General features: G+C 49.0%; 1 protein-coding gene across 1 annotated transcript; it reads right to left on the bottom strand.

The window, feature by feature from the left end:
• Positions 1-14,196: 14,196 nt before the first annotated feature.
• Positions 14,197-46,206, bottom strand: LOC119974254. Its single transcript, XM_038813023.1, has 6 exons — positions 46,075-46,206; positions 36,805-37,071; positions 36,036-36,101; positions 34,532-34,603; positions 18,024-18,134; positions 14,197-14,252 (listed from the first exon to the last, which is right to left on the bottom strand). Exons 1-6 carry the CDS (start codon positions 46,106-46,108, stop codon positions 14,197-14,199), a joined length of 606 nt encoding a protein of 201 aa, XP_038668951.1. The 5' UTR covers positions 46,109-46,206.
• Positions 46,207-67,774: the final 21,568 nt, after the last annotated feature.

The following is a 67,774-nucleotide window of genomic DNA, read 5'->3' as shown; positions in this document are numbered from 1 at the left end:
CACAGCCGGCCAGCAAGTTATGATCTCATTGCACAACCTAAGCCCCTTCCTATCCCCTAAATTCGCAGGCCCCTTCGTCATTTCAGACAAGGTTATCCCATCCATTTACAAGATAGCGTACCCTAACGGCAAGACTGGTTGGTTCCACATCAGTCAACTCAAAACGTATGGAGCCCACCACGTCAACTTGGCCATAGGAGAGGACGACGTCCCATCCACCGACCAACCACTCTTCCCTCATGATGACACTCTACCCATAGGTCTGCCCCCACAGGCTGCCTTCATACTTGAACTTGACTCAGATGATGACCTCATTGACCTTAACAGTAACCCTGACGACTTGCTCAATCTCTCTGAAGACAGCGACCCCCGCAACATTCGTGACCCCTTACAGGACACTGATCCACCTGCCCCACTTGAGACAAATTATTGGCTTGACTCTCCCCACACCAACGCTTTGTTTAATTTAGGCCCCAAGCCTGCCTGGCGCCCACCACCAATTTATCCGCACTCCCCTAACAGCATCATTTCCACTTCCGTGACCCCAGATCACGACTACCCTTCGTCATGCCACAGCCTCAACTCTCCACTATGGCACCGTGACCCCATTTGCAGACTAGTGCGCAATGACGGATCAGACAATTCACAGGGCCACGCGGCACACAGCATGCCTACAGTCATGGACCTGCAGATGCGTATCTGGCGGCTAGGAGAGGTGGATGATTCAAGGGATGAGCCTCATTTGGGGAATTTAACAGAATAGCTGAGGCATCCACTGTTCTGAGCAGATATTTGAGGTGTCCAGGTGATGACAAGCGGACACCTACTCAGAATTAAGGTGTCCAATTTCTGATGGAGCCTGCCCGTCTTCTTCTTCCTCGGTCTTTTTCTTTACACAATGGTTTTAACTTATGTCTCACACAACGCATCACACGCTTACAATTTTACATCGCCTCTTCATTTCTGAAAGCCGATCAGCCAATGCAGTAGTCCACGACCACCTTGCCGCCTTACGGATCGTATAAGTATACCGCAGAGTTCAAGGTTCAATACGGCAAGACGCCGAATTGAGTTCACAGCAATACACCGCCGAATTGCCACCCGCAATGTAGTACAACTCCAAATTGACATTCTACACAGAATCCCACCCACATGAACACACACTCTTCCCGTTCGTCATGGTCACTCAGGTAGGGAGACATGGCACTCATCCCCTCCCTGCCTGAGGACTCCAAAACTGGTCACATAAAGCTCGGGTAGTGGAGAAACGGCATTTCCCCCACCCTACCCCGGGATCCCACACATTCGTCACCCATCGCAGCCCATACGCACCTCATGGCACCTCCAAACTCTCTGCAATGGTTTTCAGCCCACTACCTTGACCTGGGCAGGTCTTAAACCTTCGTTTCAACCCTGACTCTCTACCTTCAGGTTGGCTGCGGGATGACAAATGTATTTCCACAACATCTAACACTCTGAACCCTTATCTCTTCAACTCTTTATTTTCTAGACGCCTTTGGGTCGGCCCCACATGCTATTTACACTTAAACACACAACAGTTGTTGATCACTGCTGCTAAACATTGAATTCCTCTGTGCTCCTGGGCCAAAATTTTATAAAACTAACTGCCCTAAAATTCGGCTGGTCAAGCCAAAGCCTCAACCACCCATGGTTGTGAATAAGATGGAGATTGGTCAGAGAAAGTCTCCGCCCACTCCACGCATCAGCCAGACAAGCTGAGAGAAAAACACACTTGTTTTTCAGCACTATACTTTAAATTTCTGCTCTCTCTCCTAAACTTATTTAAAACAAAAACTGGGGGAGTTACACATGGTGACACTCAATTATAACGGGTAATTGGAGCAAGGGAGAGAGAGAAATAAATGCAGATGTTAAACAAGGGCAATAACACCATACTATGCTTGACCCCCTAGGAATACACGGATGAAAGACAAAACTACAGAATGTATCCGGGAAGGCTCTTCATAGTAAACCTTATGATCGGCGCCACTGGACTCAACTTACCGGATGACCCAAATATACAAGACAATGTAAACCGTTACCATTACACTCAGGGTACCTATGGTTTTCACCACTTGGTGCAGGGGAATGTGAGGATGGCTATTTGGCTGTAATAATCAAAGGACACTGTACAAAAGGCCCAACGGGAAACACATCTGGATGCTACATCAGCACAACCGGAAAAGGGGGTTGGTAATGAAGGGTGGCTCAAAATTGAATGTTTAAGGAAAAGCCCAGGGAAAGGATTGGGAATTGGAGAAAATTGCCCCAGGATACTCACTAAAGGTAACTTGGTCTTGCACAGAATTAGGATAGGCCACAAGCCAGACCCAAACACTACCACCCGACGAACCAAAACCACCATCAGTCGGGATACCACCCAACAACTGTTAGAAAATGACACCAAAACCCCCACCTGGTGGGACGACATTGCAAATTGGAATCCCCTCTCCTACATAGTCGAGGCCCTCCTCCTGATTGCGGTAATATATATTGTCGTCCAAACATGCCAGCTCCGCAAATGGAAGGCAAAAGCCTCCCATCCACAGATATACACGGTCCCCATTTTGGAATTCAATGAGAAGGTACCCTGAGAATGTATACCTCATAAATGAATGTGTGAACAAATGTAAACAACCACTGCTGAAATAAGCCATTTGTGCCTTTATGTTGCTGTTAAGATAGATTGAATGAAGTAGAATGCTACTGGTTTAAAATTTTTGTGTTGTAAATAAGTTCTTCAAATGTATGAGCAAGCAGCATGAAAGCAGGTTAGCTTAGAAATGAATGGTCTGTAAATGAATTCAATTTAACGATGCAATTTGTAGGTATTAATGATTTAACTTTGATGAATGGAATTAGTTAGGTAAAACTGTGCAATGTGTTTAGGATAGAGTAGAGTAGGACCCAAATTGACCGACAGGTGACTGGGGAAAATAGGGCAGATATGGGCTCCAGTCTGTGATCCACCACGCTTCCCGTTCAGGATCAAGAGGATGGAAATGTGGCCATCTAAAATAGCCGCCCGCAAAGGATAATGGGAATTATGGTCAGGTTGGGACACAGACAGTACACAGTCCCTGTGTATTGTGCAAAGGGAAACCAGACACAACAGAAACTCACATTTGCTAAAGGTCAATCACCGATTTCCCCAGGACAATGGGACACAGACTGAAATGTCGCAACAGCAGCAGACCTGGGGGCTCCTATTTACCCTATTTGGAAGTGCATACGTGCCTTGGACAATAACAGCTGGGACCCGCTCACGCCAGCGAGGTACCCGTCCCTGATTGGCCAGAAACGATTAGGGTGATCAAAACCCTATTGAACCATTGGGTCCCTAGTTGGGACTACCCAAAAGGCCGTGAAAGATAAGAGGATAAGAAGAACTGCGCAACCAGTATTCGGCCTTTTTTGGGACCGGCCTCTGCCCCTACCAACTGCAGCCCTCGACCAGCCAAGTTCAAGGACCCGCAATCGCTGCCTGAAGGACGAGCCGCAGCCAAGATGAACCTGAAGAATTCCAGCCGACACACATTCGGATCCAGATAAAGGCCTTGTCTGCCTTGCACAGAGCTGGTCACTTAAAAGTTAAGTAACAGTCATTTTAGTTGTTAGGTGTAGTTTAATAAGTAGTCGCGTGTAGATTATTATGCATGGGACAAAGCCTGTGTCTAATAATAAATTATAATTGAACTAATATACTGGTTGTGTGATCATTTGCTAAAAACACGAAACATACTAACATCTGATTCAGGTAAAAGAGCAACACTCCATTGCCCTCTGGAATATTGCACAAGCTGACGATAGCCCGAAGGGTAATCTTGTGTACTGAAAAAGGCCCTTCAGGATGTTTATCATTGAGAATTTTTGAATCTTCGTCCAGCTTCAGCTGTAGATATGTGTGGCTCATATCCAGCTTTGAGAATAAGAATCCTCCAGCCAGCTTTGCATATAAATCCTCAATCCGGAAAATTGGGTATTTGTCCAGTTGTGAGTAGTGATCAATCATTTATTTGAAATTGCCACAAAGGCGGACCGAGCCATCTGGCTTAAAGACAGGCACCACGGGTGCCGCCCATCCTGCAAACTGGACCGGTTTTATTATTCCTTTCCGCTCCAATTTTTTGATTTCTGTATCAACTTTCTGCCTTAACACGAAGGGTACCGGTCGAGCCTTGTAGAATTTTGGAACTGCCTCTGGATCTATGTGAAATGTCACCTTTGCTCCCTTTATTGTTCCGAGCCCTTCGTGGCAAACCTCTGGGCATCTGCACAGGAGCCATTTTCCAGCTGGAAAATGTTTACCCAATCCAGCTGGATTTTTTTTAGCCAGTTCCGTCCCAATAAGCTTGGCCCCACACCTTTCACTACCATTAAAGGCAGCCTAATCAGTTGCTCTCCATAAGCCACAGTTACATGTGTTGTGCTCAACACTCTCAGTGGTTCCCCTGTGTATGTCCTCAGGTTTGCCGAGGTCCTGGTTAGGGATAAGGGTTTGAGTCCAGTGCGAATTTTATTAAATACTGTTTCCCCTATCACAGACACGGCTGCTCCCGTGTCGACTTCCATTAATGTGGGACGTCCATTCAATCTTATGGTTAATTTAATGGGTTTTGATTTAACCATCACTACACAATTTAGTTGTTCCTTGTTGGAGGTAGGTGGGGCTTCTAGGGTTTACATTCTCATGTACCCCGGCCTACGTGTCCTTCTCCAAGATTATAGAACATAGAACGATACAGCGCAGTACAGGCCCTTCGGCCCTCAATGTTGCACCGACATGGAAAAAACTAAAGGCCATCTAACCTACACTATGCCCTTATCATCCATATGCTTAATAGAACATAGAACGATACAGTGCAGTACATGGTTGGTTTTGGGTTTCTATTTCTCCTCTCTGGCTCTGAGCTGTGGCAACAACTACAATAGCCTGCCGGGCGAAAGGCTGCAGGGGCTGCTGTCTGTCTGGTCCTAATTTTCCCTTCCTTGGAAATGGTTCTGCAAGTGGGCCCTCGACAAAGCGGAGAGATAACTAAAGGCCCAAGGTTGCACGATCAGGAAGTTTGAAAAGACCTCCACGGACCAGAACACCTGAATTGTCACCCTAGAGGCAGAAGTAATAATAATCTTTATTGTCACAAGTAGCAAGATTGGTGATGACCCAGGGGAACATTATAGGGAAGGTGGAGGACTAGAGAACTGATCAAGGCACCAGAACCTCAGAATAGTGGGACTGCCGGAGGGAACCGAAGGCAGGAACCCCACGGCCTACATAATAATAAACGTTATTAGCATCACAAGTAGACTTACATTAACACTGCAATGAAGTTACGGTGAAAAGCCCCTAGTCGCCACACTCTAATGCCTGTTCGGGTACACTGCAAGAGAATTCAGAATGTCCAAATTACTTAACAAATATGTCTTTCGGGACTTGTGGGAGGAAACCGGAGCACCCGCAGGAAACCCACTCAGACACAGGAAAAACGTGCAGACTACGCACAGACAGTGACCCAAGCCGGGAATCAAACCTGGGACACTGCCGCTGTGAAGCAACAGTGCTGATCACTGTGCTACTGTGCCATAACTAGACGTGGCCCAGATGCTGGGAAACCTGGTGGGAAGGGGCAGTTTCCTTAGCACGCCAGAGATAGACGGGGAGCATAGGTCGCTCCTGCTAAAACCCAGGAACAGCCAAGGGCAATAAGTGTAAAGATGCACTGGTACCAAGATCGGGAGAGAATCCTGAGGTGGAACAGGCAGACAGGAACCTGCAACTGGAAAGGACACCAGATATGAATACATCAGGACATTGGGGCAGACCTGGCGAAACTCCAGGCTGAGTTCAACAGAGTAACGGTGGCCCTGTTGAAAAATGGGGTGAAGTTTGGGATGCTCTACCTAGTCAGGCTTTGGGTAACCTTCCAGGGCAAGGAGCACTATTTTACAGCCCCTGCAGAAGTGGAAAGTTCATCCAAAAGAATAGGCTAGGAAAGCAGCAGAAACAGAAGTACAGTTTTCACCTGAGGGACAGAAAGACAATTTGTGCGGGACTGTACTGCCTCATTCGGAAACTGAAATCCAACGCACAGGGGCAGGGGCAGCGGGGCCCAGGATAAAGGGAGAAAGAGGAAGAGGGGAAAGGGAAAAAAAAGGTGGGCGTGGGAAAGGCTCAGACCAACTCTAGGAGGGGGCCACCACAATAGCGGCAAAGCTAACGGCAGGAGGTTATAAGGGCGGGGTGACCACGTGCATCTCCCACTGGGGAGAGTGTATCTGGCGATGGTGGGGAGGGGTGGGGAGGTGGTAAATATCACAAGAAAAGGAACAGAGGGGTAGATGGGGGAAAGAAGCGGGGGGAAAGAGAAAGGGGAACAAAGGAACAGGGGAGGGGGAGGGCTCTCGGCTGGTTACAATAGGCCACACATGGCAACAGGGAACAAGATGGCACCACAAGCAGCCACATTGAAGGGTCCACAAACAACGGGAAACCCCGGAGTGCAGACAGTTGCGGCCATGTTGGGTAGATCCTGGACAAAGGGAAACCCCTGAGTGCAGAGGCCTGGCCTCATGTAAGTAAAATGACCACGGCCATTTTGGGTGGTGCACTAACAAAGAGAAACCCCGGAGTGCAGGGGCGTATTCACAAGGTAACTATAGTTGATCCTTCAGGAGGGGGGGGGGACAGAAACCCCCATCAGGATAGTCACCTGGAATGTCAGGGGGCTTAGCGGCCCAGTGAAAGCAGTCAAGCAATGAAGATCCAGAGTCTTCACCCACCTGAAAAGCATGAAAGTCGACATAACCTTCCTCCAAGAGACACAACTGAGGGAGAAGGACCAACAGTGGGTAAGGAAGGGCTGGGTGGGGACAAGAGCTGGGAGGGGTAGCCATACTGCTTAATAAGAGGACATGTTTATAGCGTACAGGATCCACCGGCAGACAGGTCAAGCCCCAAAACAGGGTGTATGTCAGAAGAGTGTATGTATGAAAGAGGTTGATGCCAACCTTGGACGACGAGAGGTCACTAGGTCATGCTGTTGGTGCGTCTCCTTGCTCTGCGCTGGCTGGAACCGCTGACAGGTAGCATAGTTCAGGACCATGTTCGTGATGTCCTGGCTGATGCCGGGCCGGTAGACAGCATGCCGGGCTCTGCATCTGCACTTCTCGATGGCCAGGTGTCTCTCATGAATCTGGCGCAGCACCAAGCTCTGGAGACTGAGCGGAATGACAATCCTGTCCAGCTTGAGGAGGATACCATCAATCACCATCAGGTTATCCTTCACATTGTAAAATTGTGGGCACTGCCCTTTCTGCCAGCCATTGGTGAGGTTGTGGATGATGCGCTGCAAGAGGGGGTCTTTGGCTGTCTCATCACGGATGAGAACTACCTTCTCATCTGTCGCCGGGAGGGTGCTAGCACACAGCTGCACCTGCAATTCAATGTGCTGGATGATCTCCAGCGGCTCACTGGGCGAGGTGAAGGAGCGGGACAATGTATCAGCGATGATGAGCTCCTTGCCAGGTGTGTACACCAAGTTGAAGTCATACCTCCTAAGTTTTCTGCAACTGAGGCATCATGTCGTTCAGGTCCTTGTGGATGATATGGATCAGAGGCCTATGATCTGTCTCGACAGTGAATGTCGGCAGGCCGTAGACACATTCATGAAATTTGAGGATGCTGGTGAGAAGACCCAAGCTCTCCTTCTCAATCTGAGCGTAACTGGTTTCAATGGGCGTCATCGCCCTTGATGTGTAGGCTACTGGTGGCCAGGCTGATGTGTCATCTCCTTGAAGCAACACCGTGCCGATGCCATCCTGACTCGCATCTGTGGATATCTTTGTCTCCCAGTCTGGGTCGAAGAATGCCAGGAGTGGTGCAGTGGTGAGCTTGGTTTTCAGCTCCAGCCACTCTGTCTGGTATGCAGCCTTCCACTCAAGGGCAGTTGACTTTTTCACCAGGTTGCTTAGGGCCGTGATGTGTGTGGCCATGTTTGGAATGAACTTGCCCAGAAAATTGACCATACCCAAGAGCACCACCTTTTTGTCCTCAGGGACCTTCATCGCCTCGATGGCCTTGATTTTGTCTGTGTCCGGGTGCACACAATGCTGTGAGACCTGGTCGCTTTGGACCTTGAGAGTCGATGTGCCAAAACAACATTTGGACCTGTTTAATTTTAGGCCGTTGGCATGTACACGGCGGAATGCCTTCTGGAGACGGGACACATGTTCTTCAGGGGTCGTGGACCATATGATGATGTCATCCCCTTCAATGCCTTCCATTATCTGCTCCATGATGCGATGGAATAGCTCCGATGCCACGACGATGCCAAATGGCATGTGATTGTAGCAGTACCTGCCAAAAGGCGTGTTGAAGGTGCAGAGCCTTCTGCTGGACTCTTCCAGCTAGATTTGCCAAAATCTCTGTGATGCATCCAATTTGGTAAAGAAGCGCACGTGTGCCATCTCACTCGTGAGCTCCTCCTGCTTCGGGATGGGGTAATGTTCCCGCAGGTCCCCCGAAGGCTTCTTTATGCACACCATCGAACTGATCCAATCAGTCGGTTCGGTGACCTTGGATACGATGCCTTTTTGTTGAAGATCTTTGAGCTGTGCCTTCAGGCGCTCTCTCAGTGGAGCAGGGACTCGTTGTGGTGCGTGGACCACTGGATTGGCATCAGGTCGTAACAGAATCTTGTATTGATACAGCAGTGTGTCCATCCCGTTGAACACATCTGGATACTGGGTGAGGATGTCGTCGATCCCAGCCTGAAGATCCACATGGGAGGATGGCGTGGTGTAAACCCTTGGAATGAGGTTCAGCTGCTTGCAGGCATGCACACCTAGGATGGATGCCCTCTCCGGCTTAACAATTTCAAAGTGTAACTGTACTTGTGTGTGTCGGTTAGATACGTGCAGATGGCAGGATCCCAGTGCCGTGATGGCATTCCCGTTGTAATCCAGGAGCTTGCAGGCAACTGGAAGGGCCGTGGGGGCTTCTTAATGCGCCTGAAGTCTGTCTGTGAGAGGAGGTTGGCAGAGGCACCTTTGTCAGGCTTGACTGGTTGGGGCAGTGGTTGGCCTTCATCACTGCTCGCCATTCGTCCTTTGAATCCACAGCAAGGATGGATTGGACGTGCGATGTGTCTGATGTGGCATATTCACACGTTGTAATAATGCCCACATGGTAGGCGTTGTCCAGGCATTCATCATCTGGATCCGTCGGGCTGCCGGGATCAGAATCCTGTCGGCATTGTTGCACACTCCAGATGCGCCGTCGTCGGAATTGGGACCGCTGACTCCTCACTGGTGGTGCAGATCTGCACAGGGCTGCATAGTGGGCTGGCTTCCTCCAGTTTAAACAGCATCTGCCTCTTGCAGGGCAGTGTTTCTTTAAATAGGCGGTGCCACAGTTCGAACACGTCATGACGTCGGCGTCCTGACACTCCGTGCATCGTTGCACATGCGCAGTGCGGTTCTCAGACGTCTGCACCTGCGCAGTGTGGGTTTCGGTCGATTCATTATCCCGTTCGCATCGCACATGTGTCAGGCCCCGGGAAGAGCAGGCGAAATGGCCGCTTTTGTCAATGTTGAGGCACTGCATCCGGGAGATGGCCTGCACATTCTCCGCCTCGTGGGAGGCTAGTCTATCATTTTCTGCTGTTTTGTATTGGGAATAGCGATTTTTAGCGTGCTCATGCACTGTGCATGTTTCAATCGCGACTGGCAGGGTCATATGCTTGATCTTCAGTAACTGCTCTCTCAGAGGATCAGAGTGAACTCCAAAAACGATTTGGTCTCTGATCATGGAGTCAGTGATATCACACAAGTTGCAAGATTTTGCTGTCAAACTTGTCCAGGATGGTCTGAAACTTTGTCTTGTCTTTGGCGAAGTGAAAGGAGTTGAATATTTCCAAGGCGTGATCACACGCTGTGGTGAGGAAAAGAGCTATCTTCCGTGCATCAGACGCACCATTGAGGTCTGATGCTTGGACGTAAAGCTGAAATTTCTGCTTGAATGTCCGCCAGTTGGCACTGAGATTGTCGAAGGTCCTGAGCTGGTGAGGAGCCGGAATCTTTTCATTGTGCTGGTATACATTCGCTGGTCGTCACGGATCTTGCTGAGTTGAACTAACTAGTTTGAAGAGATTCCTGGTATCATGTTGTGCTATGCAATTTGGAATAACACAAGCTGTCACTTGATGCAGTTTTGAGTAAAAGATGCTCCAGACTTTGAAGTGAGTTCAATGTGTTTTATTGAACTATTAGCACAGTTCTCAATGAGTTTGACTCTCTGCTAATATAAATGTATTAACTCAGTCTAACTGAACCAGCCTTGCTCTAAGCCACGTGCTGGGGTGTGATGCTGAGGAGACACCCTGTCTCTCTCAGTAGATGTTGGTCTGTGGAAAGAGGCAGGGTGTGAGTGCCTCATTCCTTTTATAGTGAGGTACCACCCCGAGTGTCCTGACTGCTCATTGGTCGTGTCCTATGTGTTCATTGCTGCATGTTTGCATATCATGACACTCTCTATGTCCCCTCAGGAGACGATAGCACATAATAAGCGGAAAAGGGCCAAGATGGCGTTGGAATGCCAGAGATCTGACTTCTCACCACCGGTGAGGAATGGGCCCTGGAAATTGTGGGGTTGTCCAAGGAGAGAGCAGTCACCGACAGCGAGGTTGGCCTGTGTCACAGAGGTGAGGATCCATTGACTCTTCACGCAGGTTTGGGCAGCACGGTAGCATGGTGGTTAGCATAAATGCTTCACAGCTCCAGGGTCCCAGGTTCGATTCCCGGCTGGGTCACTGTCTGTGCGGAGTCTGCACGTCCTCCCCGTGTGTGCGTGGGTTTCCTCCGGGTGCTCCGGTTTCCTCCCACAGTCCAAAGATGTGCTGGTTAGGTGGATTGGCCATGCTAAATTGCCCGTAGCGCCCTAAAAAGTAAGGTTAGGGGGGGGGGGGTGTTGTTGGGTTACGGGTATAGGGTGGATACGTGGGTTTGAGTAGGGTGATCATTGCTCGGCACAACATCAAGGGCCTGTTCTGTGCTGTACTGTTCTATGTTCTATGTTCTATGTTCTATGCCCCCTCATCCTGCTAAACTCCAACGAGTACAGATCCAGAGTGCTCAACCATTCCTCATACGACAAGCTCTTCATTCCAGGGATCATTTTTATGAACCTCCGCTGGACCCTTTCCAAGGCCTGCATGCCCTTCTGCTCAAAACTGCTCCCAATACTCCAAATGGGGTCTCTGACCATGGCCTTATATAGCCTCAGAAGTACATCCCTGGTCTTGTATTCTAGCCCTCTCGACATGAATGCTAACATTGCATTTACCTTCCTTTTTTTTTTAAATTTAGATTACCCAATTATTTTTTCTATTAAGGGGCAATTTAGCGTGGCCAATCCACCTACTCTGCACATTTTTGGGTTGTGGGGGCGAAACCCACGCAGACACGGGGAGAATGTGCAAACTCCACACGGACAGTGACCCAGAGCCGGGATCGAACCTGGGACCTCAGTGCCGTGAGGCGGTTGTGCTAACCACTAGGCCACCGTGCTGCCCTGCATTTACCTTCCTAATTGCCGACTGAACCTGCACTTAAATTTAAGAGAATTGTGAACGAGGTCTCCCAAGTCCCTTTGTGCTTCTGATTTCATAAGCATATTCCCATTTAGAAAATAGTCTTTGCCTCCATTTCTCCTTCCAAAGTGCATAACCTAACACATTTCCATATTGTATTCCATCTGCCACTTCTTAACCCACTCCCTTAGCCTTTCCAAATCCTTCTGCAGCCCCCTTGCTTCCTCAATGCTACCTGCCCCTTTACAGATCTTTGTATCATCTGCAAACTTAGCAACAGTGCCTTCAGTTCCTTCTTCCAGATCATTAATGTATGTTGTGAAAAGTTGTGGTCCCAGCACAGACCCCTGAGGCACACCACTAGTCACCGGCTGCCATCCTAAAAAAGACCTCTTTATCCCCACTCTCTTGCTTCTGCCAGTCAGCCGATCCTCTATCCATGCCAGGATCGTACCCTGAACACTTATTTAACAGTCTGCTATGCGGCACCTTGTCAAAGGCCTTCTGGAAATCTAAATAAATCTAGGGAAAGCGGATTTGTCAAACATGACTTCCCCTTGACGAAGCCGTGCTGACTCAGTCCTATGTTATCATGCACTTCCAAGTACTCTGCGATCTTATCTTTAATCTTTTATCTCTAAAAACTTACCAATGACCAAAGTCCCGCTAACCGGCCTATAGTTTCCCATCTTCTGCCTCCCTCCCTTCTTAAAAAGGGGTGTTACTTTGGCCATTTTCCAGTCCTCTGGGACCTTTCCTGCCTCCAGTGATTCCTGAAAGATCATCACCAATGCCTCCACAATCTCCTGAGCTATCACTTTCAGGAACCTGGGGTGTAGTCCATCTGGTCCTGGTTATTTATCCACTTTCAATTTATCCACTTTCAGACCTTTCAGTTTCCCCAGAACCTTCTCCTTAGTAATGGTCACTGCACTCACCTCTGCCCCCTGGTTCTCCTGGAGCTCTGGCATCCCACTGGTGTCTTCCACCATGAAGACTGATGCAAAGTAACTGTTCTGTTCATCTGCCATTTCTTTGTTTCCTATTATGTCTTCTCCAGCCACATTTTCCAGTGGTCAATATCTAGTTTTGCCTCTCTCTTACCTTTTATATATTGAAAAAACTATTCCTTTATATTACTAGCTAGCGCTCATACTTCATCTTCTCCCCCCTTTTTGCTTTTTTAATTGTCCTCTGCTCGCTTTTAAAGGCTTCCCAATCTTCTGGCTTCCCACTAATCCTCGCCACTTTGTATGCTTTTTCTTTGGCTTTAATGCTGTCCTTGACTCATCAGTCATGGATGCCTTGTCCTCTCGTTAGCATGTTTCCTCCTCCTTGGATGAATTTCTGTTGTGCCTCCCTAATAATCCCCAAAACTCCTGCTATTGCTGTTCCACTGTCTTCCCTGCTAGGCTCCTTTTCCAATCAACTCTGGCCAGCTCCAAGGGCAGCACGGTGGTCTAGTGGTTAGCACAGCCGCCTCACGGCGCTGAGGTCCCAGGTTCGATCCCAGCTCTGGGTCACTGTCTGTGTGGAGTTTGAACATTCTCCCCGTGTCTGCGTGGGTTTCGCCCCCACAACCCAAAGATGTGCAGAGTACGTGGATTGGCCACGCTAAACTGCCCCTTAATTGGAAAAAATAATTGGGTAATCTAAATTTAAAAAAAAAACTCTGGCCAGCTCCTCCCTCATGTCTTTGTAGTTACCCTTATTTAATTGTAATACCGTTACATCTGATTCCAGCTTCTCCCTCTCAAACTGCAGGGTAAATTCTATCATATTGTTGTCACTGCTCCCAAAGGGTTCCTTCACCTTAAGTTCCCTAATCACATGCCAGCATCACCTGCCATTTTATTCAATCCCTGCTTCAGAGTTTGAACTGCTCGCTCTGCCAAACCATTTGAAGCTGGATGAAATAGTGCAGTACCCACATGGCATATTCCATTCTTTTGTGGGCTTTCTTGAAATAATTCTCTTGTAAACATATCTGAAATTGGCGAATCTGGGAGACCATGAGTTGAAACATTTTGCCATAGCTTCTCAATTGTCACAGGAGCTGCAATATTGCTCACGATATGTGTTTCAATCATTCTGACAATAAAAACATGTGGTCCATGAAAGATCCCGCAAAGTCCACATGCAGTCTGGACCACGGCCTATCAGGCCAGTCCCAAGGATGAAGTGGTGCTGGCGGCCCCATCTTCTGGTTCCTCTGACATGCCGAACAGGATTTCACCTTATTCTCAAAGTCCAGACCCATATGAGGCCACCAAACATACGATCTGGCTAGACTTTTCATTCTAGAAGCACCTGGATGTGCCTCATGAATTTCATCCATGAGTTGCGAATGACCAGGCGGCGTAACGACCTCGCTTGACCCCCCCAGCCTGCCTCCGTCCTGCACACTTAACAATAACAGTAGCACAGCAAAACAGTTGCCACAGTAATAAATATGAAAACAGGATCAGTAGTAAAACAGGTCTTGCTTCCAAGTAACCCTCTTGGAAGCTGAAAAAGCCTGCCCAAAGCTTGCATGTGCTCAGAACCCTTAACAGATGCCAGTAAAACAATTACATCAGAGAACGGCTTATATCAACACGTCCTGCTCAAAATGTAACATAGGGCAAACAAATACAGAGTTCCCTGGATGGAAAAGGAAATAGAAATTAAAATTACAAAGAAAAAGGGTGCTTACGACAGGTGTCAGGTGGAAAATTCGTTGAGAATCCAGAGGAATACAAAAGGTTCCGAGAAGAGGTGAAAGATCTCATTAGAAAAGGAAAGAGGGATTGTGGGAAAAGACAAGCAGCCAATATAAAGGGGAATCCCAAAGTCTTCTGTACGATTGGATTGGTTTATTGTCACATGTACCGAGTTACTGTGAAAAATATTGTTCTGCGCGTGGCTCAGATAGATCATTCCGTACATGAAAAGAAAATACATAATAGGGCAAACATAAAATACACAATGTAAATACATAGACACAGGCATTGGGTGAACCATACAGGAGTGTGGTACTACTCAGTAGAGAAGATGTATAAAGAGATCAGATCAGTCCATAAGTCCATCAGATCATAAGAGGGTCATTTCGGAGTCTGGTAACAGCGGGGATGAAGCTGTTTTGAATCTGTCAATGCTTGTTTTCAGACTTTTGTATCTCCTGCCCGATGGAAGATGTTGGCAGAGTGAGTAAGCCGGGTGGGAGGGGTCTTTGATTATGCTGCCCGCTTTCCCTAGGCAGCGGGAGATATAGTTAGAGTCAATGGATGGGAGGCAGGTTCGTGTGATGGAAGGGATGTGTCCACGACTCTCTGTAGTTCCTTAAGTTCTTGGGCCGAGCAGTTGCCATACCAGGCTGTGATGCAGCTAGATAGGATGCTTTCTATGGTGCACCTGTAAAAGTTGGTTACTCCTGAGGAAATATAGATGCTGTTGTGCTTTTGTGGTTGTCACGTCGACATGGGTGGACGAGGACAGATTTTTGGTGATGTGCACACTTAGGAATTTGAAGCTGTTAACCAACTCCACCTCAGCCCCGTTGATGCAGACTGGTGTGAGTACAATACTTTGCTTCCTGAAGTCTATGACCAGCTCTTTATTTTTGCTGGCATTGAGGGATAGATTGTTGTCGTTACGCCACTCCGTAGGTTCTCCCTCTCCCTCCTGTATTCTGATTCATCATTGTTCGAAATCCGACCCAGTATGGTCGTGGCGTCAGAAAACTTGTAGATAGAGTTAGAGACAAATTTTGCCACACAGTTGTGTGTGTACAGGGAGTATAGTAGGGGGCTAAGTACACAGCCTTCCTGGGCCCAGGTATTAGGGATTATCGTGGAGGAGGTGTTGTTGTTTATTCATACTGATTGTGGTCTGTGGGTTAGAAAGTTGAGGATCCAGTTGCAGAGTGAGGAGCCAAATCCTAGGTTGGAGCTTTGATATGAGCTTGGCTGCGTTTATGGCGTTGAAGGCGGAGTTGCAGTCCTTGTTGTGGAGATGCTCTAGGGATGAGTGTAGGGACAGGGAGATGGCATCTGCTGTGGATCAGTTGAGGCAGTATGCAAATTACAGTGGATCTAGGCATTCTGGGAGCATGGAGGTGATGCGCCTCATGACAAACCTCTCAAAGCACTTCATAATGATCAATGTCAAGGCACCGGATGATAATCATTGATGCACGTTGCCTGGTTATTCTTTGGAACCGGTATGATGGTGGTCTTCTTGAAGCAGGTGGGAACGTCAAAACGGAGTACGGAGAGGTTGAAGATGTCCCGTGAACACATTCGCCAGCTGGCCCGCACAGAATCTGAGTGCACGACCAGAGATCCCGTCTGGACCCGTCGCCTTTCGAAGGTTCATTTTCAAGAAGGCCGATCTGACTTTGGAAGCTGTGAAGGTAGGTAGGGGCGTGTCCGAGGCTGTTGGGGCAGGTGACAGTGGTTTGATAGTTTTCTGCTTGAACTGAGTATAGAATGCATTGAGTTCATCAGGGAGGGGTGCGCTGCTGCTGGAGATTCTGCTTGGCTTCGCTTCTTAGCCCATTATGTTGTTTAGACCTTGCCACAACCACCGAGAGTCTGTAACGCTATTCTGTGACTCTAGCTTTGTCTGATATTGTCTCTTGGCATCACTGACGACTTTGCGGACGTCGTACCTGGATTTTCTGTATAGGTCAGGTCGCCTGACTTGGACGCCTCAGACCTGGCCTTCAGTAGGGAATCAATCTCCGGGATAAGCCATGGTTTCCGATTGGGGAACATGCTTACTACTTTATTTGGTACAACCCCAAAGGCTTGTGAATCTATGGAATTCCCTGCCCAGTGAAGCAGTTGAGGCTCCTTCATCAAATGTTTTCAAGATAAAGATAGTTTTTTGAAGAATAAAGGGATTAAGGGTTATGGTGTTCGGGCGGGAAATTAGAGCTGAGTCTACAAAAGATCAGCCATGATCTCATTGAATGACGGACTAGGCTCGTAGGGCCAGATGGCCTACTCCTGCTCCTAGTTCTTATGTTCTTACGTTATGTTCTTTGGCAGGCAGTCGTCCACACATTTGCTGTTATCTGTGATGGTGGCGGCATACTCTTTTAAGTTGGTCACTGAGTTCTTAAATATGTCTCCAAGCAGTCACGTCAGAGCTCTTCTGTTGCCTCAGACCAACACCGCACGACCTTCTTAACTTCTTCAGCGGGCTTCTCCCGCTTAAGTTTCTGCTTGTTTGCCGGGAGAAGGAACACCATCTTACAGTATGATTTTTCAAAGTGCAGTCGGAGTAAGAATCGGTAGGTGCCCTTGATTCTTGTGTAGCAGTGGTCGAGAGTGTTGTCGCCCCTGGTGGGACAGGGAATGTGTTGGTGGAATTTTGGCAGCACACTTGAGGTTGGCCTGGTTGAAGTCCCCGGCCACGATGAACAAGGCCTCCGGGTGTTCTGTTTCATTGTTATTTATAACTGTGAACAATTTGTCCAGCGCCTTCTTCACTTCTGCCTGGGTTGGGATGTAGACCGCTGTGATAATGGCTGAAGGGAACTCACATGGAAGGTAGTACGGGCGGCACTTCACGGTCAGGTCTGGGGAGCAGTAGGTTGCTAAGGTCGCTACCTCTGAGCACCTCCACCCTTTGCTTTGCCTGATGACACCATGTGATCCGGCCGGTGTATTGAGAAGCCTTCAGGTTGTATGGCACAGTCCGGTGAGGCAGTGAAACAGAGCACACAGCAGTCTCTCACTTCCCTCTGAAAGGTAGTCTAGTGGTGAGCTTATCCAGCTTGTTTTCGATCACTTGGATGTTTGCCGGGGAGAGGAGTCTTGAAACTGCGTTGCTTCAGTCTCACCTGCAGACCTCCGCTTTTCACTCGCTTTCTCGGTCTGGATGGACCCAGGATCTGATGAGAGAAGTCTGACCTTGTGGAAGGTAGATGATTGCGTCTGGCAGGGCCCCGGGCGCTGGTTGCGATTTTGGGTTTGCAGGGGGGGCATGTTTGCGATCCGGTCGGGTTCCGGCGTTCTGCGAGGACGGGTCTACCTTGCGGCGCATTCGGGTCCTCGCGCAGGGTCTCCGCAGTTTTGGGGGTCTGGGTCGCAGGCAGGGGCTTCCTGGGTCAGTTTGCGCCCGGTCCTGCATTCTGCTCCAGCGTTTAGTCTGGCCAGGCACTCCTGGAGTGGGGCCTTGGAGTAGGCCTGGCCGGGCTTCCTCGTGGACTCTTTCTTCCATCCTTCGGTATGTCAGGTCGCTGGGCGGGCTTCTCTGGGTCGGGTCGCTGGGTTGGTCTCTGTGTGTTGGGTCAGGATGAGTCTCATGGTCAGGGCTCGGGTTGAGTGCTCCGGCTGCTGGATCGGGTGGTCCAGGGGCTGACGGAAGTTCCTAGGCCAGGTCGGGCGCTCTGAGAGCCAGGTCCGGACCAGGTCGGGGTCATACTTGCAGTTTGGGCCTCTTCAACTTCCGGGTCGGGTCCTCCTCGGAGTCCTGCCTGGTCGAGTTGGGTTGAGTCATCAGGTCTGTTCCCCGGGCCTCTGAGGAAAGTCGAGCCTGCAAGAAGACATAAAAGAGAAAGGTTAGTGATAGTGTTCGTGTTAGAATTAAGTTTAAAGAGATTATGGGAAATGTAAGAAGAGCATCTGTGTGAGAGAGCTGACAGAGAATCGCCACGCTCCGTGCCTTCTTGCTGATTGCTAGATTGTAAAAGGTGGCAAAATGGGGTCAATTCAGGATCTAAAAGGGAATTTACAGATGCAGATTAGGGGCATGGCTGTGGTATTAAATGAATACTTTACATCTGCCTTTACATGACGACAGACGAGGAAACTCTGTCCCTCGAAGGGTTCAAAATTGATAAGGAGGAAGTGTTGGGTAGACTCAGGGGAGGTGTCAGAGGACTGGAGAATTGCAAATGTTACACACGTGTTCAAAAGGTTGTGAGGATCATCCCAGCAATCAGAAACCAGTCATCTTATGGGCAGGTTTCTAGACAATTATTCAGGATAAAATTGTGGTGAACCACTGTGCACCTGTATTAGGGGATGTACGGTAGGACCTGCACTACAGGTTCGCCGGTAGCCCCTGCCAGCTAGCTCCGCCCACGAGCAGCCGTATAAATATGCATGACCTCCTCCTGATTAGCCATTTTGCCAGCTGCAGTAGGAGGCCACGCATCTGAGTGTAATAAAGCCACAGTTGTACCAATCTGAGTCTTTCGTGCAATTGATCGTACATCAAGAATTAGTGGTCATGTGGAAAAATGTCGGCTGATTAGGAACAGCCAGCATGGATTTCCAAAGGGGAGATAGTGTTTAACTAACTTGCAGGAGTTTTTTGAGGAGGTAACAGAAAGGGTCAATGAATGAGAGTATGGTTGTCGAGCGGTGCACATGAACTTTCATAAAGTACTCGACACAGTGCCACACGACAGACGTGTGAGAAAAGGTGTAACTCATGGAATAAAAGGGACATTAGCAATATGGATGGAAAATTGGCTGAATAATAGGAAGTAAGAGTGATGGTCAATGGATAGCTATTCGATAAATCACCTGGGCTGGATGGACTACGCCCCAGCATTCCAAAAGAGATAGCTGAGGAGATTGTAGAGGCATTGGTGGTGATCTTTCAGGAATCACTGGATGCAGGAAGGGTAATGTAACACCCCTGTTTAAGAGGGGAGGGAGGCAGAAGACAGGAAATTTAGGCCGGTTAGCCTGACTTTGGTCATTGGCAAGATTTTAGAGTCCATTTAGAAGTGCATGACAAAATAAGACTGAGTCAGCACAGCTTTGTCAAGGGGAGGACATGTCTGACAAATCTGTTAAGAGTTCTTTTAAGGAGGTAACAAGGAAGTTAGACAAAGGAAAGCCAGTGGACGTTATTTATTTAGATTTCCAGAAGGCCTTCGACAATGTGCCGCATCGGAGACTGTTAAATAAGTTAAGAGCCCATGGTGTTAAGGGTAAGATCCTAGCATGGATAGAGGATTGGCTGACTGGCAAAAGGCAGAGAGTGGGGATAAAGGCATCTTTTTAAAGATTGCAGCCAATGACTAGTGGTGTTCCTCAGGGGTCTGTGCTGGGACCACAACTTTTCACGATACATTAATGAGCTAGAAGAAGGAACTGAAGGCACTGTTGTTAAGTTTGCACATGATACAAAGATCTGTAGAGGGACAGGTAGTATTGAGGAAGCAAGGGGGCTACAGAAGGATTTGGAAAGGCTAGGAGAATAGGCAATGAAGTGGCAGATGAAATACAATGTGGAAAAGTGGAAGGTTAGGCACTCTGGAAGGAGGAATGGCGGCATAGACTATTTTCTAAATGGGGAAATGCTTAGGAAATCGGAAGCATAAAGGAACTTGGGAGGCCTTGTTCACGATTCTCTTAAGATTAACGTGCAGGTTCCCGTACCAGCCTCCCCGAACAGGCACCGGAATGTGGTGACTTGGGGCTTTTCACAGTAACTTCATTTGAAGCCTACTTGTGACAATAAGCGATTTTCATTTCATTTCATTCAGGTTCAGTCGGCAGTTAGGGAGGCAAATTCAATGTTAGTTTTTGTCATGTGAGAGTACCTTTAAGAAATGAGTGTTTATAAATGGGTGTGTACATAAAAATCTGTAGTGAGAGTACCTTTAAGAAATGGGGGTTTATTACTGCAGTGATGTCAGAGAGTGGGTGGAGCTGGGCTGTCTGTCAGCTTTTAACTTTTGCTTTAGGCTTTTTGCTGCAGGGTGGGTTTGGTTTCATTTTAGTTTTGGAGAAGCTGAAATCACAGCAGGATGTGTGAATCTCTGCAAGCTTATGAGTGTCCATTTGCTGATTTCAACGTGGTAACTGTTCTCAGTAGTGAAGTTAAACCTGGGGTGCTTCTGTTAAAAGGTGTTTTTTTAAGTCTTATGGATGTTAAAAGGAAATTAAGGATTACTTAGTGTTGTATTCTTTGGGGGTTGTATTTGAATTGATGGTTGCTAAGATGTTCACTGTATGTTTTAAAAAGGTCAACTTGAGTTCATAGAATAAACATTGTTTTTCTTTAAAAAGTACTTTTCCATTTCTGCTGTACCATACCTGTAGAGTGGGCCCTGTACTCCCCCATATCACAATCTATTAAAAGTTGTGGGTCAGGTGAACTCCATGATACACTGTGGGGTTCTCTACACCCTGGCCTATAACAGTATTCATGTCGAGAGGGCGAGCATACAAGACCAGGGATGTGCTTCTGAGACTGTATAAGGCTCTGGTCAGACTCAATTTGGAGTATTGAGAAGTTTTGTGCCCAGTATCTAAGGAAGGATGTGCTGGCCTTGGAAAGGGTCCAGAGGAGGTTCACAAGAATGATCTCTGGAATGACGAGCTTGCCATATGAAGAACCGTTGAGGATTCTGGGTCTGTACTCGTTGGAGTTTAGAAGGATTGGGGGGGGATCTTACTGAAACTTACAGGACACTGCGAGGCATGGACAGAGTGGATGTGGAGAGGATATTTCCACTTGCAGGAAAAACTAGAAGCAGGGGCCACACTCTCAGACTAAAGGGTCGATCCTTTAAAACAGAGATGAGGAGGAATTTGTTCAGCCAGAGGGTGGTGAATCTGTGGGACTCTTTACCGCAGAAGGCTGTGGAGGCCAAATCACTGAGTGTATTTAGGACAGACATAGATAGATTCTTGATTAATAAGGGGATCAGGGGTTATGGGGAGAAGGCAGGAGAATGGGAATGAGAAAAATATCAGTCATGATTGAATGTGGACTCGATGGGCCGAGTGGCCCAATTCTGCTCCTATGTCTTATGGTCTTAGGGGCTGGATGAAGGTTTGTGGTGGTGTTCCCCAAGGGTCGGTATTGGGACCCTGCTTTTCCTGATATCTATTAGGGATCTAGATCTTGGTGAGCAGGGGAACAATTTCAAAATTTGTGGATGATCTACAATTTGGAAATATTGTAAACTGTTAAGAGGACCATGAAGAACTTCAAAAGGACGTAGACAAGTTGGTGGAATGGGCAGATTGGTGGCAGATGATGTTCAATGTGGAGACCTGTGAGGTGATGCACTTTGGTAGCTATTGTGTTATGCTGCTTCGGATAACGCAGGCTGCTACTTGATGCAGTCTTAACTAAAGGATGCTCCAGACTCTGAAATGAGTTCAACGTGTTTATTGAACTATTAACACAGTTCGCAAATTAGTTCGATTCTCTGCTAATCTAACTGCAGTAACTCAGTCTAACTGTACCAGCTTGCTCTAAGCCACGTGCTGGGATGTGATGCTGCTGATCAACCCTGTCTAACTCTCTAGATGTCTGTCTGTGGAAAGAGGCAGGGTGTGAGTGCCTCATCCCTTTTATAGTGTTTATGTCATGCCTCCTTGTGATGATGTTACCTCTGAGTGTCCTGACTGCCCATTGGTTGTGTCCTATTCTGAGTGTTCATTGTTTGCATATCATGACATCGCCCCCTTTTTTTGATGTATATACATGTGAATGTGTCTGTCTAATGTGACTGACTGAGGAATACAGAACAGAACAAACAAAACAAATGCTCATACGTCCAGTTTCTGAGGCTTGCGTCTGATCCTCGTCGACCGCCGGAGAGGTGGTGGAGGGAATGACGGTGTCTTGACAGGCGAGTGGGAGGCACGACTGATGGCCTCGTGGTTCGAGGTGTCTGGAGGTGGCAATTAGACATGTGGAAATGGACGGGAAAGTGGTTGTGGATAAGCAACTTTTCGCAGTACCCTTCGATTCCTTCACACAATGGAGCCATCAGCCATACGTATGACATAGGATCTGGGCGGGGCCTATCGAACAATGACAGCCGGAGCAGACCACCCACCATCCGGTATCTTGATCCTGACTGTGTCTGCCGGGGATAGCACGTCCAGATCGGTGGCATGTGCGTCATAGCCCTGTTTCTGAGCTGCTGCATCTTCTGCAGCACCGGGAGGTGATCAAGGTTGGGCAGGTGTATGGCTGGAAGTGCCGCCCGCAGGTCCCTGTTCATCAGCAGTTGAGCTGGTGACATGCCAGTGGACAAGGGAGTCGCCCGGTACGCAAGTAGTGCAAGGTGTATGTCGGAAGCGGAGTCCGAGGCCTTGCAGACGAGCTGTTTAACGATGTGCACCCCTTTTTTGACTTTACCATTGGACTGCGGATAGTGCGGACTGGAGCTGACAGCCTGAAATTATAGCTCTTGGCAAACGTGGACCATTCTCGACTGTGGAAGCACGGGCCATTGTCGCTCATTGCGGTGTATGGGATGCCATGCCGTGAGAATGTCTCTTTACACACTGTGATGACGGTGAGGTGAGGTGAGGTCTGGCAGCTTCAGCACCTCAGGATAGTTCGAAAAGTAATCGATGATTAAGATATAGTCGCGACCATTCACGTGGAATAGGTCAATGCTAATGTTGGACCATGGAGAGGTCTCTAGGTCATGTGGTTGGAGCGTCTCCTTGCTCTGCGCTGTTTGGAACCTCTGACAGGTTTCGCAGTTCAGGACCATGTCCGTGATGTCCTGGTTGATGCCGGGCCAGTAGACAGTTTGCCGGGCCCTGTGTCTGCACTTTTCCAAGCCCAGGTGTCCCTCATGAATCTGCCGCAGCACCATGCTCTGGAGATGTAGTGGGATGATTATCCTGTCCAGCTTGAGCAGGATGCCGTCGATCAGCGTCAGGCCGTCCTTGACGTTGTAGAATTGAGGGTATTGCCCTTTTTGCCAGCCATTGCTGAGGTTGTGGATGACTCGCTGCAACAGGAAGTCTTTGGCCGTCTCTTCTCGGATGAGAACGATCTTCTCATCTACTGCCGGGAGAGTGCTTGCACACTGTTGTACCTGCAATTCAATGTGCTGGATGATCTCCAGTGGTTCACTGGGTGAGTTGACGGAGCCGGACAATGCATCGGCGATGATGTGCTGCTTGCCAGGTGTGTACACCAAATTGAAATCATACCTCCGGAGTTTGAGCAGAATTCTCTGCAAACGAGGCGTCACGTCGTTCAGGTACTTTTGGATGATGTGGACCAGAGGCCTATGATCCGTCTCAACAGTAAATGTTGGCAAGCCGTAGACATAATCATGAAATTTGAGGATGCCGGTAAGAAGACTTAAACATTCCTTCTCAATCTGCGCATATCTGAGGCGAAATCGCCCGGGGCCGCCGAAAATCCCGCCCCCGCCGTGGCAGAAATTCTCTGCCACCCGGGAATTGGCGGGGGCAGGAAACGCTCCGCACCGAGCGGCGAGCCCCCTGTGGCGATTCTCCGGCCCGCGATGGGCCGAAGTCCCGCCGCTGGGAGGCCTCTCCCGCCACCGAGGTTTGAACCATCTCTGGTGGCGGCGGGATTGGCGACGGGAGCGGGCCCCCGGGGTCCTGGGGGGGGGGGGGGGGGGGCGCGGGGCGATCGGAACCCGGGGGGTGCCCCCACGGTGGTCAGGCCCGTGATCGGGGCCCACCGATCGGCGGGTAGGCCAGTGCCGTGGGGGCACTCTTTCCCTTCTGCTGCCGCCACGGCCTCCACCATGGTGGACGTGGAAGAGAATCCCCCAGCGCGCATGCGCCGGTGGTGCCGTCAGCGGCAGCACCACTGGCACATGCGTGAACCGGCAAAGGCCCTTCGGCTAGCCCCAGTGCCGGGCAGCGGGCGTCAAAGGCCGCTGGTGCCGGTTTTGGCGTCAGCCAGCGTGGTGCCAACCGCTCCGTCGCGGGCCTAGCCCCTCAATGTGAGGGCTTGGCCCCCAAAGGTGCGAGAATTCCGTACCTTTGGGGAGGCCCGACGCCAGAGTGGTTGGCGCCACTCCGCTACGCCGGGACCCCCCCACCCCGCCGGGTAGGGGAGAATCCCGCCCCTGGTCTCAGTGGGTGTCATTGCCCGTGACGCATATGCTAATGATACCCAGGATGCGTGTCGTCTCTTTGAAGCAACACTGCCCCAATGCCATCCTGAGTCGCATCTGTGGATATCTTGGTCTCTCGGTCTGGGTCAAAGAATGCAAGGACGGGTGCAGTGGGGAGTTTGGCTTTCAGCTCCAGCCACTCGGTTCGGTGTTCCGCCTTCCACTCAAAGGCAGTTGATTTTTTTTACCAGGTTACGTAGGGCCATGTGTGTGTGGCCAAACTCGGGTTGAATGTGCCAAGGAAATTGACCATTCCCAGGAAGCGCAGTACTGCCTTCTTGTCCTCGGGGACTTTCAGTGCCTCGATGGCTTTAATTTTGTCTGTGTCCGGGCGCACACTGTGCCGAAATCTGATCACCCAGGAACTTCAGCGTGGATGTCCCAAAACAGCACTTGGACCTGTTTAGCTTGAGGCCATGTTCATGTCTGCGTCGGAATACTTTCTTGAGTCGCGACACATGTTCCTCTGGGGTTGTGGACCAGATTATGACATTGTCAACGTAGACACGAACCCCTTCTATTCCCTCCATCATCTGCTCCATGATGCGATGGAAAATCTCTGATGCCGAGATGATGCCAAATGGCATTCGGTTGTAGCAGAATCTGCCAAAAGGCGTGTTGAAGATGCAGAGCCTTCTGCTGGATTCTTCAAGTTGGATTTGCCAAAATCCTTGGGATGTGTCCAATTTTGTGAAGAAGCGCGCGTGTGTCATCTCACTCGTGATTTCTTCCCTCTTCGGGATGGGGTAATGTTCCCGCATAATGTTTTTGTTTAGATCCTTGGGGTCAATGCAGATGCATCGATCTTCCGAAGGCTTCTTTATGCACAGCATCGAGCTGACCCAGTCAGTTAGTTCAGTGACCTTGGAGATGATGCCTTTTTGTTGTCGACTTGTGAGTTCTGCCTACTGCTGATCAACCCTGTCTAACTCTATAGATGTCTGTCTGTGGAAAGAGGCAGGGTGTGAGTGCCTCATCCCTTTTATAGGGCGAAATTCTCCGACCCCACGCAGGGTCGGAGAATAGGCGGGAAGCGGCGTTATTTCCGCTCCCGCAGGTTTTTGAATTCTCCCGCCGGTCATAAACCGGCGTTGTGCAAATCCCGCCGGCAGCCTGTGAAAACAGCTGGCGCCGGCGGGATTTCATTTTTTTAAAACTTACCTCAAATCTCCGGCCCGGATGGGCCGAAGTCCCGCCACTGGGAGGCCTTCTCCCGCCGCCGAGGTTTAAACCACCTCTGGAACGGCGGGCTCAGCGGCGCGAGCAGGCCCCCGGGGTCCTGGGGGGGGCGGGGGGCGATCGGACCCGGGGGGGTGCCCCCACGGAGGCCTGGCCCGCGATCGGGGCCCCCCGCTCACTCCGCGGGGCAGTGCCGTGGGGGCACTCTTTCTCCTTCCGCGCCGCCACGGCCTCCGCCATGGCGGACGCGGAGGAGAACCCCGCATCGCGCATGCGCCGGCAGTGACGTCAGCGGCCAGCTGCCGCTGACGTCACTGCCGGCGCATGCGCCGACCGCCGAAAGCCTTTCGGCCAGCCCCACTTCCGACTGCGCCGGGTGTTTGCGCCAGTCTTCTGGTGCAAACTGCTCCGGCGCGGGGCTGGCCCCCAAAGGTGGGGAGAATTCCCCACCTTTGGGGAGGCGCGACCCCTGAGTGGTTGGCGCCACTCCCCTACGCCGGCACCCTCCGTCACGCCGGGTAGGGGAGAATCCAGCCCATAGTGTTTATGTCATGCCCCCTTGTGGTGATGCCACCTCTGAGTGTCCTGACTGCCCACTGGGTTGTGTCCTATTCTGAGTGTTCATTGGTTGCATGTTTGCATATCATGACAGTAGGAAGAACATGGAGACAATATAAAATAAAGGGTAACATTCTGAAACGGGTGTCATAATAGCCACTCACGTGTATAATGAGATGCAGACAGGCAGTGATTGACACACAGGATGACCAGTAAGCACACAACACAGTGCAGCCAATCACCAGACAGGACACTACCACTATAAAGCCAGAGGGCACTAGGTTTCCTGCTCTCTCTGGACCCATGATGTGGAGATGCCGGCGTTGGACTGGGGTGAGCACAGTAAGAAGTCTTACAACACCAGGTTAAAGTCCAACAGGTTTGTTTCAAACACGAGCTTTCGGAGCACGGCTCCTTCTTCAGGTGAATGCACCATTCACCTGAAGAAGGAGCCGTGCTCCGAAAGCTCGTCTCTGGACCCAGCCACTGAGACAGTCAGAGTCCACGAGCTAGCAAGTGCAAACACCATGTGGTAGCTAGTAAGTCTGGTCAGGCTACTACAAGGTCACCAGTCAGATCAGTATAGTGTCGGCCCACAGCTGATTATGTATATCAGTTCTATGGTTGAATAAAACAGTGTTAGATCTTCTCCAGTGTTAGACGTCTGTTTCTAGCTTCCCTGCATTGAGTGCTATCCGCATCGAACCAACCTGCCTAACACATCAACGGGGAGCAGGAGCAGAGGTACCTGGGTGTATCTGTGCAGAAATCATTGAAGGTGGCAGGACAGGTGGAGAGAGCAGGTAATAAAGCAGAGAGTATTCTGGGCTTCATTAACTGGGACACAGAGCACAAGGTCAGGGAGGTTATACTGAACTTTACAAGGCACTGGTTAGACCTCAGCTGGAATATTATACAGTTCTGGGCTCCACACTATAGGAAGGATATGAACACATTGCAGAGAATTTAGAAGAGGTTCACAAGAACAGTTCCAGCGATGAGGAAATTCAGTGATGAGGATAGATTGGAGAGGCTGGGACTGTTCTCTTTGTAGAGAAGAAGGCTAAGAGGAGATTCGATAGAGATGCTCAAAATCATGAGGGGGCTGGACAGAGTAGACAGGGGCAAACTGTTCCTGCTCAGAAATATATCAAGAACGAGAGGGGCACAGATTTAAAATGATTTGCAAAAGAAGCTGATGTGAAGAAAGAAAAACCTTTTCACACAAAGCGAGTGGTTTGGGGTCTGGAACACACGGCCTGGAAGTCTGGTGGAGGCAGCTTCAATTGAGGCACTTGAGAGAGTGTTAGATGATTATTTGAATAGAAACAATGTACAGGGGTCTGGGAAAAAGGGAGGGGAACATCACAAAGTCAGGATTCCCATTTGCAGAGCTGCCGCAGACATGATGAACCAAATGGCCTCCTTCTGCCCCATTAACAATGCTGTGACTCCATGATTTGGCATTATGATGCTACAAAAACAGAAATACAAACTATTTTCTTATTTTCTTAAACATAGGGGCCGTGATTCTTCGATATTCACGGAAATGGCCCGACGCTGGTGTCAACATCGGCGTGAACCACTCCACCGTCTGGTCGACCAAAAGTTGCAATATTCTCCGCCCCGGAAGGGACTAGCAGCGGCCTGACGTGAAGCGTGAAGGCGCGACCTGGAATGGCGTCACAGACGCGTGCGGTGTGGCTCTTGAAAAGACGCCATCAGCGGAGAGACAGCGAAGACAGGAAGATGGCCTCCCGCCGCGCAGCGCCGAGGTTCCAGGCGTGGTTCATTGAAGCTCTTCTGGACGCCATGGAGAACTATGGGTCCGTGTGCTGCAGTGTCGAGGCCACTTGCAGGGTCCTTCCAGGTGAAGGTGTTACTGTGGACATGCGTCAGACATTGTCTAACGAGGTTGAGCCCGGAGCTCATCGCAGAGCGGGTTGTCATCATCCTCCATGCCATGCAATAGACCTGCCTCCACCAGACTTCCAGGCCGTGTATTCCAGACCCCAAACCACTCGCTTTGTGTGAAAAGGGTTTTCTCTCTTCACATCAGCTTCTTTTGCAAATCATTTTAAATCTGTGCCCCTCTCGTTCTTGATACATTTCTGAGCAGGAACAGTTTGCCCCTGTCTACTCTGTCCAGCCCCCGCATGATTTTGAGCATCTCTATCGAATCTCCTCTTAGCCTTCTTCTCTCCGAAGAGAACAGTCCCAGCCTCTCCAATCTATCCTCATCACTGACAACCGTGTGAGCCCTGCCCATTGTGCCGCAGGTGGATGTGTAATGGAGCGGTGGTGTGCATGTGGGTGGTGGGTGGTGGGCGGGGTGAGGGTGGTTGGTGGTGGGTGGGGTGAGGGTAGTTGGTGGTGGGCGGGGTGAGGGTAGTTGGTGGTGGGCGGGGTGAGGGTGGTTGGTGGTGGGCGGGGTGAGGGTGGTGGGGTAGTACCGTACTGTGCTGTCCGTGCCCATGCTCAGCCAATTCCCCCCAAGTCTGTGAACTGTGCGGCTATCAATTCCTCCCGTGCCCACTCGCCCAGCCGGTATCGGTGGGCAGCCTCCCGTCCCTGTGCAGCCCTTCTGCCCCCCACTCCACATCCTCCTCACCTGGGGAAGCATGTCCTTCGTCGTGCCTCCCCCCGCCCCCGCTCTGCCCCCAGCACATCGCCCCTCTGCTGGGCTATATTGTGTAGGACGCAGCAGACCACAATGATGCGGCCGACATTATCCGACGGGTAGTAAAGGGCCCTCCAGAGCGCACCAGGCACCTGAAGCCCATCTTCAGCAGCCCGATGCACCTCTCGACCATACCCCTGGTTGCTGCATGTGTATCGTTGTAGTGGGTCTCCGCTTCAGTCCGTGGCCTCCGTATAGGCGTCATCAGCCACGTCCGCAATGGGTAAACCTTGTCGCCCAGCAACCAGCCCTGCAGCCGGGACGGGGTGGGTGGTGTCCCTCGAACATGGCAGGGATGAGCAATTGGGCCAGAATGAATGAATCATGCACACTGCTCGGGTAACCGACGCCTGGGAAATGCCAAACCGGTCCCCACTCGGCAACCGGAACGACCCCGTGGCATTAAATTTCAGGGCCACTGTCACCTTGACGTCCACAGGGAAAAGGTGTCCACCAGAGGTGCCTGGTCCGTGAGGTCCTGGTACGACGTTTTTGGCCGTTACACACGGAGCCTCATGAGGCGCCTCCGTCGCCTTGGCATCACCAGCAGCTCCTCCTCCTCATCCTGTTGGGAGGCCCTCCAGCCTGGGCGGCTGCCACCTGCTCCTCTGCGGCACGCTCCTCTGTGGTAGCCTCTGCCGCCTCCCTGGCACATTCCTGCTCCAGGTCCCATAGGGACACATGCAGGCAGCGGCCCCCTCCACGGCTGTCATGATATGCACTCATGCACATAATGAGATACAGACAGGTAGTGACAGACACCCAGTACAACCAATCAACACACAGGACAGAACACAACCATTCACCAGGCAGAACATTAGAAGGTAGTCTCCCAGTATAAAACACACGAGGCATCAACACTCTGCCTCTTTCCACTGGCGACAACTGCAGTGACAGTCAGGGTGTATATATCAGTTAGCACCTTCTACACGTGGCGCAGAGCTAGTCTGGTCTAGTTAGTTATAACAACTATAGATTAGTAGAGTGTCAAACCCACAGCGAACTGTGTGCACTGCTTAACAAATTCAATAAAGCGTATTGAACTAACATCACAGTTTGGAGTCTACTTTCAAGTACAACTGCATCTACATCTACGGTCTACCAACATTCACAGTGGAGACTGACCCCTGGTCCATATCATTCATAAGGACTTGAATGTCATGACGCCCAGGCTTCAGCACATTCCCCTCGACTGCGAAGGTACGATTTTGAGTTAGTATACATACCAAGCTGATAATTGCAGATGCCCTGTCCTGCTCCATCACCTCGCTCTGTGAACAGGTTGAGTTCATCCGCCAGATTGAGGCACAGGTGCAGCTGTGTGCCAGCAACCACCTGGCCTCAGGTGAAAGAGTGATCAGCATTCGTGAAGAGACTGCCAAAGACCCTCTTCTGCAGCGTCTAATGCACCACCTAATGCACCACCTTGCAAATGGCTGGCAAAAAGGGCAATGCCCTCAGTTCTTCAATGTGAAGGACGACCTGACAGCCGTCGAGGGGATCCTCCTCAAGCTGGATCGTATCGTTATTCCTTACAGTCTGCAGAGCTTAGTACTCAAACAAATCCACAAGGGACACCTAGGTGTTGAAAAGTATCGGCGCAGGGCCCGGCAGGCTGTCTATTGGCCTGGAATCAGCCAGGAGATATCCAACATGGTCCTCAATTGTGCGGCCTGCCAGCGTTTCCAGCCTGCTCAAACAAAAGAAACACTCCAGCAACATGAGATTGTGACCTCTCCAAGGTGGGAATTGACCTTTTTCACGCCAATGGGCATGACTATGTGCTCATCATAGCTTACTTCTCAAATTACCCGGCAGTTGTGAAGCTTTCAGACCTCACATCAAGGACAGTCATCAAGGCCTGCAAGGAGACATTTGCCAGGCATGGTATTCCACTCACTGTCATGAGTGACAATGGTCCCTGCTTCCACAGCCAAGATTTGTCCAATTTCACCAAGTCGTACCAATTCAACCACATTACCTCAAGCCCACACTACCCGCAGTCCAACGGGAAGGTTGAGAAAGGGGTCCAAATAGTGAAGCAACTGCTCTGCAAGGCTGCGGACTCTGCTTCTGACTTCAACCTTGTGCTGCTGGCATACAGGGCAACCCCTCTGTCCACTGGTATGTCTCCGGCTCAACTCCTCATGAATAGAGACCTGCGGACGACTGTTCCAGCCATACACTTACCAGGCCTGGATCACATCCCAGTGCTGCAAAAGGTGCAGCAGTTCAGGAACCGGCAAAAGCTGACGTACGATACTCATGCTACCGATTTGCCTGTGCTATCTACGGAAGGTGCTGTTCGGATCCAGCTACCTGATGGAGGCTAGTCAGCTCCAGCTGTTGTGATTTGACAGGCTGCTCCCAGATCGTTTGTAGTTCAAATGGCTGATGGTTCCATTGTCAGGCGCAACAGAAGGGCACTGCGCAAAGTTGCCTGCCCACCACCACATCCTACTTTTCCGTCTGTTGTTCTGCCTCCTCCGGACACCTTGCACCACGAGGCCACCAATCTGGCAGCAATCCCGCCTGTCAAGACACTGTCGTCCCCATCTCCACCTCTCAGGCGGTCAACAAGGATTAGACGCAAGCCCCAAAGATTGGACTTAGAGACATTTATCTCGTAAATTTTGTTCTTATGTATATATTCATCCACACACCATTTAATGTAAATAGTTCCACATGTAAATACAGTTGCATATGCTCCAAGCAACCAACATTTTTTTTTAAAAAGGGGAGATGTCATGATATGCACTCATGCACATAATGCGATACAGACAGGCAGTGACAGACACCCAGTACAACCAATAAACACACAGGACAGAACACAACCAATCACCAGGCAGAACATTAGAAGGTGGTCTCCCACTATAAAGCACACGACGCATCAACACTCTGCCTCTTTCCACTGGTGACAACTGTAGTGACAGTCAGGGTGTATATATCAGCTAGCACCTTCTACACATGACTCAGAGCTAGTCTGGTCTAGTTAGTTATAGACTAGTTTAGATTAGAAGAGTGTCAAACCCACAGTGAACTGTATGCACTGTTGAACAAGTTCAATAAATCTACTTTCAAGTACAACTGCTTCCAATTGCAGTCCGTGTTACCCCAGGGTGATTAACACAACGGCGACCAACATCGCTGGGTGATGGCCAAACATAACGATCTGCAGGGGGTGGGGGTGGTCGACATATCATAATTCTACATACCCGCCTCCGCAGCCAGATGCCATGGGCTGCATGGTCGCCACTGTTGCCAGCTGGCACCTAGCCAGGCAAACACCACACCCCCAAACCCCGGCCCTCTTCCCCCCCCAACCCTGGCACTCCCCAATACCCAGCCTGGCACGCCCCCCCCCCCCCCACCCCCCACCCTGGCACTGGCCCCAACAACGCCATGCTCCCCCGGCCCTGGGCTAAATCCGCCACCGACAACCGCAACACCACCCCCCCCCCCCCCACCACGGCCGTGCCATCTCTTTGTTTGCCCCCTTCTCCCCTACCACCTCGTTCACCATGTCAGCCAGCACGGCTGGTTGACGCTGTTAAAAATCTACTTTGATTGATACTGGCATGACCTGTGGTCACGCCCATCCGGGCCGGAGATTTGCAGCAGGCCCAGGGACCAGCATGCCACGCCGATCCTCACGATTCTGCGAGGTGCGCGGAGTAATTCCCGTCGGCAGCCTTTTTCGCCACTCAGAGAATAGGGAAGACGGTTTCGGGGCGGCGGGGAGGAATTCGCACCTTCTCCCAGGGATTCTCCGACCCGGCGGAGCGTTGGAGAATCCCGGCCAGGAATTGTGAAAGGAGATATTGCAACAAAGGCAGAAAGTTCCACCACGTTGTGTCACTGGCTGTACAGCAACTTTTCTTCGGGCACTGGGCGTGTTGCCTCATCAGCCAACTTAAAAGAGGCAAAGGGAAGACAAGGTCAAAGAAGAACATCTCACGACACGTCACAAGAGCATAATAAAACACAATTTGTCAATAAGCCACATTATGAGATATTCAGAAGAATCCATAGAATCTCTAGAGTTCAGAAGGAGGCCATTCAGCCCATCAAATCTGCACCGACCCTCCGAACAGGCAACCTACCTAGGCTCACTCCCCTGCCCTATCCCCATAATACCAACTAACATTGTTGATTTGATTTGATTTGACTTATTATTGTCACACGTATTAGTTTTCAGTGAAAAGTATTGTTTCTTGCATGCTGTACAAACATACCGTTCATAGGGAAGGAAGGAGAGACTTCGGAATATAATGTGACAGTTACAGCAAGGTGTAGAGAAAAGATCAACTGAATACGAGGTAGGTCCATTCAAAAGTCTGATGGCAGCAGTGAAGAAGCTGTCCTTGAGTCGGTTTGTATGTGACCTCAAACTTTGGTACCTCTTTCCGGACGGAAGAAGGTGGAAGAGAGTATGCCTGGGGTGCGTGGGGTCCTTAATTATGCTGGCTGCCTTTCTGAGGCAGCGGGCATTATAGATAGAGTCAATGGATGGGAGGCTGGTGTGCGTGATGTACTGGGCTACATTCACAGCCTTTTGTAGTTTCCTGTGGTCTTGGGTAGAGCAGGAACCATACCAAGCTGTGATACAACCAGAAAGAATGCTTTCAATGGTGCATCTGTAGAAGTTGATGAAGGTCATAGCTGACATGCCAAATTTCCTCAGTCTTCTGAGAAAGTAGAGTTGTTGGTGGGCTTTCTTAACTCTAGTGTCGGCATGGGGGTGGGGGGGGGGGGGGGGGGGGGGACTAAGACAGGCTGTTGGTGACTGTACACCTAAAAACTTTTAGCTCTCGTCCCTTTCTACTTTGCTCCCATTGATGTAGAAAGGGACATGTTCTCCACTACGTTTCCTGAGGTCGATGCCAATCTCCTTAGTTTTGTTGACATTGAGGGAGAGATTATTGTCGTCGCACCAGTTCACCAGATTCTCTATCTCATTCCTCTACTCTTTGGACACTGAGGGCAATTAAGCTTGACAAATCCACCTAACCTGCACATCTTTGGACTGTGTGAGAAAACCAGAGCACTCGGAGGAAACCCACACAGACACGGGGAGAACATTCAATTTCCACACAGTCACCCGAGAGTGGAATCGAATCCGGTTCCCTGGCGCTGTGAGGCAGTGGTGCTAACCGCCGTGCCACCATGCTGCCCCACAGGTTCGTTTTCAGGAACTTCATGAAGGAGGAGAGGGAGAGGCCGAGTGGTTTAGGGAAGAGGGAATTCCAGAGCTTAGGCACCTGCACACCCCCACCCCACCCCTTACCGCTAAAGTTACAGCCACCAATGATGGAGCAAGTGTTACCCTGAGATCTCTACATTACTGACAATGCCACCATGCTATCATCTCCCTCTTTTGGTGAAAGAAGCGAGGGCAACACCATAAGAATTTTCCTCACACAGCAAGCGGTTAGGATCGGGAATACACTGCCCGGGATTGTGGGAGGAGGGGGAGACAGATTCAGTCAAGGGTTTCAAAAGGGGATTGGATCAGAATCTGGAGCGAAATCATTAGTGGCTACAGGGAAAGAGTGGGGGTGGAGAATGGGGTGATTTACTCCAGAGGCGATGGGCTGAATGGAAAATTCTGCAATTTCTATGAAGTCTGACACTCACCCAACACGATCACTGTTGCAATCACGATCAGCACTATCGCTGCAATCAGTCCAAAATGCTGACTGAAATTCTCTGTGAAAAGTTTGGAACGAGGGAGAAAGACAGAGAGAGGTTGGTGTATGGTTCATGTGAAGCATATACTGTCCAAAAACCTTTGTCCACAAATATGACACATCATAACATTAACGTCACACAAGTGCCAGGCAACAAGCATTTCCATTAGAGAAGATCTAATCATCGCGCAGAAATAACAACGGGGCCCTTCGGGTTTGCCGGGCCGTCTTGCAGTGCAAGCTTGTGGAGAAACGTGGGGTGACTCAGAGTCCATTGCAGGGGGATTCCACGCTGCCCAGGGCGCCGACGCGCGGTCTGGGGCATAGGCACGGGCGTTTCGAGAGGCCACGTCCAGCGAGTTGGCGAGGGCCCGTCCCTCCTTGAAGCTCATGGTTTCTTTTTCAAGCAGCCGCTGGCAGATTTGTGAGGACTGCATACCCGCAACGAAAGCATCCCGAATCAACAGTTCTGTATGGTCATTTGCCAAAACTTGTGGGCAGCTGCAGTTTCTCCCTAACACAAGGAGCGTATGATGGAACTCATCTAGTGACTCACCAGGGCTCTGTCGCCTCGTTGCCAGTAGATGCCTGGCGTAGACTTGGTTCACGGGGTGAATATAATGTCCTTTTAGCTCCATTGCTGAATCGAAGCCGTCCGTGTCCTCGATGAGCATGTATATTCTGGGTTCACCCTTCAGTGCAGGATCTGCAGTTTCTGTTCCCTCGTGGGTGCGGTTTCTGCCATTCCGAGGTAGCCGTTGAAACACGCTAGCCAGTGCTTAAAGGTTGCCGCTGTGTTTGCCGCGTGGGGGGCTGAGTTGCAGACTCTCCGGCTTGATGCGGAGCTCCATCCTTTAAAATCTAGCACATTAAATTGATACACTATCAATGACCACAGAAACGAGGTTGTAGTCCGAACTGAAGGCTTTAATAGGCTAGAAGTTTCCCCAGCAGCTCAGGTACAGAAAGGAAGCTGCTGGGGATACACGGGCTGTTATACCCCGACTTTACTGGGCGGAGCTACCTTACAGCCTTAACCAATAGATGACAAGTATTTCATGCCAATGGACCAATAAGCAGCGAGCCTTATCCACCAATGGTTTCTCGGCATTGTTAGGTACCGTATTACCTCTAGTCATACTACCACAACCCTCGATTAGATTCCAGTCTGTAACTCACTCGCGAGTGTCTGTTATTCTGTATATAAACAACCCAGAACACCTCGATTAGATTCCAGTCCGATCACACTTGGGTATCTGTTAATCTATATATAAAGTGAAAAGTGAATCCCAACAACCGGAGAGTTCCGGCCTAGCTTTACATTCCAGATTTTATTGGTTTGTTAGTGCCCACGTCCCCAGTGCCTTAACTGGGTCTCTGGATGACCAGCCAGTCCTGGGACAGCGCCACATCTCAAACACTTAGTCCTGACGTTTGGAGATGTTGTTTACCTGTGCTAGAAATTCCCTTCTTGTCCCCTTCTTTCCCTTGTGTTGTTCCTTCGGGAGTTGGGCAATCTGAAAGGTAAATTCACCCAGTCAGCAGATCGCACAGACACCGTGGACACTGACGTGATAATCCAACACTTTAAAACTTGATGTGTTCTCTATTTTGCTTTACCTTGTTGGCTTGGATGTGTAGTGTTGAATAAAGAACATGAAACTTTGTTAACAAACACATCTATAAATGTATTACACTACGAACGAACATTTGTTCACATTCCTAAAGTTGAAGGTTTCTCTATTAAACTATGCTATCTCCAATTAACAGAACCTCTCGAGTCAACTGCTCCCATTCCTGGAACTCTTTCAGTTGCCTCCTAACTTGTGACTCGCAAAATCCCTGAAGTCACATAATATATATATGACTGTTCTGGGGTTCCCTCTAGTGGTAAGAAGCATTATCATTAACTTGTTAACACTTTACATCCCAGTCAATGTACATACCATTACAAAACTCACTCCTGTTAAGGATCATGAATGAACTTGTGCACATGGTGTTCAACCAGATGTTTCTTAAACAAGTAGCAAAATTATCCATAGAGCATCATTAACATTGTAAAGTATCTCGAGGAGCTTCTCCGGAACAATCCCAGTCTCCCATTCCCTCCACATTAACTGAAGTCCCCTCATCCTTGGGAACGTTCCAGCACATCTCCCAAGCATTCGACATTTTTGACAAAACTGGCCATCAATAAAGTTTACAACTTGCAAATCTCACCTTTAAGGCGTAATTCTTTTTGTATTCTCTGACCGGGTTTTCCATATTCCAAGTAATACATTCTGGAATGTTTATCTGAAAACTTTCTGATTATAACTCTGTAACAACCAGATTTGTTATGTCCCCTGCTGTACGATTCATCAATACATTTCGTGATGTTGCAAATCACTTCCAAATTGTCAGATAACAATGCAGGACGCATGTTTTGTGTGACACATTTCTGGAATGTCATTGTCACCTGGTTCCCAGCGCACTCACTCTGTACATCTGAAAGAGAAAGGGCCAATTAACTTCAGGCTCACTAGGAGCTACATACAATTGAACAGGCCATTAGGCCCATCTACTCCCTGCTGGTGTCGAAAAAACACAAAAGTGTCCTAATACATTTTTCATGTCAGCATAATCAGCAAATCCATCTATTCCTCTCCCCCCCAGTACAGATACTCAACAGTGCAGTTCTCCCTCAGTACTGACCCTCCGACATAGCAGCACTCTCTCCAGTATTGACCGTCGGACTGTGCAGTACTTATTCAGTACTGAACCTCTGACAATGCAGCATGCCCTCAGTACTGACTCTCTGACAATGCAGCATGCCCTCAGTACTGACTCTCTGACAATGCAGCGCTCCATCAGTGCTGGCCCAGCAACAAAACAGCACTCCCTCAGGACTGACCATCTAACAGTGCAACGCTCCCTCTGCAACTGATCCAGTGACTGTGCAGCACTCCCACAGTACTTGTCCTGTGACAGTACAGTTCTGCATCAGTACTGACCATCCAACAGTGCAGCTGTCCATCAGAGGGTCAGTACTGAGCGGGTGCTGCATTGTCAGAGGTTCAGAACTGAGGGTGTGCCGCAATTTCGGAGGGTCAGTACTGAGGGAGTGCTCCACTATTGGAGGGTCCGAACTGAGTGAGCGTTCCACTGTCAGATGGTCAGTACTGCGGAAGCGCTGCATTGTCGAAGGGTGAGTACTGAGGGAGTGCTTCACTGTTCGATGATCAGTACTGAGAGAGTGATGGGCTGTCGGAGGGTCAATGCAGCATCTCATCAGTACTGATACTCTGACAGTGCCGCACCCCCTCAGCACTAACCCTGTGACAGTGTAGCACTTCCTCAGCATTGATACTTAGACATTGCAGTGTTCCCTCCATACTGACCCTCCAACTGTGCAGCACTCCCTCAGTACTGACCCTTCGATAGTGCGGCACTCTTTCAGTACTTTCCCTCTGACAGTGCAGCACTTACTCGGTACGTACCCTCCGGCAGTACAGTGTTCCCTCCGTATTGACTATCCGAGGGTGCAGCACTCCCTCAGTACTGACCCTCTGACACTGCTGCACTCCCTCAGTACTGACCCTCCGACAGTGCAACACTACCCCACTAATGACCCTCCAAATGTGCAGCACTCCCTCAGTACTGAACCTCTGACTCCTCCATTCCCTCAATACTGTCCCTCTGAAAGTGCAGATCTCCCTCAGTACTGACCCTCTGACAGTGCAGCGATCCCTTAGGACTGATCCTCTAACAGTACAGCGCTCCCTCAGTACTGACCCTCTGACAGTGCAGCACTCCCTCAGTACTGGCCCTCTGACAGTGCAGCACTCCCACAGTACTGACCCTCTGACAGTGCAGCACTCCCTCAGTACTGGCCCTCTGACAGTGCAGCTGTGAAACCCGGAGAGGTTCACGATGGCGTTGGAGGCCGCTCCTGGCCCCTAGTCTCCCCCCCCCCCCCCCCCACCGGGGGGCTAGGAGGGCCATGCTGTGAATCTCGGCCGCCGGGCCCTTTCGCTGGCATCAAGGCCCGGCGCGCCGAGAATGATGCAGCCTACGCGCCTAATGATGTCAGCTGCGCATGCGTGGCTGACGTCACGACGGTTGACGGTTCAAACCCGCGCATGCGCGGTTGCCGTCTTCCCCTCCGCTGCCCCGCAAGACGTGGCAGCTTGATCGTGCGGGGCGGCGGAGGGGGAAGAGTTCGTCCCATTGAGACGCCTCCATACTGACCCGATGGGCACCGATCGCGGGCCTGTCCCCTACCGAGCACGGTCGTGGTGCTCACTCCCCTCTCCGCCCCCCACAAGCCACAAAACAGCTGCTGGCGCCATGTTCACGCCGGCAGCGACCAGTTGTGGTTGCCGCCAGCGTGAACCGGTCGGGAACGGCCGGCCGCTTGGCCAGTCCGGGTCAGAGAATCGCGGGTTGCCGTGAAAAACGGCGGCCTGCGAATCTCCGAGCGGCGTGTCGCAAAACACGACACGCCATTTTGGGGGGGTGGGAGAATCGCGGGGGGTGCCAGAACGGCCCTCCTGCAATTCTCCCACACGGCGTGGGAGCAGAGAATCGCGCCCCAGATCTCCATCAGTACCGACACTCTGACAGTGCAGCACTCCCTCAGTACTGACCCTCTGACAGTGCAGCACTCCCTCAGTACTGACCCTCTGACAGTGCAGCACTCCCTCAGTACTGACCCTCTGACAGTGCAGCACTCCCTTAGTACTGACCCTCTGACAGTGCAGCACTCCCTCAGTACTGACCCTCTGACAGTGCAGCACTCCCTCAGTATTGACCCTCTGACAGTGCAGCACTCCCTCAGTACTGACCCTCTGGCAGTACAGCGCTCCCTCAGTACTGACCCGCTGACAGTGCAGCACTCCCTCAGTACTGACCCTCTGACAGTGCAGCACTCCCTTAGTACTGATCCTCTGACAGTGCAGCACTCCCTCAGTACTGACCCTCTGACAGTGCAGCACGCCCTCAGTACTGACCCACTGAAAGTGCAGATCTCCATCAGTACTGACACTCTGACAGTGCAGCAGTCCCTCAGTACTGACCCTCTGACAGTGCAGCACTCCCTCAGTACTGACCCTCTGACAGTGCAGCACTCCCTCAGTACTGACCCTCTGACAGTGCAGCACTCCCTCAGTACTGACCCTCTGACAGTGCAGCACTCCCTCAGTACTGACCCTCTGAAAGTGCAGATCTCCATCAGTCCTGACCCTCTGACAGTGCAGCACTCCCTCATTACTGACGGTAATGATACATAGACAGACATGTAACTAAAGGATTAATCACACCACATAGCTGTGACACTAACACTAGAGGGCACCACTAAACCACACTATATAACCGAGCTCTTGGAGGCTGTTGGTCTCTTTTCACGCAGGAGTAGTTAGATAGCAGTAGTCTCGCAGAGTCAGGTCAGCCTAGCCACCAAGTGTAGTTCAGATACAGTTTGTACAGTTATTTCTCATTTCTTTATTTCTAGAGTTAGTCCAGTAGTGTCGAACTCATTTATTAGTTTTATTGTTACTTAATAAATTCAATTAATTTACTTTGAAGACTCAAGTATTCTTCAAGCCATCTGCAATCAGTAACGACATATATTACTTAAACCAAGTAATATAACTTGGTAGCAAGTGTTATGGGCCAGGGTGTAGCAAATGCCGGGCAGCACTGTCGCACAGTGGTTAGCACAATTGCTTCACAGCTCCAGGGTCCCAGGTTTGATTCCCAGCCTGGTCACTGTCTGTGCGGAGTCTGCACGTTCTCCCCGTGTCTGCGTGGGTTTCCTCTGGGTGCTCCGGTTTCCTCCCACAGTCCAAAGATGTGCAGGTTAGGTGGATTGGCCATTCTAAATTGCCCGTAGTGTCCAAAATTGCCCTTAGTGTTGGGTGGGGTTACTGAGTTGTGGGGATAGGGTGGAGGAGTGGGCTTGGGTAGGGTGCGCTTTCCAAAGAGCCGATGAAGACTCAATGGGCCAAATGGCCTTCTTCTACACTGTAAATTCTATGGGTAACCCCAAATTGTATCATGGAGTTCACCTGACCCACAACCTTTAATAGATTGTGGTATGGGGAGCACATGGCCCACTCTACAGGTGTGGTGCAGCAGAAATGGAAAAGTATTTTTAAAGCAAAACAATGTTTATTCTATGAACTGAAGTTAACCTTTTTAAAAGATGCAGTGAACATCTTAGTAACCATTAATTCAAATGCAACCCCCAAAGAATACAACACTAAGTAATCCTTTAAGCTTTCCTTTTAACATCTATAAGACGTAAAAAAAAACTTTAAACAGAAGCACATCAGGTTAAAGTCACTACTGAGAACAGTTGTTAGTTTTAAATCACCAAAGGATCAATTTACAGTTTTTAGATTACACAGAGAGAGAGACTAATACCCCTTCTGGCTGTGACTGCAGCTATCCAGCTCTGAAAACGAAACTAAAACACAGGGCGCGATTCTCCGCACTCCCGACGGTGCGGAGAATAGTGTGGCTCGTAAAATTTTACGGCCACGCTGTTCCGACGCCCTCCCGCTATTCTCCCCCCCCCACGCCCGACTCCCGATACGAATCGCTGCCGCCGTTTTTTTACGGCCGGCAGCAATTCTCAGCTGATGGATGGGCCGAGTTCCCAGCCCTTTACGGCTGTTTTTACGAACGGCAAACACACCTGGTCTGGCCGTTCGTAAAAACGGCCGTAAACTGTCGATTTTTAAAACCATGGCACCGATTGGCACGGCAGTACCACGGCCGTGCCAAGGGTGCCATGGGCCCGCGATCGGTGGGCACCGATTGTGGGCAGCGGGCCCGATGCCCGCGCACTCTTTGTCCTTCCGCCGCCCCGCAGTATCCATTCGCGGGGCAGCTGAGGGGCATCCCGGCCCGCGCATGCGCGGGTTTCGCGCAAATGCGCGATGACGTCATCCGCGTATGCGCGGGTTGGAGTCTTCCAATCCGCGCATGCGCGGCTGACGTCATATGACGCGTCAGCCGGCGCTAACTCTGGCAAGCGGGCTTAACGAAATTCGTTAAGCCCGCTATGCCGGAGTTTACGGCGTCGGCATGCTAGCCCCGACCGGGGACCAGAATCGGTTCCCGGTCGGGAAGGGGGGGGCTGGCGTCAAACCCGCCCGGATTTGACGCCAGCCTTACGATTTCTCCCCATATGGGAGAATCGCGCCCACAATGTTTATTCTGTGAACTCAAGTTAACCTTTTTAAAATGTACAGTGAACATCTCAGCAACCATGAATTCAAACACAATCCCCAAAGAATACAACACTAAGTAATTCTTAATAACTTCCTAAACAACATCCAGAAGAAAAAGAAACACCTTTTCACAGAAGCACATTAGGTTTACATTGACTGCTGAGAACATTTAGAATTCTGACTTCACCAAATGATCAAGAGATAGTCTTTTCATGGGCGAGAGATCAACAGTATACCTGCTCTGTCTGGCTTCAGCTCCAACCCTGAAAACGAAACTAAATCACACCCTGAAGCAAACTGCTTAAAACAAAAGTAAAAAGTTGACAGACAGCCCAGCTCCACCCACTCTCTGATATCACTGCAGTAGTAAACATCCATTTCTTAAAGGTATTCTCACTGCAGATATTTCTATACACACCCATTTATAAACACCCATTTCTTAAAGGTACTCTCACTGCAGATATTTATATACACACCCATTTATCCATTTCTTACAGGTACTCTCACATGACACAAGAGTGTCTACTGAATCTACCGAGTAAAACTTAGCAAGTTTAGCGAGAAAATTAGATAGCTATTTGGCAACAGAAGAATCGCCTTCGGATCAAATCTTTACTGATTTGCAGCACGATGGACAGAACATAAGCCCCTCATCACCTCTGGACACCAGTAATCTTAATGTTAACTGGTGGTTGTTTAGACAATAATTTCAACTCTATTTCGAACAATTTCAACTCTATTTCGCAACAAACGCGAGAGATGCTCGAAAAATAACTCTTTTACTGCAAAAGGTAAACAATGGCTGGAATTCTCTCGGAATCGGCGGGGCGGCCGGTACCGGTGCCAAAGAGCGGCGTGAGCCATTACGGCATTCAGGCCTCCCGGAAGTTGCGGAATCCTCCACACTTCCGGGGGGCTACGCCAGCGCTGGAGGGGTTGGCGCCGTGCCAACCGGCGCCGCAGGCCAGCCAGCGTGTTTTGGCGTAAGTGCAGTGTTTGCTGCGCATGTGCAGGGGATTTCTTCTCTATGCCGGCCATGGCAGAGCCCTACTGAAGCCGGTGCGGAAGGAAAGAGTGCCCCTACGACACAGGCCCACCCGCAGATCGGTGGTCCCCTCCCGGAGCCAGATCCCTCCGCCCCCCCCCCCCCCCCCCCCCCCCCCCACCCCGAGGACCCCAGAAGCCACCCTCCAACCCAGGTTATGTCGGGATGGACCATGTCCATTTCACGCAGGCGGGACTGGCCGAAACAGGCCGCTCGGTCCATCGGGACCCCGAGAATTGCCCGGGGGGGGGGGGGGGGCGATCCCCTCCCAGCGCCGGATAATTCGGCAGTCGCCGTCGGAGCATTGGAGTGGGATTCACGCCACCCCCCCAACGATTCTCCGACCCAGTGGGGGATGGAGAATCCCGCCCAATGCCTCCAATGTGGACGATTGAATCACTGTGTTGCACTGTGCAGACCTGCACCCCAACTTAAAACTCACAAAAAGAATTTCAAGCAGAGTAACTTTGGAAGTGTACAAGTCAAAATAGATGAGTCTGACCAAGATAGTGCAAAGGCTCCAGAAGATGATTGCCTGGATAAGTTGGAATAATTGAGAAGTTTGAAAACTCCACAGATAATACATTGCTTACGAAATCAATAAATGCCATTGATCCCGACGATGAATGGAACACAGTGTTAGATGTAAATAGATGCCCTATTAAATTTAAATTGGATACAGGTGCCTCCGCTAACATGCTTTTGAAGCTCGACTTCTCGAAGCTCAAGCAAGCTCCTTCCATCTACCTGCAAACGTCAGGACTACAATGGCAATGCAATCTTGTCATTGGGGTCATGCTATTTAGTAGTGTCCAACAAACACAGAGACGAACCACAGATTTGAGATTGTCCGATCAGAGAAGTCGTCGCTCTTAGATGCGCAAGCCTGCAAGCAGTTGAACCTTATTCAAAGGATTTACACATTAAAAATGAAAATGAAAACGAAAATTGCTTATTGTCACAAGTAGGCTTCAAAGAAGTTACTGTGAAAAGCCCCTAGTCGCCACATTCCGGTGCCTGTTCAGGGAGGCTGTTACGGGTTATTGGCATCGTCTCATCAAGCTCTTCAGTGGAGAATTGAAGGAATACTGGATCAATACCCAGCTGTCTTCAGCAGAATGGGCACGCTTCCATTTGAGTGCAAAGTTTTGCTGTGTGGTGATGCGAAACCCGTAGTTCATCCAGCAAGGTGAATTCCTGCTCCACTGAAGGAATGGTTAAAATCAGCAAGTCTACAGAAAAAAGGCATCATCTCCAGAGTCACTGAACCGACTGACTGGGTGAGTTCCATGGTGTGCGTTAAAAAGCCTTTGGGCGATTTAAGAATTTGTATCGACCCCAAGGATCTAAACAAAAACATCATGTGGGAACACTACCCGATCCCTGAGGACAAGAAAGCAGTTCTTCGCTTCCTTGGAGTGGTGAATTTTTTAGGCAAATTTATCTCAAATTTGGCCAACCACACAACATCTCTAAGAAATGTAATCAAAAAATTAACCTCGTTTGAGTGGACGACGGATCATCAAAGAGAGTGGTTGGAGTTAAAAGCGAAACTCACAACTGCACCCATCTTCGCGTTCTTTGATCCAGATCGTGAAACCAAGATTTCGACTGATGCCAGTCAGGGTGGCATTGGAGCAGTGTTGTTACAGAAAAAAAATCAGCTCATCATGGGTTCCAGTCGCATTGCATCACGTGCGATGAGACCTACACAGACTTGGTATGCTCAAATTGAAAAGGCATGCTTAGGTCTTCTCACTGGTATTTTAAAATTCCATGATTACGTCTACGGCCTGCCAACATTCACCTTTGAAACAGATCACAGACCGCTGGTGTATTTCATCCAAAAGAATCTCAATGACATGACTCCTCGATTACAAAGAATACTACTCAAACTTTGGAGATATGGTTTCAATCTTGTATATATGCCTGGCAAAGACCTAATTATTGTAGAAGCATTGTCTCGTTCAATCACTTCACCAAGTGAACCACTAGAGATAATCCAACATATCGAGTCTCAGGTACAAATGTGCACTGACAACCTTCCTGCAACGGACAAAAAAACAATTCTCATCAGAGAAGAAAAGGACAAAGATCCCTTGCTGCAACGAGTCATTCACAACCTCAACAATGGGTGGCCGAAAGGGCAATGTCCGCAATTCCACAATGTACAAGCTCACTTGACAATGATTAATGGAATACTGCTAAGACTTGATAGAATAGTCATCCCACTGCATCTCAGGCCCTTGGTACTTCGTCAAATTCATGAGGGACAGCTCGGGATAGAAAAATGTAAACAAAGGGCTAGACAAGCTGTCTACTGGCCTGGCATCAATAGGGACATCACGGACATGGTTTTGGAATGTGAGACCTGCCAAAAGTTCCCACCAGTGCAGTGTAAGGAGACTCTTCAACCACATGACTTGGAAACCTCTCCTTGGTCCAAGGTAGGCATTGACCTATTCCACTCTCATGGTAGTGACTACGTACTCCTCACGGACTATTACTCAAACTACCCTGAGGCATTGAAGCCATTAGACCTCACCCCAAAGACCGTGATCAGAGCATGCAAGGAAACTTTTTCTTGTCATGGTATACCTAATACATAATACTGTTATGACTGACAACGGACCGTGCTTTCACAGTCAAGACTGGACTGAGTTTGCAAAAGGCTACAACTTTAAGCACATCACCTCTAGTCCGCACTATCCACAGTCCAACGGCAAAATTGAAAAAGGGGTACACATAGTCAAACAGCTAATCAACAAAGCCTCGGATTCAGCATCCGACATTCACTTAGCACTACCCTCATATCATTCTACTCCATTATCGACTGGCATGCCACCAGCTCAGCTACTGATGAACAGATCACCTTCAGGCAATAAAGAAGATGCAACAGCTCCGCAATGATCAGAAATATTACTACGACAGACATGCAACTGATCTTGACGCACTATCTTCAGAAAATACCGTCAGAATAAAAATACCCAGGGCAGCACGGTGGCCTAGTGGTTAGCACAACCGCCTCACGGCGCTGAGGTCCCAGGTTTGATCCCGGCTCTGGGTCACTGTCCGTGTGGAGTTTGCACATTCTCCCCGTGTCTGCGTGGGTTTTGCCCCCACAACCCAAAAATGTGCAGAGTAGGTGTATTGGCCACGCTAAATTGCCCCTTAATTGGAAAAAATAACTGGGTAATCTAAATTTATAAAAAAAAAGAATAAAAATACCTGATGGAGATTGATCAGCTCCAGCTGTCATCATTCGACAAGTCGCACCCCCCTACATCTTAAAAACTTCTGATGGCAACATCATTCGCAGAAATCGAAGGGCACTTCAAAAAAAATCACACGTCCACAACCGATTTTTCCTCAAGTTGCGTTTCGTGAACAGATATTTCGAGACACAATAACAACTCTACCAGTCATGACACACAGAGAACTATGAAAACATCGACTTCCCCACCTCATATCCTGAGAAGGTCCTCAACAAAAGGAAGGAAACCTGACAGACTGAACTTATGAACATTTTGTTTCAGAAAATTGCTCTGTATATATTTTCTGTGCATATAATTCATACATATCATGTTCTTACCGTTCATATTATTATCCTTTTTTCCTTGTTACCAAGCAAGAAATGTAAAAAAAGGGGGATGTAAAGATATGTAGACAGACATGTAACTAAAGCGTCAATCACAACACTTAGCTGTGACACTAACACGAGAGGGTACCACTAAACCACACTATATCATTGAGCTCCTAGAGCCTCTTGGTCTCTTTCCAAACAGATAGCAGTCGTGTGGCAGAGTCAGGTCTCAGCCTAGCCACCAAGTGTAGTTGAGATACAGTTTGTAAAGTAATTTCTCATTTCTTTATTTCTAAAGTTAGTTCAGTAGTGTCGAACTCATTTATTAGTTTTATCGTTTTATTGCTGGTTTAGCTCACTCAGCTAAATCGCTGGCTTTTAAAGCAGACCAAGCAGGCCAGCAGCACGGTTCGATTCCCGTACCAGCCTCCCTGGACAGGTGCCAGAGTGTGGCGACTAGGGGCTTTTCACAGTAACTTCATTGAAGCCTCCTCGTGACAATAAGCGATTTTCATTTATCATTTCATTTAATAAATTCATTTAAATTACTTTGAAGACTTAAGTATTCCTCAAGGCCATCTGCAATCAGTGACAAGTAATATAACACTGACCATCTCATAGTGCAGTACTCCTTCAGCACATAACCTCCGACAGTGCAGCACACCCTCAGTACTGACCCTCTGACAGTGCAGCACTCCCTCAGTTTTTACTCTCTGGCAGTGCAGTATTCCCTCAGTACTGACCCTCCGACAGTGCAGCACTCCCTCAGTTTTTACTCTCTGACAGTGCAGCACTCCCTCAGTACTGACCCTCTGACAGTGCAGCACTCCCTCAGTACTGACCCTCCGACAGTGCAGCACTCCCTCAGTACTGACTCTCTGACAGTGCAGCACTCCCTCAGTACTGACCCTCCGACAGTGCAGCACTCCCTCAGTTTTTACTCTCTGACAGTGCAGCACTCCCTCAGTACTGACCCTCTGACAGTGCAGCACTCCCTCAGTACTGACCCTCTGACAGTGCAGCATTCCCTCAGTACTGACCCTCCGACAGTGCAGCACACCCTCGGTTTTGACTCTCTGACAGTGCAGTGCTCCCTCAGTTTTGACTCTAATAATGCAGCACTCCCTCAGTACTGACCCTCTGACAGTGCAGGACTCCCTCAGTACTGGCCCTCCGACAGTGCAGCACTCCCTCATTTTTGACTCTCTGACAGTGCAGCACTCCCTCAGTTTTGACTCTCTAACAGTGCAGCAGTCCCTCAGTTTTGACTCTCCGATAGTGCAACGCTTGTGATTGCCGTCCTGGACTGTGAGGCTCAAAACTCAGTGTGGTATTCAATTCTCCAGCCTTTAAACAAAATAGACCACTCGATGTCTGACCCTCCAACAGGTTTTTACGAAGCCCTTTTATGGAACTGAAAACAGCCATGTGATTACAACTTGCCTGTAGCGTTCTCAGAAGCAATTCTCAGTAGCTGAATCGAGACAATTATTGCCCCGAGCACCCACATATCTGGAAGAGAGAGAGAGCGAGAGATTTAAGGAGTGATGTTCACCATCTCTGGACGTCCCAACGCGTTTTGAAGCCATTGAAATTCTTTACTGTTTAATTGTTCACACGTATTAGCAGCAGGAAGATGACCACTCTGCCCCTCGAGCCCTGCCGCCCCTTTGAATGAGACCATTGGCTCGTCTGATTGTGATTGTGACCTCAATCCCACGTTCCTACTAGCTGCCCATTCCCCCCCCCCCCCCCCCCCCCCCCCCCCGCCTCCCACATTAATAAAGAATCTATCTAGCTCGGCATTAAACAGTGATACCTCGGTAAACATGACAATAAACAAATCAAATCCGATCCAGCAGAGGGCAGCAGAGCGGAGCTATTGATTGGCTGTTCCGGGGGGATTTGCATACCTGCAGTGCGGTCAGCGTAATTTGAAGGTGTATCTGCGCAAGAGACCCTAGGTGTTCAAGTGAAGGCAAGCATCCAGCAGAGGGCAGAAGAGCGGAGCTACTGATTGGCTGTTCCGGGGAGATTTGCATACCTGCAGTGTGGTCAGAGTAATTTGAAGGTGTACCTGTGCAAGAGACCCTAGGTGTTCAAGTGAGGGCAAGCATCCAGCAGAGGGCAGCAGAGTGGAGCTACTGATTGACTGTTCCAGGGAGATTTGCATACCTACAGTGCGGTCAGCGTAATTTGAAGGTGGTTTGTTTAGGGGCTGTTGTCAAGTGACAATTTAACCCGAAACACTTCCTCACTGTTTCCCCCCCTGCCCCCTCCTCTAACCAAAAAAAAACAAAAAACAACTGTGGTTGTCGGGAATGTAAGTTTATCTCTTTAAAAAATTACCTTGAATGGTGACATCTCAGCAAAGCAGTGACCTGATTGGCTGGTAAAGAAAGTGCGCCAATTAGCAGTAGCTGGGAGAAATTTAACTCTGTGCGTTGGTAAGTGTTATGATTGTAAGTAAAATCTTTATTCCTTTCATTTATTCATTTTTTGATACTTTAGTTTGTAATCAGTTAAGGTAAAGTGTGAAAATGGCAGGAGATCCCAGAGCCGTGTTATGCTCCTCGTGCTCAATGTGGGAGTTCAGGGACGCGGCTGATGCCCCTGACTCCTTCATGTGCAGGAAGTGTGTCCAGCTGCAGCTCCTGTTAGATCGCATGACGGCTCTGGAGCTGCGGATGGACTCACTTTGGAGCATCCGCGATGCTGAGGAGGTCGTGGATAGCACGTTCAGTGAATTGGTCACACCACAGATTAGGATTGGTGAGGGAGACAGGGAATGGGTGACCAAAAGGCAGAGAAAGAGCAGGAACGCAGTGCAGGTGTCCCCTGTGGTAATCTCCCTCCAAAACAGGTATACCGTTTTGGATACTGTTGAGGGAGATGACTCACCAGGGGAAGGCAGTAGTAGCCAGGCTCATGGCACCATGGCTGGCTCTGCTGCACAGAATGGCGGGAAAAAGACTGGCAGGGCTATAGTCATAGGGGATTCAATTGTAAGGGGAGTAGACAGGCGTTTCTGTGGTCGAAAATGAGACTCCCGAATGGTATGTTGCCTCCCGGGTGCACAGGTCAGGGGTGTCTCAGATCGGCTGCAGGCCATACTGAAGGGGGAGGGTGAATAACCAGTTGAAGTGGTGCATATAGGCACCACCAATATAGGTTAAAAACGGGATGAGGTCCTACAATCATAATTTAGGGAGTTAGGAGATAAGTTAAAAAGTAGGACCTCAAAGGTAGTAATCTCAGGATTGCTACCAGTGCCACGAAACAGTCAGAGTAGAAATTTAAGAATAGACAGAATGAATACATGGCTTGAGAGGTGGTGCAGGAGGGAGGGGGTTCAGATTTTTGGGACATTGGAACCGGTTCTGGGGGCAGTGGGACCATTACAAATCGGATGGTCTACACCTGGGAGGACTGGAACCAATGTCCTCAGGGATGCTTTTGCCAACACTGTTGGGGAGGTTTTGAACTAATGTGGCAGGGGGATGGGAACCAGATTAGGAAGTTAGAGGTCAGTAAAGAGCAGCAACTAAAGCCAGTTAAGGTACTGGATAATAAACTCAATGTGACTAAGGGGAAGAGTAGACAGGAAAGAGATGATGATCGCAAAGGGACAGGTGGTCTGAGGTGCATTTGTTTTAATGCGAGAAGTGTAGCAGGTAAGGCAGATGAATTTAGGGCTTGGATTAGTGCCTGGGAATATGATGTTATTGGTATTACTGAGACTTGGTTGAGGAATGGGCAAGATTGGCAACTAAATATCCCAGGGTATAGATGCTTCAAGAGGGATAGAGAGGGAGGTAAAAGGTGTGGAGGAGTTGCATTACTGGTCAGAGATGATATCACAGCTGTGATTAAGGAGGGCACGATGGAGGATTCAAGCACTGAGGCAATATGGATAGAGCTAAGAAATAGGAAGGGTGCAGTATCATTGTTGGGACTTTACTATAGGCCTCCCAAAAGCGAGCGTGAAATACAGGTGCAAATATGTAGACAGATTATAGAACAATGTAGGAGCAATAGGGTGGTTGCGATGGGAGATTTTAACTTCCCCAACATTGAATGGGACTCATGTAGTGTTGGAGGCGTAGATGGAGCAGAATTTGTAAGGAGCATCCAGGAGAGTTTTTTTAGAGCAGTATGTAAATAGTCCAACTCGGGGAGGGGCCGTACTGAACCTGGTATTGGGGAATGATCCCGGCCAGGTGGTTGACATTTCAGTCAGCGATTACTTTGGGAATAGCGATCACAATTCCATAAGTTTTAGAATACTCATGGACAAAGATGAGAGTGGTCCTAAAGGAAGAGTGCTATATTGGGGAAAGGCCAACTATAACAAAATTTGACAGGAGCTCAGGAATGTGGATTGGGAGCAGCTGTTTATGGGTAAATCCACATTTGAAATGTGGGAGTCTTTTAAGGAAAGGTTGATTAGAGTGCAGGACAGACATGTCCCTGTGAAAATGAGAGATAGAAATGGCAAGATTAGGGAACCATGGATGACGGGTGGAATTGTGAGACTAGCTAAGATGAAAAAGGAAGCATACATAAGATCGAGGCGACTCAAAACTGATGAAGCTTTGGAGGAATATCGGGAAAGTAGGACAAATCTCAAACGCGCAATAAAGAGGGCTAAAAGGGGTCATGAAATATCTTTGGCTAACAGGGTTAAGGAAAATCCCAAAGCCTTTTATTCATATATAAGGGGCAAGAGGGTAACTAGAGAATGGATTGGCCCACTCAAAGTCAAAAGAGGGAATTTATGCGTGGAGTCAGAGGAAATGCGTGAACTTCTTAATGAGTACTTTGCATCAGTATTCACCAAGGAGAGGGACATGATGGTTGTTGAGGCCAGGGATAGATGTTTAAATACTCTAGGTCATGTCGGAATAAGGAAGGGGGAGGTTTTGGGTATTCTAAAAGGCATTAAGGTGGACAGGTCCCCAGGACCGGATGGGATCTATCCCAGGTTACTGAGGGAAATGAGGGACGAAATAGCTGGGGCCTTAACAGATATCTTTGCAGCATCCTTGAGCACGGGTGAGGTCCCGGAGGACTGGAGAATTGCTAATGTTGTCCCTTTGTTTAAGAAGGGTAGCAGGGATAATCCAGGAAATTATAGACCTGTGAGTTTGACGTCAGTGGTAGGCAAACTGTTGGAGAAGATACTGAGGGATAGGATCTATTCACATATGGAAGAAAATAGACTTATCAGTGATAGGCAGCATGGTTTTGGGCAGGGAAGGTCATGTCTTACAAACCTAATAGAATTCTTTGAGGAAGTGACAAAGTTAATTGATGAGGGAAGGGCTGTAGATGTCACATAATTGGACTTCAGTAAGGTGTTTGATAAAGTTTCCCATGGCAGCTTGATGGAAAAAGTGAAGTCGTATGGGGTTCAGGGTGTACTAGCTAGATGGATAAAGAACTGACTGGGCAACAGGAGACAGAGAGTAGTGGTGGAAGGGAATGTCTCAAAATGGAGAAAGGTGACTAGTGGTGTTCCACATTTATGTGATGTACATAAATGATCTGGACGAAGGTATAAGTGGTCTGATGAGCAAGTTTGCAGATGATACTAAGATTGGTGGAGTTGCAGATAGCGAGGCGGACTGGTGCACCCCTTGTAGCTGCAATGAAGTTACTGTGAAAATCTCCTAGTCGCCACACTCCGGCGCCTGTTAGGGTACACTGAGGGAGAATTCAGAATGTCTAATTCACCTAATAAACGCGTCTTTCAGGACTTGTGGGAGGAAACCGGAGCACCCGGAGGAAAGCCACGCAGACACAGGGAGAACGTGCAGACTACTCCGCACTTTCAGTGACCCAAGCCAGGAATCGGGGGGGGGGGGGGGGGGGGGGGGGGGGGAGGGGGCAGGGTAAAGGGCGGGGGCGTGGGGGGTGAGCGGGAGGGTGAAGTGGGGGAAGGGGGTGGGGAGAGGGGGAGGGGGGAGGAGGGAGGTGGGCGGGGATGGGGTGGAGGTGGGAGGGGGTTGAGAGGTGGAGGTGGGAGGGGCAGAGAGGGAGGGGGAGTGGGGGTTCCAGTATCCAAAGACCTCATACATGTCCTTATTTAAGTTTAAAATGCTCGTCTTGGATGCATGTTTCTCACCCTCAAGCTGAACGTAAAATTCAGTCAGATTATAGATCATAGAATTTACAGTGCCGAAGGAGGCCATTCGGCCCATCGAGTCTGCACCGGCTCTTGGAAAGAGCACCCTACCCAAGGTCAACACCTCCACCCTATCCCCATAACCCAATAACCCCACCCAACACTAAGGGCAATTTTGGACACTAAGGGCAATTTATCATGGCCAATCCACCTAACCTGCACATCTTTTGACTGTGGGAGGAAACCGGAGCACCCGGAGGAAACCCACGCACACATGGGGAGGATGTGCAGACTCCGCACAGACAGTGACCCAAGCCGGAATCGAACCTGGGACCCTGGAGCTGTGAAGCGATTGCGCTATCCACAATGCTACCGTGCTGCCCCAGAGATTATGATCTCTGTTACCGAGGGGTGCCTCACTGTGAGGTTAGTAATTATTCCTATCTCATTACACAATATTAGGTCTAGAATAGCCTACTCTCTGGTTGGCCAGAAACTACCCCACATCTTTATCATTGCTCATCTCAGACCCAAGCAATTCCTGAAGTCGGGTCATCCTCTCTTTAATGTGTTGATACCATCATCGTTAACAGAGTCGTTCCACTGCCTTCTCCCAACTTCCTGTCCTTCCTGAATGTCACGCACCCTTCAATATTCAGGCCCCAATCTGGTAAACCCTGTCGCCATGTCTGAGTAATGGCCGCCAGATCGTTCTTTATGGCTTTTGTAGGGTCCAGCCTTACCTGTTGATTTACTATTAGATTTATACTCATTGTCCCTTTCTGTCACGGATCATTTCCCATGTTAGTACCTTTCTCTCTTGCCTTGTCTTCACGTCTTCACATCTTCCCAAATCTGATCCCTTAACTCCCGCTATTTAGTTATGCACGGACGTCGTTCCCAGCATGGTTGGGGTATAGACCGTGCAGATGGTACAGATCTCACTTTCCCCAGCAATGGTGCCAGTGCCCCAAGAACTGGAACTCACTTTTCCCACAGAGGACTTTGAGCTGCGCATCCTTCTCTCCAATCTGATCAGACCTCTCCCAAATTTTTCCCGTGGCTCACGTAGTAATCCAGAGATTACACTCTTGGCTGTGAAGAATGGTGTCAATCCTCCTCATTACACAGTCCCCTGCGGCTGCTAGACATTTTGGTGTTCTTCCACTTGAATGTTTTTTTTGTATTCGTTCATGGACATGGGCATCACCGGCTGTGCCAGCATTTATTGCCCATCCCTAATTGCCCTTGAGGGGTCAGTGAAACCAAAGAGAAAATGCTGGAAAATTTCAGCAGGTCTGGCAGCATCTTTGGGAGAGAAAAGAGCTAGCGTTTCGAGTCCGATTACTCTTTGTCAAAGCCCACATTGAGTGAACCACATTGCTGTGAGTCTGGAGCCACATGTAGGCCAGACCAGGTAAGGATGAAGATTGCCTTCCCTAAAGGACATTAGTGAACCAGATGGGTTTTTTTGACAATTGACAATGGTTTCCTTGGACCTTTAATTCCAGATTTTTATTGAATTCAGATTTCACCATCTGCAGTGGCGGGATTTGAACCTGGGTCCCCAGAGCATTACTCTGCGTCTCTGGTTAACTAATCCAGTGACAATACCACTACACCACTGCCTCCCCATATTTCCTGTACCACGGTGCTGTGATCAGTCAACTCATCCACCCTGTCATAATACACACACCAGTATATCATGGTGCAGACACACACTGATTGACACACAGCAAGACCAATCAACACACACAACACAGCAGCCAATCACCAGTTAGAGCACACTCACTATAAAGCCAGAGGGCACTAGTTTTCCTGCTCATTCGGGATGCAGCCTCTAAGAAGGACAGAGCTCACAGCTTGTAGCACAGATCTTTACCATGTGCTGAGAGTATAGAGTGGTTAGGATAGGCATAGGTCTTTAGTTTAATCTAACATAGTGTCGACCCACAGTGAAAGTATGTTCAACAGTTTCTAGCTTAATAAAATAGTGTTGTACTATTTCAAGTGTTGGTAGCCTGTATGTGTTACTGCTGAGGTAAACACAGTCTCCACAGATCCAGAGTACCCAACACATCACACCCTACTACCCACATTCTCACCCAAACAAGCTGAAGGAGCCTCAAACCTGTTGGACAAATGCAGAGGCTGTCACTCCCACAATCCTGTACTCTGGCTCCCCTCACCTGCCTCAATTTCAGTCACACCCTCCTGTCCCCCACCACACTCCAAACCAGAAGATTCTATCCCAAGAGGTGTCACCACCTCCTGAAAGAAAGAATCCAGGTAATTCCCTCCCTCCCTGATGTCCGCAGGGCAGCCTCCAGCTGAGTGGCTCTGAGCTGAAGCTCTTCTAGCCGCAGACGCTTGCTGCAGACACGCTTGCCCTGGATAACACCCAGTATGTAGGAGCAGCCATATGCTGCAGCCTTGACACATCACCTGCCTTGCCATGGTCCACAACGAATGGCTTTAATTATTTTATTCAATTATTTATTTTCTTTTAGGTATTTATTATTCTTATCACAAACTGTGGACCAGTTTGAACACTACTTGCGGTTAAATGTTAAACACAGACACAAGCCACATTACAGCAGGAATCTCTGTTCCCCCATCCGTATGTTTCTCGACAGCACGTTGTTCGCTATGGTGGGATTCTCTATTCTCGCTGCTTGTCGATGGGATTTCCCATTGACGCCACCCCACACCGCTGGGAAACCCGTGAACGGGGTACGCTGCCAGGGCAAGGGGGGCGGGGGGGCTCGGATCCCGCTGCCAGTGAACGAACGAATATTCCTGGCCTAGATTTCCCTCCTCTCACCTCTCCGCATTCTGTCCAAAGTGAGCTCACTGTTGTTATGTAGGAAACCCTTCAGCCAAATATGTACACAGCAAGATCCTACAATTAGCAACGTGATAACGACCCAGAACATCTGGACACAGCTTGCCCTGATTGCCACCCCCTGGAGAGGGGGAGATTTGCTAGAACGTTCCCGATGATGAGAGAACTTCAGTTCATGCGGAGAGACTGGGAGAAGCTGGGATTGTTGTCCTCGGGGTGGAGAAGATTAAGGGGGAGATTGAATCGAGACGTTCAAAAACAGAAGGGGGTTTGAACAGAGTCAATGAGGAGAAAGTATTTCCCAGCGGCAGGAGGCTCTGTAACCAGAGGGGACTCAGATTGAAGAGAATCGGGATAAGAACCAGAGGGGGGAGATGAGGAGAATTTTTATTTCACACACAGCGAGTTGTTGTGATCTGGAAGGTGCTGCCTGAAAGGGCGGAGGAAGCAGATTCAACAGGAACTTTCAAAAGGGAGATTTGGAGAAATACTGGAAAGGGAAATTTGCAGGAATATCGGTAGGCAAGAGCAGGGCGGAATGTGGGGACTAATTGGAGAGACCTGCCAAAGAGCTAGCATGGGAGCGAAGGATCAAATGGCCTCCTCCTATATTGTATCGTTCTGTGACGCACATGGGGAGAGGGGTAATCTGGATAAGCGTAGCCATCTCTTTGATATGTTTACTTCAAGAATCGCAATTATGACTTGAATAAACCTGAATAAGAGGTTGATACTGAACCAACCACATTTTAAACTAATGAGTGGATTTTGGCCCCGGGCTGGTTAACCTGTTAACACACTCACCAGGCAGAAAGTAACAGATAATCACTCAGGCAATTGCAGATTAGGTACAGCACAGAGAGTGGCCATTCGTCCCATCATCTCTGTGCTGGCCCTCTGCAACAGCGACTCACCTCCCTCCAACCCCCCACTCCCTCACCCTCTCCCCATAACCCAGAACATCCTTCCTGTTCCGATTCTGATCTATTTCCCTTTGAAATCCTCGAATGAACCTGCCACCCCCACACTCTCTGGCAGCGTATTCCCGATCCTAACCGCTCACTGTGTGGAAAGGATCCTCCTCATGTCTCCCTCGCTTTCATCACCAATCATCTTCAATCTGTGCCCCTCTGGTTACCGATCTCTCCACACACCCAGAGGAAATCCACGCAGACACGGGGAGAACGTGCAAACTGCACACGCTCATTCAGTCACCCAAATTCCACAGACTGACCACCTTCCGGGAGGGGAAATTCCTCCTTGTCTCCGGCTTTACTGGAAAACCCCCTCACATGTCCTGTGCCCCTCTTTCGTTCTCAACTCCATGCTCAGGATCTGACATGTTTCAATAAGACCAGCCCTTCCTTGTTCTTCTAAACTCCATGGGTACAGGCCCTAAACTCTCCGACTTTCCTCAAAAGTCAGCCTGTCTTTGTCAGTGACCAGGTATGTAGATGAGGGTAGTGTGATTGATGTAGTTTACATAGATTTCAGCAAAGTCTTTGACAAGGTCCCACATGGGAGACCTATTAATGCGGCAAATGCACACGGGATACAGGGTGATTTGATAAGGTGGATTCAAAATTGGCTTAGTTGTAGGGGACAGAAGGTGATGGCAGACGGCTGCTTTAGTGTCTGGATGCCAGTGTCCAGTGGTGTACCACACGGATCCTCTTCTGTGCTGTATTATTCTGTGATACTGTGAAAAGATAAATACCCACCACCTGAATCCCAAGAATCGGCCCGATGAAGCTTCCCTGAGTCGCTCCCGGTACAAGTGCCACAGAAACATAGAATCCCTACAGTGCAGAAGGAGACCATTCGGCCCACAGAGTCTGTGTCGCTCCTCCAAAAGTAACCCTACCTCGGCCCACTCCCCGCCTTATCCCCATAACCCAACCTAACCTTTGGACATTGTGATAACATTTCGGGTGGCCAATCCACCTAAGCGGCATATCTTTGGAGCATATCTCTGCTCAAGTAAGGAGATCAAAACTGTACTTGGTACCTCAGGTGCGGTCTCACCAGCACCCTGTACAGGTGCAGCAAGCCTTCCTGACTTCTATATTCCATTCCCTTTCGCAATCAACAGCAACATTCCATTTACCTTCCAAATTACTCACTGTTCCTGCGGCCTAACCTTTCGTGATTCATCTACTGGGACACCCACAACGGATCCCAACATGATCACTATTTGGAGGAAGATCACAAATCTCCCCAGCGTCCCGAGGCCAATATTTATCTCTCAACGAACAAATGAAGCAAAAGATGTTACCTGGTGTTTATCTTCTTGCTGCACGGGAGGGTGTGAGGAGGATATGTACTTTGGAACTGTGAGGTTTTCCTTGCTGCCTCTGACACGCCCAGATATTTATACAAACAAATTGGCTCACACCACATTCTCCACGTACTTGAGAGCCAGGTTCAGACATCCCCAGAGATTAGATTTTAGAGAGAGAAAGTGCTGGAAAAACATAGCAGGTGAAAGAGTCAATTATTAGGGGGCATAGGTTTAAGCTGCGAGGGTCAAGGTTTAATGGAGATACACGAGGCACGTTTTTTACACAGAGGGTGGTGGGAGCTTGGAACTCGCTGCCAAGGAAAGTAGTGGAAGCAGATATGACAGTGATTTTTAAGGGACATCTTGACAAATTATATGACTAGGATGGGAATAGAGGGAAATTGATTGATTGATTGATTTGATTTATTGTCACATGTATCGAAAGTACAGTGAAAAGTATTTTTCTGCGGCCGAGGGAACGTACACAGTACGGACATAGTAGACAATAGTAGGGGCTGGTTTAGCACAGGGCTAAAGAGCTGGTTTTAAAGCAGACCAAGGCAGGCCAGCAGCACGGTTCAATTCCCATACCAGCCTCCACGAACAGGCGCCGGAATGTGGTGACTAGGGGCTTTTCACAGTAACTTAATTTGAAACTTGTGACAATAAGCAATTTCCATTCATTTCAAAAAGAATAATCGACAGAGTACATTGACAAATGGTACATCGACAAACAGTGATTGGTTACAGTGCGGAACAAGGGGCCAAACAAAGCAAATACATGAGCAAGAGCAGCATAGGGCGTCGTGAACAGTGTTCTTACAGGGAACAGATTAGTCTGAGGGGGAGCCGTTGAGGAGTCTTGTAGCCGTGGAGAAGAAGCTGTTCCTATGTCTGGATGTGTGAGTCTTCAGACTTCTGTATCTTCTGCCTGATGGAAGGGTCTGGAAGAAGGCAATGCCTGGGTGGGAGGGGTCTCTGATAATGTTGTCTGCCTTCCTGAGGCAGCGGGAGGTGTATACAGAATCAATGTAGGGATGGAAACTTGTGTGATGCGTTGGGCTGAGTTCATCACAGTCTGCCGTTTCTTGCGATCTTGGGCCGAGCAGTTGTCATACCAGGCTGTGATGCAGTTGGATAGGATGCTCTCTATGGCACATCTGTAGAGGTTTGTGAGAGTCGATACAGACATGTCAAATTTCTTCAGCTTCCGTAGGAAGTACAGACGTTGTTGGGCTTTCTTGACTGTTGCATCAACGTGAGTGGACCAGGACAGACTGTTGGTGATGGTCACCCCCAGGAACTTAAAGCCATCTCCACTTCGGAGCCATTGATGCAGACGGGAGTGTGTGTTGTGCTGCGCTTCCTGAAGTCGATGATCAGTTCCTTGGTCTTTCCAACATTTCGAGAGAGTTTTCAGTACACCATGTAACCAAGTGATTTATCTCCCTCCTGTAGTCTGATTCGTCTTTGTTTGAGATATGGCCCACTACAGTCGTATCATCCACAAACTTATAGATTGAGTTGGAGTTAAATCTTGCCACACAGTGATGTGTGTATAGGGAGTACAGTAGAGGACTGAGCACACATCCTTGCGGGTTCCAGTGTTGAGGACTATTGTGGAGGAGGTGCTGTTGCCTATGCTGACAGATTGCGGTCTGTTGGTGAGGAAGTCGAGGATCCAGCTATACAGGGAGGGGTCAAGTCCAAGATTGCGGAGTTTGGTTATTAGTCTTGTTGGGATAATGGTGTTGAGGACGGAGCTGTAGTCTATGAACAGCAGTCTTACATAGGTGTCCTTGTTGTCGAGGTGTTCAAATGTTGATTATAGAGCCAGGGAGATAGCATCTGCCGTGGACCGGTTGGGGTGATAGGCAAACTGCAGTGGATCGACACGCCTGGGAGGCCGGCAGTGATCCGTCTCATGACTAGCCGCTTGAAGCATTTCATGACACCAGACGTTAGGGCCACCGGTCGGTATTCGTTGAGGCAGGCCAACTTGTTCCTCTTTGGTACTGGTATTATGGTGGTCTTCTTGAAGGAGGTGGGGACCTCAGATCGGGGGAGTGAGGTGGTGAAGATAGCTGCGAATACACTCGCCAGCTGGTCTGCGCAGGCTCTGAGTGCTCGCCCAGGGACTCCATTGGGGCCCGCTGCTTTCCACGGATTCACTTTCAAGAAGGCAGCTCTTACCTCTGAGGCAGTAATAGTGGATATGGGTGTGTCCAGGGCTGTAGGGGTGGGTGGCACTGATACATTGGCTGACTGCTCAAAGCGGGCACAGAACTTGTTCAGATCATCGGGTCGGGATGCTCCAGCCCCAGATATTCCGCCTGGCCTTGCTTTATAGCCTACGATCTTGTGTAGGCCCTGCCATAGTCGTCGTGGGCGTGTGTCGTTGGCCTGGGACTCTAGTTTGATGCGGTATTGTCTTTTTGCATCCCTGATGGCTTTCCGTACGTCGTGCCTGGATTTCCTATATAGGTCAGGGTCGTCAGACTTGAACACCTCCGTCCGGGACTCCAGCAGGGAGTGAACACTTTGGTTGAGCCAGGGTTTCCGATTGGGGAATACCCGTATTGTCTTCTTTGGTACACACTCCTCAACACACTTACTGATGAAGTCTGTGATGATGGTTGCGTATTCATCCAGGTTAGCTGCCATGGCCTTGAGCATGGACCAGTCCACAGTCTCTAAGCAGTCGTGGAGAATGCCCTCTGATGCCTTGGACCAGCACTGCATGGTTTTCTTGACTGCCTCAGCATGCTTGAGTTGTTGCTTGTAAGCCAGAAGTAGGAATACTGACTTGTGGTCGGATTTGCCAAAGTGTGGTCGGGGAATGGAGCGATAGGCACCTTTGATGCTCGTGTAGCAATGGTCCAGGGTGTTTACACCTCTGGTGGAGCAGGAGATATATTGATGGAGTTGGGTAGGACCTTCCTGAGGTTTGCCTGGTTGAAGTCTCCAGCCACGATTGTCAGGGCTTCAGGGTGATTTGTTTCTTGGTTGTTGATGGTGGAATGTAGTTCGTCAAGTGCTTTCTTCACTTCCGTCTGGGGTGGGCTGTAGACTGCTGTGATAAGTACACAGGTGAATTCACATGGGAGGTAGAAGGGGCGACACTTCATGGTTAGGTATTCTAGGTCTGGGGAGCAATGGCACGTGAGGGACACCACGTCCGAGCACCAGGAGGCAAACACCCCCGCCCTTCGACTTGCCTGAGGCCTTCGTGCAGTCCATTCGGTGGACTGAAAAACTTTCGGGTTGGATGGCGCAGTCTGGTGTGGCCAGAGTGAGCCATGTCTTGGTGAAGCAGAGCACACAGTAGTTTCTCATTTCTCTCTGGGAGGTAAGTCTAGCGTTGAGGTCGTCCAGCTTGTTTTCAATCGTTTGGACGTTTGCCAGGAGTACACTGGGGAGAGGAGTCATGAAGCCGCGTAATTTAAGTTTCACCTTCAGGCCGGCGCGTTTCCCCCGCTTCCTGGGTCGACGGCTGCTCTCGGCTGGCAGGGCTGGCTTTGCGTAAGGTGGGTGATTGCGCTCGACGGGTTCGTGGATGATGGTGGCGGTGTCAGGGTCACTGGAGGGGGCTGTGGGTCGGCCGGTCTGGTCTCGTGGGATGGTGAGGTTGGGTTCACCTTCCGGTGGGGACGGGCAGGTACCTGTCGCTCCGGGGTTGGCTCGGCATTCCCGCTTCGTTAGTGAGACCCCGTGCTCCCGCGGCCTAGTCACGCTGAGGTTGGCCTTGGTGGGGGTCCGGAAAGGTCCCGTTGTTTACCTTTTCTTCCTTCAGGTGCTTCAGGATGATGGAGAGGCTGAATAACACGTGGTTGGGACAGGCCACGTGGTCGGAATCTGTAGGACCTAGTTGGGCCTACACTGGGGAAAGGATGCAGCAATTCTCCTGGGCCAGAAATCTCCAGTAACATTAGAGACAAGCGGTGAGCTGACTGGTTGGTGAGTAACTGATATTAGGGACTGTGTATAAATAGCTGTTGCTGAAAGAAGTGGAAAATATAACAGTTAGGGAACCAAGCTTTACATCAGGGTCGATCATACATGCTGAGGAAAAGAGAACATATTATTTACAGTGGCGAAGAGAGTCATATAGAAACTCCGATAACTGAATACAAAGGATGAGGAAGGACATCTGTTTCCCTGTTTCTTAATGCGTGGGATGGCTTTGCCCCTCCAAGTGCAGGGCCTACTTCCTCTTTTTTTCTCTATGTTGTGTACGTTGCCCCTTCCCTTTGGCAGTTCCTCCTCGCCCCCCTACCCCCTCCACCATCCCTCCCCTCTCCCATATCCCCCTCCTTTTTGTTCTGTTAACCCCCCCCCCCCCCCCCCCCGCAGATGCTGGTTACGAGCAGGTCTCCAAAGGGGCTGGTAAATTTTATCCACATGCAGGAGAATCTCTCCTCGGATCCCCTGATTATCAATTTTATTTTTTTCGACTTTGTGAATTCAGCCAGGTCGGAGAGCCAGGGGGTCAGGGGTTATGGGAAGAAGGCAGGAGAATGGAGATGAGAAAAATATCAGCCATGATTGAATGGTGGAGCAGCCTCGATGGGCCAAGTGGCCGAATTTTGCTCCTGTGTCTTACGGAGGCCTTGGGTGGAGTTGCCAACTTCCACCCAAGCAGAAGACTCCACCAGCAATCAGGGAGGTGACCGCTCGAGTAACCGCTCCTCTCCCTGTGAAGAGCTCTGGGTGTTCTGCCGCTCCGAAGACCGCCACAAATGGGCATGGCTCCATTTCAACCCAGACCACGTCGGACATGGCCTCGAAGGAGGCTGCCCAGCACCCATTAAGTCAGGGGCGTGACCAGAACATGTGGGTGTGGTTGGCCAGACCCCCCTGACCCTGCTTGCACTTGCCCTCTACCTTCAGGAAGAATCCCCTCATCCGTGTCTTGGTGAGGTGCAATCCGTGCACTACCCTTGAGTTGCATTCGGTTTAGTCCTGCGTAAGAGGAGGTGGAGTTGACCCTATGCAGTACCTCAATCCAGAGTCCTCCCCCTATCTCCACGCCCAGCTTCGCCCCCATTTCCATCGCCTTTCGTCCAGTGGGGCCCTGACTTTTTCCAAAATTCCAAATATGTCGCCACATTTGTCTCTCCCCAAGCAGTCCGGTGTTGGCATCGCATCTAAAAGTGAGTAAACCGGGCAGCTGAGGGAATGTTTTGGTCTCCTTGCGGAGAAAATTTCACGGCTGCAAGTTTCGGAGTCTGCTTCCGTTCCGAATTTCTCCGATAGTTTCCCCAGGATGCTACTCTACTGTCCTCATACATATCCTTGATGAAGATCGGGAGCGGTTTGAATATGAAGAGGAACCTGGGCTGCATGTTCATTTTGACCGTCTCTACCCTTTGCGCAAGGAACAGAGGGAATGAGTCAGGTTGGAGAGGGTCATTTGTGAGCTATCTGTATCCCCAGTTACTTGAATTTGGTTTGGGTCATAATAAACGGTAGTTCCTCCAGCTCTGCTCCTCCCTCTTGGGAATTCACTGGGAACATTTTGCTGTTGCCCAGGTTGAGTTTGTAACCTGTGAAGGCTCCGAACTCTCTAAGGAGTTTTGTTATCTTTCCCGTGCGGCCTGGAGGTTCAAGTAGAAGAGCAGGCCATCCGCATCGAGTGAACTCTATGCTCTCTGCCCCCTCTCTGAATGCCTGTCCACCACTTTGTTGATCTAAGGGTGATAGCCAGTGGCTCAACAGGAGCGGGGATAATGGGCATCCCTGCCTCGTTCCCCTCTGCAACTGAAAATACTCAGAGCTGCTGCTGTTCACCCGTCTGCCCGCCATGGGAGAACTGTACAGAGGTTTCTCCCATACGTTGAACCCTGCTCCGAACCCAAACCATTTAAGCACCTTCATGAGGTACCTCCATTCTATTCGATTAAAGGCTTTTTCACATCCAGGGAGATGATCACCTCTGGTGTCATCATCCCGGATGAGGTCATTATTACGTTCAGCAGGCATCTGATGTTCGCTGTTCGTTGTCTGTCCTTCACAAACCCGGTCTGATCTTCTGCGATCACTCCTGGCAGGCAGCTCTCCAGGCGCATCAGAAACTCACTCCCAGGTGTCTGTTATTCTACATAGAAACCACCCAAATCTCTTGATTAGATTCCAGTCAATAAGTCACTACCTGGTATCTGTTATTCTATATATAAACCACTGCGAACCCCTCGATTAAATTCAAGTCAATAACTCACTCCAGGGTATCTGCTATTCTGTGAATAAACCAGCCCAAACCCCTCGATCAGATTCTAGTCTGTAACTCATTCCCAGGAGTTTGTTATTCTATATATAAACCACCTCAAACCCCTCGATTAGATTCCAGTCTGTAACTCATGTAGTGATCCTGACTTGAGTTTGTACAGACGGGGCTGATGGGTAATGGAAAGACCACCAGGGGCCAGCACGGGCATGTATAAAAGTGACGCCGACGGCCCTGCCCCTGGACTTTGGCTGATGTGACTGTGAGGGGAACAGGAACAGAAATTTAGCTCAGGGCTGCTAGTGTGGTCAGGCCTAGTTGCAGAGCATAGAAAAGTTGTAACCTCATTTACAAGTGCAGTTCTTTAAGTAAGAGCTCACGCAGTTATTTAAGTTGTGTTGCTCAATAAACCTACCATCAAACTTCTGGACGACTTCTAGCCTTCTTTCCAGAGCGTCTACTGTAACTGAGTTACCATCTCTACAGGTAACAAAACAACTCACTCCCAGGTATCTGTTATTCTATATATAAACCATCCCATCCACCTCGATTAGGTCCCAGTCTGTAACTCACTCCCGGGTATCTGCTATTCTATATGTAAACCATCCCGAAACTCTTGATTAGTTTCCAGTCTGTAACTCACTACCGAGTATCTGTTATTCTATATATAAACCCCCCATAACACCTTGATTATATTCCAGTCTGTAAGTCACTCCTGGATATCTGTTATTCTATATGTAAACCACCGAGATTCTCTCAATTAGTTTCCAGTCTGTAACTTATTCCCGGGTATCTGTTGTTCAATATATAAATCATCCCAAACTCCTTTAATAGATTCCAGAATTTCCAGGGGTAATTCACCCCTGGGTATCTGTTATTTTATATTTAAACCACCCTGAACCCCTTGATTCGGTTCCAGTCTGTTACTCACTCCCGGGCATCTGTTATTCTATATATAAACCCCCCTGAATCCCTCGATTAGATTCCAGTCTGTAACTCACTCCCGGGTATCTGTTATTCTATATATAAACCACCCCGTACCGCTCGATTAGATTCCAGTCTGTAACGCACTCCGGGTGTCTGTTTTTCTATATATAAACCAACCCAAAACCTTCGATTTGATTCCAGTCGGTAACTCACTCTCGGGTATCTGTTATTCTATATATAAATCACCCCAAACCCCTCGATTAGATTCCAGTCTGTAACTGACTTCCGGGTATCTGTTGTTCTGTATATAAACCACCCTGAACCCCTCGATTAGATTTGAGTCTGTAACTCACTCCCGGGTATCTATTATTCTATATATAAACCATCCCGAATCCCTCAATTAGATTTCTAATCTGTAACTCTCTCCCGGGTATCTGTTATGGTATATGTAAACCATCCCAAACACCTCAATTAGATTCCTGTCTGTAACTCACTCCCGGGTATCTGTTGTTCTGTATAACCCCTTGATTATATTCCAGTCTGTAATTCACTCCTGGGTATTTGTTATTTTATATATAAACCGAACTGAACCCCTCAATTAGATCCCAGTCTGTATCTAACTGCCGGGTATATTTTATACCAACCCGAACCCTTCTATTAAATTCCATCCTGTAACTCACTCCTGGATATCTGTTACTCTATATGTAAACCACCCCGAACCCCTTGATTAAATTTCAGTCTGTCACCCACTCCCGGCTATCTGTTATTCTGTGCAGGGAGAAGCTTGAAACTCAGGATCCCCAGGGTGTAATGATATGCAAAAGCAAGTGAGTGTGAAAATAGGTATAGCCTCTGACCAGTAGGTGCCAGGCAAGTATTAGCACTTGACACTGTAATCTGGGGGCAGTCTGAGGGAACAATCGTCGTGGTAAGTCATATTTGTATTAGTTCCAGTTATATGGCATTAGTTTCCTACCCACAGTTTATTATACTATAATAAAATCAACTTGTCGAACTAGATGTTCTTTAGTGCGCCAACTCAGTAATTGTCCCTGTGCCAGAACATAACATGGTACCAGGGGTGATGATCAAAAGCTAAAAGATCAGAAGTGGGGAGATTTGAAGGACACAGTCTTTAAATTTGGTGGAATGGCACTACAAGGAAAACATGGCTATCGAAGGACATGCAAATCCAGTGCAAGAAGAAGATGGAAAGTTTAGAAACTCCTGAACAACTTTGAGTAACCGGTAATATTGGTGGCAATTGGTGCGCATTTAAACAACAGTTTACACTATATGTAGAAGCTATAGGATTGCAGGTGCAGCCAAATGAAAGAAAGATTGCGTTGTTGCTAACGGTGGCAGTCCTGCAGGCGATTGATATTTATATGAAGAAGAGGATGATAGTAAAGATTTTGATGACCTCATAAAAAAAATGAACATTGCACGCTGAAAATGAATGAAACTTTTGAGCGATATATATTTAGAATGCGCATGGAGAAGACGGACAAGTCCTTTGATAGCTTTCTTGCCAACCTCAAGTTAAAAGCACAAACATGGAAGTTTGCGACTTTTAAATCCTCACTGATTCGGGATTAAATTGACTTTGGAGTAAATGATGATAAGGTGCGTGAACGTCTCTTACGGGAGAATGAATTTAATTGAGAAGATGCAATTAAGATTTGCAACATTAGTGAACTAGCAGCGTAACAGAGTTTTGCCGCGAAAATTGGGAGCGTTGCCGACGCCATAGATGTTGTGGTGCACTCAAAAATAAAACATAGTCTCAGCAATGGCAGCCATTTTAACTGCTTGGCAGAAGCAGCATTACATGCAAAAGATGTGGAAACAGGCACCTACCGAGGCAATGTCCAGCAGTTGGTAAATGTGCACAAAAGTGCAAAGAAAATAATCAGTTTGCGAAACAATGTTTCACAAGCAAAAAGGTTAATGCAAGGAAGTCAATTAATACATTTGATGACATTAATTTGGAAGACCTTTGTTTGTTGATGTCGACTCGGATGAAGACAAGACAAACACAGCCAGAAAGAATAAAATGTTGCTTACAAGGACAAAAAGTGATAAAAATGATAATGCAACAGTGACAAAAGACAAATGGACAGTTTCTTTGTTGATAAATCGATCGCTTACCATTGTGAAGTTAGACACAGGAACAAGAGCAAATCTCGTAAGCATCAGTGATATCAAGACAATGCAATTAAAACCGAGAATATTGAACAAACCGAACTTCTTGAAGGACGATAATGGTCAGGAAATTGACACATGGGAATGTGTGAATTGGATGTCCAAGTAAAAGATAAAGTTCACAAAGTAAAATTCTCGATAGTAGCTGAAGATCATAAGCCGCTATTAGGTGATGAAGTGTGTAAAGCACTGGAAATGGTAAAATAATGTATAGCACTGACTGTGCACTGAGCACACACAGTGGATCGGTGGAGTCCATTGTGCAAGCTTTTCCAGAAATATTCCAGGGTTTTGGTGTTTTACCTTTCACTTACAAGATTCAAGTAAAAAATGCTGCTTAACCAGTGATACATGCTGCGAGAAGAGTTCCAGCACCATTACATGACCGCCTAAAGGCAGAATTTTACAAGGTGACATATCTTGGCATTATAAAAAAGATTGAAAAGCTGACAGATTGGGTCATTCGATGGTATGTGTTAAAAAAAATAAACAATATCTTCGAATATCCATGGATCCCAAAGATTTAAATGCAAATATGAAAAGAGAACAATATCCGATACCTAAAAGAGAGGAGATCACAAGTGAGATGTCTGGTGCAAGATATTTCAACAAACTTGATGCTTTGCAAGGATTCTGGCCGCTTAAGCAAGATGAAGAAAGTACCAAGTACTGTGCGTTCAATAATCTATTTGGTCAATATTGCTTTCTTTGTATGTCCTTTGGCAGAAGCTCAGTGT

The sequence above is a fragment of the Scyliorhinus canicula genome, chromosome 12 (genome assembly GCF_902713615.1).
Source record: "Scyliorhinus canicula chromosome 12, sScyCan1.1, whole genome shotgun sequence".
Classification (NCBI taxonomy): Eukaryota; Metazoa; Chordata; class Chondrichthyes; order Carcharhiniformes; family Scyliorhinidae; genus Scyliorhinus; species Scyliorhinus canicula.
This window is presented reverse-complemented; position numbering and strand designations above follow the sequence as displayed.

Excerpts from the sequence above, each read along its gene's own strand:
- LOC119974254 (XM_038813023.1), bottom strand. The coding sequence starts at position 46,108 with ATGATGACAGCTGGAGCTGATCAATCTCCATCAG. Across the intron at positions 36,102-36,804 it reads AAAAGAATTACGCCTTAAAG|ATTGCCCAACTCCCGAAGGA; the intron begins GTGAGATTTGCA and ends TTTACCTTTCAG. Across the intron at positions 34,604-36,035 it reads GAAGGGAATTTCTAGCACAG|AGAATTTCAGTCAGCATTTT; the intron begins GTAAACAACATC and ends AACTTTTCACAG.